The 72,089-nt window shown below is 35.0% G+C and overlaps 1 long non-coding RNA gene across 1 annotated transcript in view; it reads right to left on the bottom strand.

Annotated features, from left to right (window-relative positions):
• LOC127714256 (uncharacterized) overlaps nt 1-614 on the bottom strand; it is a 3,212-nt gene extending 2,598 nt beyond the window's left edge. The window contains exon 1 of the long non-coding RNA XR_007987663.1: nt 513-614. This is a non-coding gene — a long non-coding RNA (uncharacterized LOC127714256). The remainder of the gene's footprint in view (nt 1-512) is intronic.
• Nucleotides 615-72,089: the final 71,475 nt, after the last annotated feature.

Here is a 72,089-nt window from a genome sequence, read left to right as displayed (position 1 = left end):
CATCAACAAGTGAGGATTTAGACCCTTTCATAAAACAAGTTGGTTTTGATATTAATTGTGACAAGTTGAAGATATCACATATGTCATTTATAGATTGACATTTTTTACTATTTAACATGTCAAAATTTAGATCACCAAGTAATAAAATATTATCATAGTTAATTATACATTTGTCTATTGTTTTTGTAAAGTTATCTGAAAAGTTGTTGTCAGGTACTGATAGGGGTTTATAAATACCCATCATCAGCCATTTGATGTTATTTAAGTGAACCTCTAAACTAATGTTCTCTAAACTATCAGATTCTTTGTCAGCTCTACGACTAGATGGAAAGTCAGAATTGATCAGTAACATGATGCCACCACCTTGTTTGTTTCTATCACGTCGATGAAGTTTGTAGCCATCTACTTTGAACAAGTTATCATTAAACGATTGGTCAATTGTCGTTTCTGCAACTATAAGGAGATCTACGATTTTATCATATAATAGTTCTTTAATCTCATCGAACTTATACCTTATGCTGTTTATATTCATATATGCTACCACGAAGTTACTTGGGTGTTTTTTCCTGGACTCAATTAGACTCTGATAGACCGACTCTGCATGTTGATTGTTTACATCAGAACTTGTATTATTCAATGAAGGGGGATAATCGTTTGTGGGTGCGTTTGACTTTATATTTACATCATCAAAATATGAATCATTAAAATTCGGAATATGAATGTTTACTCTTTATGACAATGCAAGTAGTTTTAACATGCATACTGTGTCTTGACAGTTATGTAATAGTTTGCAAGGTTATAATCAAGTTGATAAGAAAAACGTATTTATATTTACTTTTGAGGATTACTGCTTGACAAAATGGACTACCAGTGGCAGATCTAGAAATTTTCATAAGAGGGGGCCCGCTCCAGTCATTCTGCAGTGATTCACTACATGTATATGATCAACCAAAGTTTTCCCACAAAAAGAGGGGGGGTCCCCTAAAAAAACTCTCTAAATCCGCCTCTGACTACAATAGTTGCCCGTTCAGATATGAGAATATTACATCTTATGTATAGAAGTCTTCTAAAATATTATCTAGTATTAAAAATAGGAAAAAACAACCAGTTGAATACAAAATTATATAAGAAGTTACCTTAAGGATATTAACCGTCTTTGAACATACCAAAACACATATATTGCAATTTATTTTTGATAATCATACTTTTAGCAATCCATGTTTTATACATTGTCAAGTTAGAAATATATCGAAATAACTGTTGTCAAGCTGTAAATCTACAATATTGGGTAGTGTGTAGTTAAACTATCATGACAAATCAACTTGATGAAGCTATACTAAATAATATCTAAACACAAACAATGAAAAACGTTTTGAGGGCCAAACTCTAGCTGAAAATTTTGAAATAAGACAACTCTGTCACATGTATGCTAAACTATGAGATGTTTAGTTTATTTGGTTTTTTTTTTGGAAAAGGGTGGGGGGGAATAGTAAGTTTATTTTGCTTCTTTTGGTTAATAGTGATCTGATATATGAATGTGTATTGCCATGTTTTATGAACATGTAGTATGAATGACTTCTCTAATGCAAATTTTATAGAATAAATAATCAAAACAACAACTTATGCATCTTTATTAGCAACATATACAGTTAAAAAAAGAATGTGAACTCGTGATACACACAGAAACGTAGACAAAAGAAATGAGGAGTGCCTTTTCCTATCATAAAAAAGTGCCCTGCCCTTCACTGGCACCCTGTCCCTTTCTATTTCTAGCTGGAGCACTGGAAGTGATGAATATCTCATCTGGCTTTTGTCTTAGAAGAAGCAATTAGTTTTGAAGGTACAGATTAAGTGTTGTTATTACTAATTTCCAGATGTAGTATTACTGTAAGATGTTTTGTGGTAATGGATTTGGAATGAAATATTAATTGCGATTAATTTTCTAGAACATGTTGTCAGCTGGCTTCTTATGTTTTTTAATATTTTGTTGTGGTTTGTAATCTTGCAAGTTTTTTTGTAAGTTCTATAGATGAGAGCTTCATATTGGTATTAGCATTCAGTGCTTTATATTTTGTTGCATGTGTAAGCATATGCTTTTGTTAGTTGGAATATTTATATTTTCATTTCTGATGGCAACCAGTTCATGTAATACATATAGTCAGGATTATAAGTAAGCGATATAGTTGTTTTATTTGTTTTTGTTTATTGTCATGATTGATGTGGACTATATAGTTTGCTGTTTGGTGTGAATCAAGGCTTCATGTTGAAGACCGTACTTCAACCTATAATGGTTTACTTTTACAAATTGTGACTTGGATGGAGAGTTGTCTTTGGTACTGATATATATGACATTCTGTTATATCTATTGACAAGATTGAGAACACATTTTTTGGTAGTAAAACATATTTAATTCTATAATATCATATATAACGATTTATCGGTAATTTGTGCATTTTTCCTTTGATGTGTACTCTCTGATAATGTCAGTATTAGTTAACTGGTCGTGATATATAAATTATTAGGTTAGTTCGCAATTGACATGCACGGGTGCGCTGTGTCAGGATCTTCTTTCCCCTTTCATTCACAAAATCATGCATGATTTTTTTTGCAGAATCGCAAGAGTGTTTTGGTGAATGAAACGGTTCACTTCTCATATTGTTTGAAAGTTTCAGTAAAGTTAGTTTTGCCTTTTTGACAGATTGAGTGAAAATTCGAACAGAATATGAATGAAAAACCCAATTAACTTTTAAAAAATGCACTATTATTAATAGCTTTCCTTGCTTATTCACAAGGATGTATAAATATATCATCCATGCTATTCCGATCTGAGTTTTTATTCATACATAGTCTGGTGCTGTAGTCTTCTTTTTCTGTTTCTTGAGAAGTATTTGTTTTACCTGTTCAGTCACTATAAAGTGTTACAATTAATATTTAGACGCAACACAGAATAGTGACCAAAAAGGTACTGCTATCATATCAGAGGAGCTAGAAAAAAATGAAATTTACACATTTTCAACATTTTTGTGGGACCATGAAGATGTGGTTTCATTGTCAGTATATAGACAGATATTCATAGACCAAAGAACAAATAAGCAACAAATTCAAAAGTAGATGTAGGATGAATTATGGAAAGAAGGGGTGCCCGGGGGCCCCAAACTTGACAAGGTTTGGTGTGGAACAAGTAAAATGTCTGCATTAACATTAAATGTAGGTTTTAAAAGGGGGTCCCGGTCGCCTATCCCAAAATCCGTTTCTGAAATTAAAGGTAACCGCATATTTCTGGGCGCGGTTGAAAAATAAATGAACATGACTTTGAAAAAGCAAGAATATTAAGGTAAATGAAATAGACCAAATTTGTGTGACATCTATTAAAATGTTTGAAATAATTATGAAGTTGACAAGAAATGAACTTGTTCAGATAATATACAGTCAGCCTATAGACTTGTTGCCACCTGAAGAGTCAGCTTACACAGAGCTTTCCTAAAATGATTTATAATGTGATCATTTTCATGATGAATGCTGAGCAAACATAGATTACGCCGTTGGTTTTCTCGTTTGAATTGTTTTACATTGTTATTTCGGGGACTTTTAATAGCTGACTATGCGGTATGGGATTTGCTCATTGTTGAAGGCCGTAAGGTGACCTATAGTTGTTTATTTCTGTGTCATTTTGGTCTTTTTTGGAGAGTTGTCTCATTGTCTATCATACCACATCTTCTTTTTATATGTATAATGACAAATGTTATGTTATCCACCCAACTAAATAAAATATATAACTTCTCGTTGAACTTCTAAAACAACGATAAATCTGCTGATTCATATCGTATCATTCAATGCTGTCAGATGCTATGTGAAAAATAAAGAAATTTAACTTAATGTATGCTTCCATTATATTCGGCATTGTTATTCAGTTATGTCCAAAGCAGAACTTATGAAACGCATGCAATGATTTATTTTCAATAGATGCATTTGAAAAATTTATTTTCTGCACTAGTTAAGGGACGTCTATGTTCATGATGTCATGTGATCATCTATATATATACGAATAATTTATTAGAGTTGATTTATTAAAGAGTGCTCTGTTCTATGGTCGGGTTGTTGTCTTTTTGACACATTCCCCATTTCCATTCTCAATTTTATTTGAATCCTACTTATTGCTATTTGTCTGCCATACGCCTAATTGCTATTTTTTCCATTCATGATAAGTTCTAAAATTACACAACTTTTTCATCCAGTTGAAACTATCTGGGGCCCTGTTCAAACAATGCACCATGCTTGATACTTTTTAATGAGACCTGTAAAAAACATCGTAAATATTTCAAACAAAATATCTTTTTGACTATAATTTGAGATTCGAAAAAGTGGATCATAATCTATCAAAGTTTCTTATTGATCGCTTTCTAAATTTTTCCATCCCTCAGCTCGTTATTGATGACCTTTGTTGATCGGAATGTTGACCCAAACAGGAAGTTGTCTAAATGACTGTTTTTTCCGGATTGGACTAAATAGCGATAAGGTTCACGTAAAATTTTGACGTCATAATACAAAATATCTGACGCCACAATGGAAAAGTGATTGTTGTATGATGTCAATGGTTGAAGCGAGACAGATTCTCAGGTCAGCTGGGACAGAATTCCATAAAGCAATTAGGTGTATGGTTATTATATATGGGTACTATATGTTCAGGAGGATGAATTCTAATATATATACGTAAAATACCTGTTCCGTTTTGGAATAACATCCTGGATCTGGATTTCCTTATCAACCACCATCATTGTTAACGCATCCAAGTCATAAACTAGAGCCTTTACATAGTCAGTTCCATCTGACAATATCACATATTACAAATATCTATACAAATACAGCCGATAGATTAAACTCAGCACCATTGTATATTGATGATTATACATATAGTATCAGCTCATTCAGATTTGAAAATGTTAGCAAAATAGCAGCACCATCTTAAAATGGGAAACCTTGATTATCTCGAGCATGTAAATCAAACAAATAGTAATTATCACCACGACGAAATATACTTATTGTAAGGGAGCTACCATTTGATTTTTATGGGGGCTAGGATGAAATATAAAAAAAAGGCAGGACAGGAGTTTTGAGTAAAAAAAAAGGCAGGATGACAATTTATGTACAAAAAGTCAGGGTAAACTATTAAAAAAAAAGGCAGGACCGAATAGAGAAAAAAATAAAAAGGCAGGACAGAGCTCGAGATTACAACTAAAAAAAAATGCAGGACAAAATTTTTGTTTACCCCACATGCGAACATCATTTGGGACCTCGCTGTGTTGCAAGTATCTTGGGTTTTCAGGAAATAAGATGCGATCATATTAATTCAAATTGCTCATATCTGCCTTCAATTATAATTTCATCTATAGTCGTAGACGTCCAGCTAGAGGGGTCATTAAACAAACTATAGTGCACTGAAACCCTTGCTCCTAACTAAACCGTGATGCTTGGCGTTTGATTCCTTGCACACACGCAACCATATTACTCATCTTGTTTGTTTTCTATTCTTCTAATCAGTTGTTTATCGGCAATTGTCTGTTTTGTTTACATCAGAAATCAATGAAGCGGTGAATGCGCGGGAAACGAAAGGACATCTTCGTATCAATACGGTAAATTCCGTGATTTGAATATTTTCTAATCAATATGTTCAAGCAATGAAAAATATGAGGATAATATTTTTATTCGTAGAGCACACGTTTTGTGTATTTACTATCTAAAATTATAGGTTATGAAGAAATATAGCAAAATATATTTTAATACGTACTATAAAGTGAAGATTAGATGTATTATTGTTTTGTTTTTGGAAGAACATTAATAATCCATACATATACACCTTTGTACCAAAACTGCAAAAAAATGTCAAGATAACATAAATTTCATCATCACAGAATGATATTGTTTGCTCAAATTGACAGGGCTTCGTGAACTAAATTTGGCTTAAATTATGATAGCAATTGAACACTTCATTACAGTTTCTACCGATGACCTACTATCATGATTTTTATCCGACCCCACTTACGGACGCGTTGACATATAATGCATACAACTCAATAATAGCCAATCAGACGTTAAGATATCCTTCACTTCCCCCCAAAAAATAAAGAACACAGAAAAAGAAGACCCCCCCCCCCCCAAAGATCCTGACTTCAACTTTAACGCTGCCGGGATATTTTGAGACAAAGTGCATGTATTAGTAGTCGGCCGAAACCACTAAGCGTTTTGCATCCGTACGTTTTTTTCGGGATACTGACTGCATATTAAATTATCAATGTACTAGTTAATGTTCTCGAGGGATGACCCTGTTACGTGTCAGCAACCTCCTCGACACGGTTCATTTTACGACGGCTCATTTTTGTCTTAAGAATAAGCATAATTGATAAGTTTCTTTCCCCTGGATTTCTCGATCGCACTTGTAAATAGCACATTGGTCTCAATGTCACGGAATAGAAGTTCTTCATAATATAAGTTCCAAATGGAGTATTCTGAAATATTATTTCCACTGGAATAAATATTACAGTAAATGTTCCTAACGGAATAAATGGTATAGAATATTTGTTCCAACAGGAACAGATATTATGACATTGTTTATAACAAAGTTTCCATTGGAACTTCTGTTAGGCGGAACAAATATACGTTGACACCAAGACATTGGTACACTATACGTTACAACACTTGCCGTCAGTACTCAAAATTGGAAAAATATTAAATAAGGTATAGAAAATTAATGCACACACACTATTATCAATCACAGACATGATGTTTTTCTCAATTTGCCTAAATCGTTATTCCGCAATACAACGAGGGTGATGAAAACCCACCACTTTGAACACAGGCACCGGCATGCTGTGAATTTGAAAGTTTCCCAAATGAGTGACTATCCATTACTTTTCTAGTGTAAAGTTTTATATGATACACATTTGATTTGAAATGGCATATCAAAGACAACTATAAACCTATACCATATGCTGATCCAGGTGGGGGAAGGGGGTCCCAGGCCCCCCTTTCTTGGGAAAAATTTGGTTGATTATATAGGGAATCACTGAAGCATGACTGGAGCGGGCCCTCCCTTATGAAAAGTTGGAAAAATCAATTTTACAAAAATACTTACGACTAAGATTGATTATAACTATACTTGATTCGGTTTTACAAAAAAAAAACTTACAAGTAATCGTAAGTATACTGTATTGTACATGACTTAATTACTATCAATATTATTTGTAAGTTTTTTTGTGAAACTGACTTCTGAATTGTTTTTCAATGCTTATGGTACATCTAAGTCCTAAGCTTTTTTTAAAACCACATCCAGGGTATAATGTCTGCTCGCCCATCGAATCCGTTTGCCCCATTTTTATCAAAATTGAAATATATTGATATTAATAGTTTATAGGTTAAATAATTTATTCATACATTTTTAATTGACTGACTAGAATTATTGAGGAATTTAAACCATTCCTATTTTTAAAAAGTGACAAAAATAAAATTTATATATAACAGGGTGATACAAATGAGAAAAACTAAAGAAATTGTTTTCAATTAAGATAAATACATGCAGTTGATGATTATTTTCAGTTGTTTTTTAAAGCAGAGGCGGATTTAGTGGGGGGTGGGGTGGGGGACAGAGTTCGGGCCCCCTTTTCTGGAAAAATTTTGGTTGATTATATAGGGAATCATTGAAGCATGACAGGAGCAGGCCCCCTCTTAGGCAGTCAGTGGGCCCCCACTTATGAAAATTTTTGGATCCGCCACTGTAAAATGGTCTTCAGTTGTATTATATTAAAAACTTTATACCTGTATTCTATAGTGCAAATCAAAGGAAAATAATGTAAATTATCTGGTAGTAGCAATACAATATAAATATTGAGCAAAAATTCTACAAACTTTACCATACTCTATTCAAAAATAAACATTATACATCAAGATAACAAAATAAAATTTAAAATCAGGGCGAATGTACCAGACCCAGGGCAAACAGATATTAACTTATTCAGGCTAACAAGTAATTAAGGTTGAATGTGAATCAGGGCGAACAGACCTGGATCCAAACTCCAGTAGGGTAACTCCTACAGGTCAAAAGGTCATGTTTATTAATTTCGTCAGGTCACCAGTACCTCACTAATCAAAATGAAACAACATGTTGCAGACAATTTACATCTTTACTTTCAACATAATTTTGGTTTTGGTTATGAATATCTTTCTTCTACATTTTTGGATAAATACTAATAATCCGGCAAATTCCAAGTTGAACCTTCTTCACTAGGCCTATCCCCACCAGAGACCAAATGATGCACAAGTTAGGTATAGGTAACGATATGAATGCAACAATGAGCAAAAGCCATACCATCTAGCTAGCTATAAAAGGCTTTAAATAATATAAAATAAATCAAACAAGAAATTTAATGGCTTTGGGCAACTGTTTTGAATTTAAAAAAAAAGCTTTAACAATGTTAATTTTTGTGTGCATTTATTTTTGCTAATTTTGAATAATAGACAAAAATGTGAGATTGATTATTGTGATTTAAGAAAAATCTGCATACATAAAATTGAAAATAGAAATGGGGAATATGTCAAAGAGACAACAGCCGAAGGCCACCAATCGGCCTTCAACGTAGCGAGAAAATCCCGCACCTGGAGGTGGTCTTCAGCTCATAAATATGTATCAGATATAAGAATGCAATACAGCTCTCAGTCACATTAATAAAAACCTCACAAAATAATCAGAATAAACAGTATTGTACATGTTGTAAGATTCTCAAAGTGTACACATGGAGTTATGAAACTTAACTTAATCATGCGAATTATACATGTTAAAGATTAGCATACCACTTGGAGTATGGCATTGTATAGTGTAATAAATTCAGGGGATAATGGCACTACCTCTTTGATTTTAAAGTCTTCAGAATCAATCTTTAATATTAATATGCATACTCTTGTACAAAGGAATATCAGTCGACCATGTAAGTATGCAATAGACATATGGTCTTCAAAAATAAGAGGTATCCATGCTATACATTTATGACAAGATCTTAATCAAGTATTAATTTTCGTTTGTTTAAATATTTCGGAGGTTAGTATGACGTCCTTTTTGTGATGATGTTTTCGTTTAAAGTTGGAAAAATTGTTTATACCAACAAAAATAAATACACAAAGTTAATCCAGAATTATGTGTTTATCATTTTTTTTTATGTTTAGGTTGCCAGCAAGATGAAAAGAACAATGCAGTTCAAAAGTCAAAATGTGGATAAGCTGAGGTACAAGGTCCTACTTTTGCAGATTTTCATATTTTGCATGAATGAATTTGAAGTTTATATTATGGAGGGATGAGAAAGAAAAGAAACATTTCAATTTTCCTGCTTCTGAAGGATAAATGTAAAACATCTTGTTCGGTAAGTTTTATAATATGTTCATACAAGTATTGAATTTAGATACTTTTTTTAATATAAAAACCAAACCATACACCATAGGATCTCAAAGCAATCTTGCAAACAGATATCAATCACCATACGGTCTTCAAAAAATGAGCTTAAAAACATACCGAATAGTTATACTATCCTAAAAAGCCACGACATAATTCCAAAATGTAAAATGACTTGAACGATTAATGTAAACACAATAAACGTAAAACAAATATGAAAGACACCATATAGAGAATTTATGAAAGGAGACGCTCAGTAAGAGAATTTATGGAAGATAACGCTCAAACAGACATAAGGAACCGAACAGAAACCCAGCAGTTGACGATAGTTATAGAAACCAGGAATTTACGCTACCCTGGAGTTTGGTATTTTTGTTATTACTGTTTTATGTTACAGTGATATTTCCAAACGCTATATCAAAAAGTAAAGAGGAATGTCAGCCGTTGTTCAATAAAAGGAACGTTTTTGTTTTTGTTTTTTTATTTTAAATGTATACTTCTTCAATCTTTCTTTTTATACGAGTTAACAATTGGGATGTTCAGCTCATATGAAGGCAATGACTGGGTGTTGATTTAATTCAGTTCCTACATGATGAGGCTCCTGGGTTACTTTTTATTTGATTCAATACTAATCAAAAAGACATCTGGAAATTTCAATTTCTATTTTGTAACATTCCAGTAGCTACGTTTAGTGCAAATAAAACATATGCCGTCAAGTTGATACGATATTACCTACTTCCTATTTTACGATAAAGGGTTTTTGTTTACAAGGTAGCTATTTACCTAAATGTTTTCATTGGAGCATTTAAAAACATCTTTTAAAGAACTGTTCTTCCCTAAGCTAAGAATAAATCAATGTGGCTGTATTTGGCACAACCTTTTTAAATTTAGAGACCTCAATGATCTTGAACTTCGTCTGTTATGTAGCCTTATTATTTTTTTATTCGAGCACCACTGATGCTGTCTTTGTAGACGAAACGCTTGTTGTCGACCTGGTATTTTTTTCATAGATAACCATTTTTCGAATTATCTTCGTTGTACACTTTTCAGATTTGTTTTTACATTTTGGATAGTTTGTCGTTTTTCGATTATGGATGTGTAAAGTCCTCTTAGGATCTTCACTCCTAAATTAAGACAAAAAACCTCTATTATGATATATCAAATTCTACAAAGGTTTCAACTTAAGAAAGAAATGTGTAATGTGTAATTGTAATTGATTTTTCTTGACAAATGAAACGCAGAAAGGTGTAATGAAGAATTATGTGTTGTTAGTAACACGTATAAGTAATCAACTACCAAATACACACATACTAGAACTGTACATGTACTTTTTATCAAATGGGATTTAAAGACTTAAAATTCGGTAACTTGACAACAATTTGAATATTTAGTGATTTTTTTAATGAAACGAACATAAGAATTGATATTAAGGGTTAAACACCAGTTCATCTATTGGCTTTTTATAAAATTTCCAAAGGTTGACGATAAATAGGTTTGCAATTTAAGAATGGATTGTTATCTTGTTGATTTGCATTGGTTTTTATTATGTCATAAAATATTGATAAAATCTGTTTTGAATTCATTGTCTTTACTTGTTTGAAACATTGATTTTATGATTATAATACACTTTATTTAATCTGTTTCATATGGATTAAATGTGATAAAAAAATTTCATTCACCACATTTCAATTCCGAATAAATCATTTATTTTCCTAAAGACATTTCAAACAGTCATTCGTACATTCAACTTTTATCTTTTTATATTTCATATGACAATTATTTTAAGACATTGTAAATGAAAACATTATTAAAAACAATTAGAGGAATGGATTGTGTTGAATAGCAAAGTCAATACATTTTTTAAATGTAACTGATGACAATATCATTAATGTATACATTTAAAGCCACAGTAAGTGTTCTCTGTCAAAGTAAACTATAAAGTTATTGACATAGGTGTGGGAACATATCAATTACTCAAATAAAAATCTCACTTTCAAAAGAACATTTGATAGTACAAACAAGCAGTTGAAATGCTAAAATATTAAACGAAATAAATCATACAACAATCAAATTTGGCAAACTGATATCATTCAAATCATTTTAGATGATGAGAAGCAAAATAAGTTCACAAACACAAAATTTAAGAAGCACATCGTCCTAATTTAGTCCGTACAATGTGAACACGCACGAGCGTTACGTATCAAATGAAATATGTAAGATATTATGATACTGTTAAGAAATGCAAAGTCGAAGATTGGAAAGAAGAAATCATCACGTCTGTCATAGAATCTAGTTTGAAGTTGTCCATATGTGTTAATATTGAAGGAAAATAAATAAACCTTCTTTTCCTGGTAGTAACTTTAATTTCTTATTAACTGGTTTATACTGGGTTAATTGGGGCAGGACATCATCAATATATCTGAGTGATATAAAAATATCCAGCATTTCGATGATATTAGCCTACGTGTATTTGTTTTTTCAGTACAATTCATCATAAAGGATGATTTTTCATGAACTTACACAAAAAATCCTATGTTTTCATAAAATGATTCGCTTGGGTTCTCCTTGTCAAGAATATACTTATTAAATATCAATAAATTAATCATCATATATTCTTGATTCTCACTACAAAAAATCTCTGTGTTGTGATATAAGACATGATTCAACGTTTAACCATGTGTGCTGATTTGGAGAGCATATTATTAAATGTATGCAAATGATGCATATAATTAAATTTTCAAAGAACATATTGTGTGAGAAAGGGATGCTTTAGAGAATCCGCATCACAAAAGCCTTTTCGGGGTGTGCTAAATTACGGGAAAATAAATCTCACTTCGTACCCCGAAAATGTAACCACATATGTTAAAACGAACCATCATAAATATCCAAGTTTACGATATAGGCAGAGGAATTAAGGAAAAGGCTACAATGACCGCCTATCTGAAATTAAATGTACCCATTTCTTCCCGAATGACAAAACACAAAACATTAAACAATTAAAACCAGGTTGTCGAAGTATGATCGGACTCAATAAGTGCAATTTGATTTAACTCTTTTATTACATATTCTTTCTCAAACTATTATAATCAAGATACAAGAAACACAATTCTTACATTGATTTTTTTAGTAAATGTGAAATCTAGGCATGTTTATTTCAATAAATTATTTCAAGTGAGAACATAATGACTGTGCTTTATTATTTTGAGTGAAGTTTAAATAAAGTCATAATCTATTTCCTTGAAAATTGACATTTTGTGTATTGAAAATGTTTTAAATGACTACGTTGAGGTTAGGGGAAAAACGAGAGTTACCATAATGTGTTTGTATTTTCAGTTTGAAAATGAAAACAGAATTGTTTTTAATAGGAAAACTTTCATCCTTATCTGTAAAGTTTGATGGCGTTGATAATTTATAAAATATATTCCTATGTTATTTAGTAGACAAGACGTGCGTTTCGCCTTAATTAGACTCATTTATATCGTTGAACTAAATACTACTGAAAAGGAAACCAAATAAGGTGTTACAAAGCACTGAAAATAGATAGTTCCAAAACGTTGGAAAACATATCTGTCTAAAGCATTGAATCTATTGGAATAAAAATCCTTACTATTTGGAATGATTTTATAAACATATTATTTCCACGAAATAGCCGCATCAATGATTGTTTATGTTCGCACGTGAGTGTCCTTAAGGGGTATATTATTTGAAGGGAATAATATAGCCCCTTACTGTCATAAGATCAGTACGGTTATGTTATTTTTATAACATAACTCATCGTATTTTATGAATTCGGTTGATGAGAAAATTCAACTTGTTAGACATATTAGAGGCGACCACAGCGACGGAATAAACCCTCTTTGACTATTCGCCTACACATTGACTTAATCTATACAACAATCATAACAATATATGCAATCTGTATAGATTATCATAAAATTGCTTTAAAGTAATGACCTAGCAGCATACGTTTTATGATATCATAAAATTGCTTTAAAGTAATGACCTAGCAGCATACGTTTTATGATATCATAAAATGCTTTAAAGTAATGATCTAGCAGCATACGTTTTATGATATCATAAAATTGCTTTAAAGTAATGACCTAGCAGCATACGTTTTATGATATCATAAAATGCTTTAAAGTTATGACCTAGCAGCATACGTTTTATGATATCATAAAATGCTTTAAAGTTATGACCTAGCAGCATACGTTTTATGATATCATAAAATTGCTTTAAAGTAATGACCTAGCGACATACGTTTTATGATATCATAAAATGCTTTAAAGTTATGACCTAGCAGCATACGTTTTATGATATCATAAAATGCTTAAAAGTTATGACCTAGCAGCATACGTTTTATGGTATTTTGGTTATGTTTGTATATGTAATAATGCCATTGTCCATTTAGTATTCTTAGATATATAGGTATATATTGATCGCACACTAAAGTGACAAATTGTATCCTTTCGAGTAAAATTAACAATGTTCCAAAAATAAGCAAACCTATAAGATGTGTAAATAGAGTTATACATAGAAGATGTTATGTCATTCATTCAAAACATGGTAAACGTTTAATGAAACTTTATTTTACAATGTAACAAATATAACAATATGTACAATGAATATAGAACATACTCATTTGAAAATGTTAATAACCAATTGATAAGCTTTTTTAAGTTTTTAACATAATAGTCTTTACTTTTACAAATGGAATTGTTGGATTTGCAGAAATCATCTGAAATCTATTGTCAATAACATCGTACTTAAATCCGTAGCAATCGTGATTTAAAGCACACACAAACAATGCAGAGAGACTCGAAAAGAAATATCCAATAAATGTTGTCCGAAATCCTTCTTTTGTTCTGATGTCTATAAGCCAAAATGTTTAAAGATTTATTAAATTTCAAACAGTCAAATTCAATAAAAAGTTTCTGATTTTCAAGGAATATAAACAGTTATTATAACAGCATTTTTTTCAGGAATTACACGTAATTTTTTTTGGCAAAGTTGGAGAAAATAAATGTGTTTATCTGAGCTGGCCAGAATTTACAACTTTTTAATAATTTTAAATCATTTATTTAATTTCAGGCTGTAAATACTACCTTGGCCTTTGAGATTTACTCTAGAATATGTTGCTATTAAGGATGTTAACCGTCATGAATATGCATAATGACAACATGTGCAAACAAACACACAATCAGATATGCCTACTAGTGTTTTCGATCGTTTTTTTATAAGAGTAACCCAAAACTGGTCATATTCGATATATCCTAAACATTTAGTGCAACAAGATTTCGGCAGATGATGCAGGGATTCCTACTTTTTCAATGGACCAGGTGTAAAATTACACGAGAGGAAAATGTGTTTTTTTGCAATAAATAGACCTCTTTCAATAGTCTTATTAACTAATAAGTTCAAAATTGTTTAACATAATAGTTCACTTTTCCAAATGCACTTGTTGAACTTGCTGAAATCATCTGACATGTATTGTCAATAACATTGTACTCGAATCCGTAGCAATCTTGATTTAAAGTGCAAATTCTGGCACAGTTTAATCGTGACATCACTAGGAGAGCCTTGATAGACACATGAGTACTTTGGTGCTCCTTCAGTGTATAATTTACATCAAATAAATCATTACCTGCAAATAAAAATAATCAATCAGTTAAAGCGAAAAAGAACAAATAAAGGCAACAGTAGTATACCGCTGTTCAAAAGTCATAAATCTTTTGAGAGAAAACAAATCCTGGAAACAAACTAAAACCGAGGGAAACGCATCAACTATAAGAGGAAAATAACGGAACAACAGAAACACTGAAGTGCAACAAAAACAAACGCCAACATACATAGAAACGAACTATTTGATAACAACTGCCATATTCCTGACTTGGTACAGGACATTTTAAGAAAGAATGGTGGGTTCAGAAGGTAAATAGGGAAGCTTTATATGACATCTGACTTTTAACTTGAAACTATATTTTTTTCAAATATGCATTTTTCTGAATGTTATAAAAATGATTTAATAATATTTATGGAACACATGTTACTGCACCATCTGAGCATTTGACAATTATTGTCTCTAAAGTGATGCTCGAAGCCGAAATTATAGAAAATCCAAAATCGCATTCAAACTTTGAAAAGCTTTTAAAAAAAACGAATCCAAAACTGGATAAGCGATATGCAGAATGGAGATACATTCCTTGGTTTATAGTTATTTTACAAAGTTGAATCATATTTTAACCAACAATATCTGTATTTTCATGCATGTACTGAATTATTGAGTTCTGTGCTGGTGATAAATATCTTTCCGCATATTGTCGGGGTTTTAGTTCTCTGAAAGGGTTGTTGTTGATGAATCTCATTTTGTTTTTGTAACATTTTTGTTGGCTATTAATTGATTTTTTATCATTTTATTTGAAGTATGGATTTGTCAGGGATTTTTTTCGACAATTGTTTGTAATTGCCCTCTATATATTTTCTTACTGTTTTAGGAAAAAACAAGATTGGCCATTCTTTCTAGATCGTGTACGTTTCATTTATTATTATGTGCATTTTATTCATTTTCATTGCAGTACTACAACACTCGAGAAACGCACTCGGCTTCAAAACACCATGACTTTATTTCAATATCCGAAACACCCATACACTCTATGTAGACATTGCAGAGATGTGTATAGACCAATTAACTTACTTTCAGCACAGTCAGTTCCCTAATATGCGGGATCGCAATTACAAGTGTATCCATTTATTACATCTGTACATGTACCACCATGCTGACATGGATTGCAACCGCATTCATCAATATCTAAAAGTTACATTTGAAAATTGGACAGTATAACACATAGTTATTAATGATATATAACTCATGCAACACTTCAATTGTTACGTCTTTCATGTAAAAACAGTGTTTGAGTACAATTTGAACATGATGCGTAATACACCCAAAACCAAAAATCGTGAATTTCGAAATATATTTTTGCATTTTAGTCAAGCTAGTTCCATATTATGATAGATTACTGTTACATGTGTATCAATTGATTCAATTGATCAGTGAAATCAATATTACTAAAAATTAAACTGTATTGAGCAACAATTAAATTTTGCGTCAGAAAAATTTACTTGATGAAATATAGTTAAAACTGTTACCCAAGCCACACTTGGATTGTTAAATATCTTATGTTATCTTTATGTATTCTAATCCAATTTAAAAAAAATCGCAATACAACTACAAATTTTCATTTTAGAAATCTGCTTTGGAAGAGAACATTTATTTAGTATGTATGACATCAAAACGCAAATTCCTGTTAGACACTGGAAGAATATGTCTAGTGCGATATACTTACTTTCTTCACAGTTATTCCCCGTGTATCCTTAGACACAAGCACAAGTGTATCCATTAATTCCATCTGTACATGTACCACCATGTTGACATGGACTTGAAGCACATTCATTAATATCTAAAAGTTATAATATGAAAATAAGTTATAAAGGTCATGAAAATGGGAAGCTGACTTATAAAATATCCCTTCAAAATTGTATGTACAAATTAAAATAAAAAATGAAAAAAAACGTAAACAAAAAGTCCTTATTGAAGATACATGGATGAAAAAAGATTGCAGATAACAGAAAACACAAACAAAAAAACAATAAGAGAGTTTAAATTGTACAATTTCATATAATTTATAAGCATTTTGAGTATACAGATTTGTACATACATTATACAAAATCTGATGATGCTCTCTTTAAGTGAAATTATTCGTATCTGACAGTATATCGGATTTGATGGAATTCTGTATCCACATATAAATTGTACAAATGCATCAGGTTATTGGAAAAACGAAACATGTAGCATTTATAATTCAAATTTACAATCCATTACAATTTTGTAAAACATTTCTATTAAGGCATTGGAAAGGATTCTGGTCTCTCTTTAAATTGTGATATATCGAAATTTTGCCAATAGAATAAATGAAATTATATGATAAATTATGAAAATAACAGAAAATCATCGCATTGACTTTTGCTGTCAACATAATTAACGTTTGCAAAGCATAAAAATCTACGATTTAGAAGCGTAAAGCTGTGACTACTTTATTTATTTATGCTGCCGTTTCTTACTCTTTTTGTACTCTTTAAATCCAGACTAATCGATTTATTTTGAACATACGAAATCGATCACTCCCTTTCACACATCAATGCTAAGCGTAATTCCAATCAACAAATATTGTATAGAAATAGCAAAACGGTGCATTTATTTGTGCTACATTTTACGTGCATTCTATACATTTATAGATCTATTTCACAACTTTTAGTGATTGTATTACAAGAGTTATGAAGGCTACACGTTGATGATTTGAAATTCAAATGCTAGATCTAAATATAGTAAATGCAAATATATATTTTCGAATATAGCTCAATTACGTATGCTATGACGTAGATGTAATTCTAATAATGTTCAGATGATGTTTGACCTCATGAACTCAAAATAACAAGTATTGCTTAGCTAATAATTGGTAATATAATTTGATATGTTTCAAAATTGAATAATATTTGAAATTAACATTGCTTCGCGTGAAAAACGACCTGATAAGTATTTAGAAAAAAAATAAGCACAAACTATATAATTTTACAATATTTAAACCAGTTGCATAATTATTTGACGTCCTTTTCTCAAATTCAAAATTTACAAGAGCATGAATAAGTACGTGGTACCATAATCCCTGAGTGCTTAAGGATATTGGTCGACTTTCGCCAATTACTGCATTGTATGCTATTAGGTTTGAGTCACATTTTGATCGCATTTACAAAATAAAAAAGTCAAATATCGATAATTTGGAATAAGCACTGATCAATTACAAGTGTTACTAAAAACTTATAAAAACTGAGGATAAGTCTTGAGCTATTGTACGGACTTCTTTTACCCGGCCTTGCGTTTGAACGCACAACAGCGCAAACATATTCTATCGATATATTTCTGGAGGAATAACTTACTTTCTTCACAGTTAGCACCGGCATATCCTGTGTCACAAGTACAAATGTATGCATTAATCATATCTATGCATATTCCACCATTTTGGCATGGACTTGAAGCGCATTCATCAATATCTGAAAGAAAAAATGTTTTGATAAAACATAGTTGAACCTGTATGGAAAATGTTATTCATATATCCGATGTAAACAATATATTGGAACTGGTTTAAAATATTACACCGCATTCTACGTTATAACTAAATAGGGATAGGCATACTGAAAAGTGTGATATATTGAATCTCCTTGTTTTACTTGTGCAAAAAAAAACTTGTTTGATACCAGTAAAACACAGAAGAAAGAAATAGTGACTTTCCAACATAGAACAAAGCATCAATTCAAGAAACAAGTGAAATAAACAAAATACCAAACTCCAAGGAAAATTCAAAACGGAAGTACCTTTTCAAATGACAAAATCAAAAGTTTAAATACATCAAACGAATGGAAAACATATGTCATATTCCTGACTTGGTATAGGCATTTCCGTCTGTAGAGAATGGTGGTTTAAACCTTGTTTTATAGCTTGCTAAACATCTCACTTGTATGAAAGTCGCATATAATTCCCGTTTGTTGACAACAATGTTTGGGCAAAATAAACAGACATAATAGGTAAAAATGTCAAAATTGGTGTCAATGCATATTCTTTTCGTTCACCTAATATATTATTGTCGGCAATCAATCGTCAGTTATGTCCGAGGGAATTGCAACCTAAAATTTTTATATTAATATAATAAATTTCAGAAAAATGTCCGACAAAAATCATCATTAAGTCAATTTTATATTGCTGGTTCCTCCAAAAACCTATTTTTAAACTATTAACTTAAAATATATAAGCAATCAAAGTCTGGCATCAGAGCTAGTGTGAACTTACATACTCTATTAGAGGTTTGAATTAGATTTGGAAAAGCAAAACTTCCAAAGTTCTATTAAAATATTTACAATATAAGTCTCTTTTCCCTTGCAAAGGTATGGAAACATTTAACTGTTCTACCCCTTACACTTGTATTCTACATTGAAAAGTCATACAGATTAAAATAATTCGTCCTACTTTCGTTTCATTAAAAAGAATGGCCAGCGTAAATACAAATATCGTGTTTAAAAGAGGAATAAATTATACGTTTGAAAAAATCACTCTCATAAAAAAAACATTTCTTAAACTTATATATCAACATGATACATGTACGATATTTTTATGGGAAAAAACATTGCTCATTTTCTTGCCGACTTGTTCCTTTATTCATATGAAACAGCATACTGAAGCTTTTTATTAGGATCCTTGCATTATCCGTGTTTTAGATACATAATAATTGATAAAGATGATGTCCTGTTACTACAAAATCATAGTTTGACGACTATGTTGAACATATCTATCCTATCAAACTTAAAATTAAGGATACCGCAGATACAATTAATTTTGCCTCATATCTTAAACAACATTTCGAAATTGACAAAGGAATCGGTTCAAAATAATACATTTAAAAATTGACCAAGGAGGTCGGTTCAAATGATTTGTTTACAACAGACGGGAATTTAAGCTTTCAAGTTATAAACCTTTTAATGCCCCGCTCTTGCATATGATGTATATATCTCCCTGTTGAACATTGTTTTTTTTTTTATTTCCTTTTAAAATTTTTAAATCATTTTAAATTAAGGGAAATGCCTCATTATGCATAGCTCTGATTCCTTGTCCGTGCTTGGCTTTATTTTGATCCTGTTTGGTTATACATTGTATCTGCTCTTCAACGTTTATATGAGATTTAGAATTTTCAAATATTTGGCATCGTGAATCACTGAAAATTCATCAATTATCGAAATGTGCATATGCTGCAGTAAACTTTGTACTGTTTATGTTAATATAGCATATATAGGAGTAAGATGATATTTCGTATGATATGCCTGCATTACACCTGGAAGTATTCTAAAATCAGAAGCATGTCTTTCAATCATATCATACAGATTGCATTTTTTCTCTGTAGTTGTGTTTTTATTTTATATTCCATTGTTTAACCTGTGTTCCATTCGTTTACTATGTACGTTTATTTGTCTCCTTTTTTCCCCTTTTTTCTTCTTTTTTTGTGATATTTACTTGTCTTACCCTTTTCTATTTTTATTTGTAGGTTTCAGAATTGGCAGTGTGTCATATCGATATTTTATAGTGATTTCAAGTTATTCACTTCCAAATGATTGCATATATCAGAAAATTAAGTGTTTTCATGATTAGGAAATATTTGTTGAAAGTATCTGCAATAATATAACTGTAATAAGGTATCCGGAATTAATTATTCGATCAAGTAATAACTCAATTAATTAATTAATCAATCAATCAATTGATTCATTTACTAATCAATTATTAGACACAATGTCATATGTATAGTATAATCAAATAATTTTATTGACTTTTTCATGAATTTTGTTCTCGTAATTGTAAAATTAGGTTAAGATAAGAGTCCATTCATGTTAAAATGGTTTACCTGAACATGTGTACCAAACTGTCATATATTTATTGTAATTTTCGCATGGGTCAGTACCAATAGATGTTGGATTAATAGAACAAGTCTGTTTGTTCTCACATTTTTGTTTGACCCAATTTGTTGAGTCCATGATGCATGGAAAACCTCCGTGGTATTGTCCATGACCACCAGTGCATGTTGTTCCATCATATCTGCCATAGGCAGAACTACTTATTGTCATAACTGAATACAAGTCACACGATACTGTGTCTGTATCCACGTGACAAATAATTTGCTCAAGGCCTACAAATGAAAGTTACAAATTATGTATTTTCAATGTTAAAGTTAATTGGGATTATACTAGTAAGGTCTCGTTTTGCTGTAGTTAAATAAAAACATCTCATAATCGTTTTAAAACAGTCAAATATTTTGACCTAAAAGTGGCCTATAGATGGTTAGAAATGAATTCATTTTAAGTATCTTCAGACCATACTACAGCTTCTCTAATTCTTATCCGATTAATCCTTTTCCTGACCTATTGATTATTTTTTATTTAATCAACGTGTGTTTCATTTGATCTCAGTTACTCGTTGGTCAAAATTCAATTATGACGTTATTATTCTTGCTTTCCTCTAAATTTCCTATTGTGACGTCATGAAAAAGGCGACCATGTCTGATGACGTCACACACAAAGAACATATCTTTTTGCAGATCATTTGAAAAGAGGGAATAAATTTGCCTGCATATTGTATAAAAATCATTAGAGAAACAGATTCCACCACCAAATCTCGTGTAACACGATATTTATTCACTCTCGACAGTTTAATTTTAAATATTTAAAACGCTCGGCGAGCCTCGCGTTTTAAATTTGAAAATTTAACTGTCTGGAGTGGATAAATATCGTATCACACTCGATGCAGTGGTAGAATCTATATTTATATCAGCCTTTACGTAAGGGAAGCGGAAGATACCACAGTGATATTCAAGCATCATTACGTTTTTATCTGATTCTTTGCAATAAAGCATATTAAAAAAATGTTGTATTTAATGTGTTCAGAAATATCATTTGAAATTTATAATCTAAAAACATCAATAAATCATTGGAAAACACTTATATCCCCCCCCCCCCAAAAAAAAAAAATAGAAGAAATTGTAAAACATGATTTTACTTCTTTTAGTTGTTCTCATTTGTCGTAGTAACAGAACATCCTAGCAACAAAGAATAGGTCACCTGTCGGGAAAATTTAATATTCCGGAGTCAAAAGACGGTAATATGAAAACAGTCTATTTCTGACTACAATAACTCTTTCAATCCTCCAAAGATTGCCTAAAATTACGCACATACTCAACGATCTATAATGACTTAATGGGCACAAGTAACGCATTGTTAAAAAAATATTCATTTAACTTTACAGCGACTGCATGTCCCTTATTTAACGCATTCATTCTTTGACTTTTAGTACAATACCTATGCGTATGCGCCATAATAATTCATGGATTTTCAGCATTCAAAAGATTGTTTCACCTTCTCTTTACACACGGCTGTCATTCGGTATATCGAGAAAATGATCACGAAAGAATAAGTAACTGTAGCCAAGCATCGTGAAAGATCCGGGATCGCATAAAGAAAGCAATTAAATTATATTCAACTGCAAAATCAGTGAAAATATCCGTTGTATTATCAACAGGCGGAAAATTTAAAGAAAAGAAATATGTCTGTCAAAATGGTTCAACTTCTTTAATAATACTGTGCACCAATTTAAAGGAAAAAGACAGTACTTTCTAAGAAACCACAGAAGGCGAATTTAGAAATGTATTGCTATGCAATGTGTTATATAATCCACACAGATTTGCATGTGGTTTTGTAAATACGTCGGATAGTTGATTGCTTTGTTTGGTTTCAAAACACATAGACATTATTTGTCTGGTTTCAAAACACATAGACATTATTTGTCTGGTTTCAAAACACATAGACATTATTTGTCTGGTTTCAAAACACAAAGACATTATTTGTCTGTAAATTTGCTATTGAATCAAGCTAAAGTTAACTACCTTTGCATTACGCAACAGCATTATCTATATGCCCTTTATCATACCATTGAAAAGAGTATAGAAACGTAATTTGGTATGAAATACAAGAGAACAGGGCTTTCAATTTATGTTAAAATATTTATTTTGTTATGTTATAATTCATACTATCATCATGATCATATTGTTTTACTACAAAAGAGATTTTTGTTGAACTCAGTATTTGTCCAACATGCATTTTCCTTTTGACAGAAAAAAGAAACATCATGGCAAACTGTTTTGAAAGTGTTACTCTGGTTCGTTCATATGGATAACAGAACAAAGAAAAAAAAAGGAACAAGGACATTAAGGGCGACACATGAACATAAAGCTCATTAAAATATTTAGTGATCATATTTTAGTTTCAGCATTCGCGTTGTTTTCCTATAAATGTATGTATATGTTCGGTTTTGTTCGTTTTGTTTTATTAATGTCTTTCAACTCACATAATCATGAAAACTTTAAAAAACTTAAAAAAAAAAAAAAAAAAAATTCTACATCCGATTCTTGTAAAGAGAAAAAAACCAACATTATTTTAAATCATATTTAGAGTGAAGATCCGGGTACTTACCTGAAATAGGTAATATAAAGCAAACCATAAGATAAAGAAACCTCACCGAGTCTTCAATCACAAAAATATTTAAAGTAGAAGGTAATGTATGCATCTTGAATGAGATTGCAAACTGTATGGTCACTGCAATTATATATTATATATGTCGGTTTAACTAGAGTAAACAAAACTGGGTTGACTTTGATAAAAACGAACCATTTAGAAGTAGCGCTAATGTACTATTGTCTTTGAAATGTTTCTGAAATAAGGTCTAAATAATTTAGATATTTACATTAGGAGAGTGTAAAATTCATTTACAACAAATCTACGTTTTCATTCATTTAATATAAAATTAATCTTTGATTTAATTAGAACAAATATTTATGTATGTATTAACTTAATATGAATTATACTTTGATACATATATATGCTTTGTATCCATACTGTATGAGGATGGTTGATGCTTTTAAGCGTTATTTAAATTTCAAAACGAGTAAACAGTTTGAGCAAATTATGAATACATGATCAACTATACAATTGAAATTTTCATCAGGTCAAACGTTACAATATCGATTACTTAATTCATCAAAGTATTGTGAACCGCAAAACATATATTACTTTCTACACATAGCCTTTGTCAAGGAACACTTTACATTATAGATAATAATAACAATGATAAGAGTTGTAGTCAGCATAACACACACAAAATAAAACAATATATATCATCAATAATATTTGTCGACTGGTCATCATAGCCCTTTCTTGATTAAAACCTTAATCTTGTATATATTTAGAAAATTCCATATTCTAATGATTAAGTGGACTAAGTTTCAAGTTAGTGTGACTCTGACTTCAGATTAAACTACCTTAAACTATAACTTAAACCTGGGAATGTACTGATTTCACACGATCAGATTTTAATGCTCTGTTAACCTCAACATCTATGTCAAGACCATTATTCGACATATGTGTCTTTAATTTCACTTTTCTATAAGCTACAAAATGGTATGACTACTTTTCAACTTCATGGTTAAATACCTTTAACCAAACTATAACGTATTTTAATATGACGACCTATATATCGTCAACCAGTATAATCACAGTATATCTACGTTTATCGCAGTTGCATTTATACACAAAACTGGCTGTTCCGCGTTACGTCAACCTTATTAATAAGATCAGGTAAACTCAATTTGCGACAGTAAAACCCACGTTTTACGTAAGACAAGCTTGAAATACCCTACGGTTATCTGTATTCTAATGCAAAACAAACAACTCAGTCCTTTTCAGGTATTTATTCGGTGCAAAATTTCATTAAACAAACATTCCGCAAAATGATGTTATCGTCTTTTGCAACTAAACAAGGCGACTTCATATTTATGCTTCTGGTGTCAAATGTATACACCGGACATTTCCAGGCTTGTTGTACGCCTCAGAATGTAATAATATAAGATAAAAAGAACATTTTTAGGTGATAAATTTGAGGTTTTTTTTTTTTATCTATTATTGAATAATATGATATTATTATAAGGGAGTTAAACGGAACAGCTAAGACAATATCGTGTGTAAAGGTATAGAACCACTAATTCAGGCCCGGTCGGAAAGAACATACAAGAAAGTAGTACATATTTTAAACAAAATAGTTCCTACGCATAGCTGTATCTTTGTCAATAGTGGGAATATTTGGGTAGTTTTAGTATCAAATGAAAGCTTTGGGACTTGGGATTACTGTAGAACCCTAGTTAAAAGTTTTATTTGAATAATAAAGAAGTATATGAAATTTTGATAGGAGGGCTCATTTGGCCTGTTGTTAAGATCAGAAGTTCCTGTTTCTGTACTATCAAACTTCCGGGAACCAGTACGCTCTAATATGCAATTAAAGGTATGTTAATTTTTTCAGCACAAGTCAGCATAAGGTACAGTTTTGACATGAAATAACTGCCACTTAATTTGAACTTAAGACAAAGTAGCCATTAAGCTTGAAATGGCAGAATTAAACATAGAAAGCAATGGGGCTATGAATTAGTGGTTTTATACCTAAAGGACTTTTACGGTTTACCAAATAACCGCATATGTCCTATTAGAATCGAAATAATTCATGGAAGCCGTAGATTTGTTTTTATTTAACCTCGGGTTTGGCATTTATATTCGTATTTAATCCCGAGCGATCGCTCGCGATAAAATAATCGAATATAATTGCCAAACCCTGTTTAAATGAAAACAAATCTACGGCTACCATGAATTATTTTTCAAATCCCGGAAGGAGCAACGAACAGACTGACGGATTAACAGTCAGAAGGACACCTAGAATGGGAAGCCCCATCGAAGGTCGGCCTAAAAACAAATAAAAATAAAAACTCGCTTTGACACATCTAATAATTGTATGATTTAAAAATAAAGTATTTAGCATGACTTATGCCCCTTCAAATACACGGATTCTTCTTAGGAATCATTACGGATCGCTTACTCATAGCCAATCGCAATTATCCGTCAATAACTCGCTGGTTTCCCTTAATTACTCGTCACAACTCGCAACAACTCGCAGATCTTCTAAAGGATCCATGTTAGGAAAGATAAAGTTTTGGACATGTCAAAAGTCTTCTTACGATTGTCCACGGATTGATTTTTCCGTAAATAACTCGTGACAATCCATAAGTATCATAAACCGCTCGTAATCCGCCCGGAACAACACATACTCATCTGTAGACTGCTCGCAAGAATTCGTAAATGACTCGTTACAATTTGTTATTACGATTTGTTACGGTTAGTTTACGATTTGTTTTTGGAAAAATTAATCCGTGGACATTCGTTACAAATCGTGGAGTTTTGCCGTAAATACATCGTAATAACTCGTAGTAATCCGTAATAACCCGTAAATAGCTTGTAATCACTCGTAACAACTCTTAAAACGGTAGACAAAATGACCATATCGTAAGGATCCGTTAATTTGTTTATTGATATAAAAAAGCTAATAAGACAAATCTGGGTATGTAAAGAGGCATAAAGCTTTTAACAAAAACTACATTTTTTTGTTCTTTTCACATGATAATAATCCAAACAAACTAAATGATCAACAAAAGAGATAGTAGTTTCTTCTATCATAACGAGATATATTCAACCGACCCTCTATATATTTGTATTTGCATTGGTGACTCCTTCGAAGAGTTATGAATACATTACATAATAAATTTTTTACACTGTATATTAGATTAGTTTTTTTATTTATAATTTAAGTCTAAAACAGACTAAGTTAGATTGTTGAACTTATGAAGACTAAGTAAGATTGGTGAGTTGTTACGATATGCTTTAGTTTCAATCAAACACGGACAAAACAAAATCATAACAATACAGCAGACAAGATCATACATATTGAGCTATAAGAGGAAGATACAAGCTATTTAAGATTCTTTCCAATTGGCACCAAATGATTGGCCCAATCCGTTATAACGCTAAGAAGTAGTTTTAGAGTTCACATCAGAAAACAGAAAAACACTTTACCATGTTTATATCTAGTTATAATCTATTCTAAATTTTAATATCCTAAATAATATAATTTCTTATGGCACAACGTATGGTTTTATCTTTTTGTATAACTGCTTTCAATTTTTGAGAATTTGTTTAACAAACAATATTGATTAAAAAAAGAGCATATTAGAACGAAACTGTAATGAACAATGATGAATAAACAGATACAAATAATTTAAAAAAATATGTTGTGCGTATTATTTTTTTTTATCTAGACAAAAATCTGCTTTTCAATACGCTTCATTTATGTAGATACATAACATATATAATTTCTAAAATATATTTCTTTACTCTCTATATGCAAATGATATGTTTGTATAGAATTTGTGAATTAAGAAATGAAAGAAGAGATTTAACTTCGCCAAACGCGAGTACTTTAAGTTAATGTGACTATCAAAAGGAATTATAGGAAATTATAGCCTACACAGCTACTTTTGCATATGTACTATTTTTGTACCAAAAATCTGTAGTACTGGAAATCTACTTTTAACATTCAGTACTATTTTGTTACTTTAAAATTATTGTAATATTTAGGTACCTGTATTTTACAGTACTTGATTTGTACTTGAAATTTAAGTACTACAGATTTTTGGTTACACCGTTACATTTTCAGCATTTTGAAAGTTTGTCTATTTCAAATCTCTTAAAATTATGATTTTCAAACATTAAATATTGCGATCACTGTTAGTATTGTTTCTGTACCAAATTTTTTAGTACAAATCAAGTACTGTAAAATACATGTACCTAAATATTACAATGATTATAAAGTAAAGAAATAGTACTAAATATTAAAAGTAAATTTCCAGTACTACAGATTTTTAGTACAGAAATAGTACCTATGCAAAAGTAGCTGTGTATTGAATATATTCAGTTGATGAGTGATACACTGTGACGATTGTTCGATTAATACGTGTACTGTGAATCTACGTTGGTTGTTATTCTTTATGTCCTACCAAATGACTTCAATGTGATTTCATTTACAAAACAATATGATATTAATGTAATATTAACACAATTATACTTTGAACATTTTTGAAACACACAAAGTCTTTGTGTTAAAAGTGATGCATGCAATCGGAAATGTCTCCAGTTTATACGGAATGATTATAAATTAAAAAAATGTTTTAACAAAATAAGTCACGTTTCCATACATAGATGATTCATCTGATAAAATCATCTGGCATGTCTTGACAATAACACTGTACTGGTACCCATAACAATCACGTGTTAGAGTACACATTCTGGCACAATCTATGGCTGACACAACAAAAACGGTCTGCAGTACTTGCTTTGCATTGGTGAGTAGCTGTCGTGTGTAGCGTACATCAATTAAGTAATTTCCTGAAATGACAGTATGTAACATAATGCAGCAAATGTGGTTGATAGTATGAATATAGATTGCATCGGATATCTTTGATTTCTAAACATTGCAAAGAAGAAGAAATTAGCCTAGATTGACCGCAACTGGATTGTTTGTATTATAAAATGATGTGAAATGAAATTGCCGTTTGCCATCAGTAACATTACAATTTGAAAAGCAGTAGACGAACGGTTCATAAGTTATACTGAACGGAATCGACTTATCCTAACTGTTGATTGAAAAAAAAACATCATTAAAAAACTTAACCATCATTTTTCCTCAATAACAATATATTGATATTTGATAAGAATTGGTTAAACGGTGTATGGTAATGCACGGAAACGACATTAAGTGCACATTGCTAATCAATCAAGGACCATAACTCCTAAACGGTAAAAGAAAATCGTCAAAATGGAATCTCCACTTTGTCAATAGTTTCAATATATTAAAACTTGAAAAGCGTTTGTATAACGTTCAAACATAATAACACAGAAACAACAAAAAATTTGCCACTTTCCAATGAATAAGGACTAAAACTCGGGAACGGCAAAATTGAAAATCGTAAATATCTAATTTGACCTGCATTTTGTCATTAGTAAGCCTTGTAATAACATATAAAAGTTTGATAAGAATTGGATGAAAAGTTCGTAATGTATGTACAGGGATGACATAAAGTGTCATCATCCAATCAATGAAGAACCATTGTTCCTGAAAACCAAAAGTGAAAATCGTCGAAATCGAAAATCAGCTCAGTTTCGTGATCACTGAATACGTATTCAAATGTGAAGAGCATCGGTTAAATGGTTTTCAAATAATCTCGGAACGACATACCGTGCAACTTTCCAATATATCGGTAAAAATAACTACTGAACGACAAAGGCAAAAAAGGCAATATCGAACTTAACCTCCATTTTGTGATCAGTAACACAATATAAAACTTTGAAAATCATCGGTTTAACGGTTTATGTGTTAAAGCACGCACACAATACAACTAGATCCACTAAGTGATTACAGTTTTCATTTAGAAATCGTCACTATATTGAATCTTACTAGTTTCACAATTCTTTCCGGTAAATTCTAGAGAACAACTACAACTGTAACTACTAACACCATCGTTACAGACTCCACCATTTTGACACGGGCTTGATATACAATCATCCACATGATCTATAGGTGCAGTGAAAAATAATGAATAACATTTTGTATTTGAAAACATGAACCTGCTTTTCAGTTTCATACATTTTGTATTTGAGAACATAAACCTGTGTTTTAGTTTCATACATGTTTTGTTGAGTAAGTAAGACCACTTAGTATTATTTACTGTTTTCTGTTAATGACAATGCCCCTATATTCAATTTTATAAACCTAGATTCTTAATCATTGATCTAATACAATTGACGTCAATGTAAGTCAAACCTACTGAGACCATTACTTTGAGTAACAATAAACGAATTGAAATAGTTTTTTGTTTCAAATGATATATTTTTATAACTATTCAAAATTTAGAATAGACAAAAATACTGAATCTTGCAGGCTTTGTTGACCCCAGATGATGTTTCACGCATTATTGTCAATATAATAGAATTTTATGAAACTGTCATTCAAGTAAGTGGTTTAGCTAGCTGTAAAATAAGGCTAAACCACCGTTTTCTACATAAGGAAATGCCTGTACCAAGTCCGGAATAAGACAGTTGTTTTCATTTCGTTCGATGTGTTTGAGCTTTTTATTTTGCCATTTGATAAAGGATTTTCCGTTTTAAATTATCCTTGGAGTTCGGTATTTGATTTTGTTTTATCTTTTATTTGTATGTCCCTGTTGGTCATACAGCTCCTCACATATTCGGAAATATTCAAACCTTGCCTTTTAATATGTTTCGGTTTGAGCGCCGCTGATGATAGTAAATCCAGAAAGGCGCTTCGGACGCACACATTTGATACAGTGTTGTTTTCATATTGCAAGCCTAAATAACTGAGACTTTGCACGATACTGGTTCTATGACCCAACAAAGGGTATTTGAATTGTTGGCTTCTTTACAACTTAAAAAAAAACAAATTGAGATACATTATTTATGTTTTGACTTCACGGTGTTAATATGATCCTGATTTTTTTTAAGACGATGCATGGCGGCTTGATTCATAAACTGCTTTATATATGTCAGTATACATACACGGCTTCTTATAACAAACAGTACCAGAAAAACTTATACACCTTCTAAGGATTTTTTTATCGCAGGATATTCTTGATATTTGACTTATGTCTGATTGTAAACAGCTAACATTTGGCAGCTTCATAATGTGAAATGAAGGATGAAGTTTATTAGTTTGTTCTTATATGTGGTTAGACAAATATTGAGGGAAAGAATCGATACAATGAATTTGTCTAATAATTCCAGACTTTGTATTTTGTTTAAACGAAATTAACATCATGTCTTTTTGATTTTTATATTGTTTTATGTCAAAACTTGTCGAATAAAAACAATATTATTTTTCATTTTTCAATTTTGCTGTAAATAGTTTAAACAATTGATCAAAATATAAAATAACAAAAATACTGATCTTTAAGGAAAATTCAAAACGGAAAGTCCTTTGACCAATGGCAAAATCAAAATCTCATACACATCAAACGAACGGAAAACAATTGTCACCATCCTGACTTGGTACAGACATTTCCTTACGTAGAAAATGGTGGATTGAACCTGGTTTTACAGCTAGCTTAACCTCTCACTTGTATGACAGTCGCATAAAATTCCATTATATTATCAAAAATGTGTGAGCAAAACAAGCAAACATAATAGTAAAAAATTCGAGCACAGCAGTCAACATTGTGTTATAATCTTAATCACTATAAACATGATTAAATCAAAACAATATACATGCACACACATATTCATATGAGTAAAATGTATCGCCCTTTTCCTCCAATCTATAATATTTAACTTAAAAAAAAATGAAAAATCCAATCAATGGTAACATTTATTTTTGCACACTATTTCATCTTAAACGTATATACCTGAACATTCGTACGAAATCGTCAGATACTTTTGTGCACCAGGACATGGGTCACTTTGAATGAAATTCGGGTAAACTTCACAGCTCTTCTTATATTGACAAAAATTGATAACAAATTCTGTAGCATTTGTGAAACATGGAGATGAGAAAGAATACGTTCCACATGTTGTTCCATCATGTCGTCCATAGGTGGCTTTATCGACATAGATAATCGAAACAGGATCATCACATGAAACTTTGCCCCATTCAAACTGGCATATTGTTTTAGTGTGTCCTGGAAGAAAACATTCTCGTTATTGTTAGATGTATCACAATATGTATTCCAATTGTTTTCGCTGAATGTTTGTTTGCCGTATCCGAATCGAAAATGTTAAAGCAATTTTAATCGAAAGATTGCCTTTAATATTAAGGTATGTCTAGTTTGGGGTTCAATTTTATAACGGAAGGCAACATGCATGCAAAAAATTAGTTTTCGTTTTTTTTTTTTTATAATAATCGACTTCTTTATACAAATCCACAAAAATCTGTAATAAATAATTATGAATTGAGTATAAAAGTGGAGAAAGACCCTGAAGTTACGATTAGTCCTTAAAATCAATAAATCTGAATGTTAAGGCAAACAGGGAAATTTCGGACAGGTCAAATAGATTAAATTGTTACTGCTGATGCGCGAAAATCGACTCTGGGTTCAACATTTTTACATGTTATATAAAATTTATAAAATCTAGGATATAAGTATGTATAAACAGCAATTTAGAAAGTACAGTGTACGTATAGTAGGAGGAATATATGTCACTGTCACATCATATGACTGTATGGCATTCAGTATTTGTAGAAAGCAACAAACAGTATATGTGTATATGTATATATTGTTTTGGAGGTTTTTGGGTTTGTTTTTAGTTTTTTTCTGTATGTATCAACATTGCACGTATAAATATTATCTCCACTTACAAGTTGTGGTATTCATATTTGTCTCCCATTTGTTATTGGAACGTCCGCTCCGGGCTCCCCACTGAAGACCCACAGCATGCATGTAATCTTCACGCTGTATAAATTTGCGATTAAATTGACGTTAAAGAGATTCGAACAATTATTCAATTTTTTTTTAATGAATATCCCACAAGAGTAAAAGTCTATATTCAACTTTCCATTAAATAAGAATGTTATTCAATGCTGTGCATTGATCATGTTGATATCAAAGTTGAAAATTTAAACTGATTCCTTGCCACCAGTGTCTACAGGAGAGCGATGAAAATATCTTAATATTTAATGACATGTACTTATACGGGGGTAGTTAGTGAAGTAGAAAACCGCAAGAGCATTCGATTTTAAGTGCAGTTTCGTTTCTCAAATACTAGTTTCCTTGGTATTGTTTAACGAAATAAGTTTTCATTTTGTCTCCCATTTTTCTATAGCGTTTTCCTTATTCATGTTATTCTTCTTTTAATTCATTTCTATACCTCCCTACGTATCTTTCTGTTATATAGCTTTCATTTTGTCATCGTAAAAAAGTTATTTTCATCGTAGCATATGTATACATTAGGTAATCATTGATCCTACTTTTTCCTGCACTTGCATTTGAAGCTAATATGTCTCAAACAGTATTCCTAATTATAACAGTTTTATTTAATGTGAATGGAGCAAATTTGATTAATTATATTATGTCAATATGTGTTTTAAGAAAAATGTCTGAAATATAGATTTATAATACGATGTCATGTTTATCATATTTCTCTTGTCTTATTCGGCTTTGAGCGTTTCTGATGAAGGTTAATCCTGAAAAGGGCTTCGGACGCATACATCTTATAAAGTGTCATTTTAATTTTGTAAGCATATCATAACATTATTTTCTTAGGGTGATAGGATCATTGAATTGGTTAATTCATAAAAGTTTCCTTGTTAGTTCACACACTATATTTTCGACGATTAATTGGTACATTATACCAGTTTGAGTTATATGTAATGTGTTCTAAAAAGTTTTATACATGTATGTTTTTCTAAATGGTATAACTGTCATCAGAGCACCGTAAATACATCTGAATAATAAGCAAAAAAATAAAATAATTGCACGTTTAATTTAGCATTACAAAACCTCATAAAGTCCATTTGAAATCACACCACAATTACAATATATCCAAAGTCATAGGGCACTAATTTCATGGCTTGGGTCTCATATACGCATTTTCGATATGAAGGGTAGCTGCTCACAAGGAAGCTATTAAACCAATGGTTCCGTTCGAAAGTACAAAACATCTCTAGAACAGTTTTGAGGTCGCTCTCTTAATTTATTTAACTGTAATCTTATATCTCTATAATAGATTACTACGAATATAATTTATAGACTTAGCCTCAAACCCTTTTTTCTTTCTTTATGAATCCAATCAAATGCAACTTATCCGCGGAGTTTACATGACATGAGCTACGCAATGAATGTCCTAAGTGGGACAGGGAAAATTTCAGAAGTAAGACAGAATTAAAGAGTATCACACGTGGGACCCGAAAATTGTCATAAGTTTGACAGGAAGAATGTCACAAGTTGTACAGGAAAAATGCACAAATGGGACAGGAAGAATGTCACAATTTGTACAGGAAAAATCCACAAATGGGACAGGAAGAATGTCACAAGTTGGACGAGGAGAATGTCACAAGGGGGACAGGAAGAATGTCACAAGTGGGACAGAGAGATTGTAAAAATAGAGACAGGAAGAATGACACAAAGGGTACTGGAAAATATCACAAGGGGTACAGGATAAAGTCAGAAATGGGACTGGAAAAATGTCACAAGGGGGACAGGAAAAATGTCACAAGTAGGACAGGGAGAATGTCACGAGTAGGGTAGGAAGAATGTCACAAGTTGGACAAGAAGAATGTCACAAGTTGGACAGCAAGAATGTCACAAGTGGGAGAGAAAAAAATGTCACGATTGGAGTAGGAGTAATGTCACAAGTTGGACAGGAAGGATAACACCAGTGGGGCAGAAAAAATGTTATAAGTGGGACTCGAAGAATGTCACAAGGGGAATAGGGAGAAAGGCAGAATGGGGACAGGAAGAATATCACAAGTGGGACAGGAAGGATGTCACAAGTGAGACAGGAAGGATGTCACCTACGGGACAAAAAGAATGTTACAAGGGGGACAGGAAGACTGTTACAAGAAGAACAGCAATAATGTCACTAGTGGGACAGGAAGAATGTCACAAGTGGGACAGGAACTTTCTGAAGCACATAAGAACACTTCACATGATTAGTGGAATTCGTGTTACTCAATATTTCATTCACTTTTCTGTCTGTTGGTTTGTGGAATAATGTTTGAATTTTGGTATTTTGCTCATTTTTGTTAATAGTGATGTCTGTGTTTCTTCGACTGACGCTTTTTGATTGTCCTCCTGATAATTTCTAAACATTCGACACAGTCCCATCAGGAATGCAATTTAATCGCCATTTAATACATGTTGCTTTTTTAGCGTTTGCTATCACTTGGCGCCCGTCGTCGATTGACAACTAATGTGTAAAAACGTTTATTTTAAAAAAGAAAAAAAAAGTGATTCAATGCAACATTTAGACAGTTTTGACAAATAACAAATATTTGTCGTTTTTTTCGATTCAATTGTTCGACTAATCCATAAAAGGGGAGATAATTCTTATAGTAAACATTATATGAAGGAAGGTTAATGAAGTTTTATTTTTTCACTTGTAGCAAAAAAAAACCACTATTTTTTCTTTTTATTTTCTTAAAGCATATCATAAAACTTATCTTCTCATATTACATTTCAAAATTCTATCTCATAGATTTCCTTTTATTCACATAAAAAGTGTTTTTTCATGAATAATCTTTGCAAAATATGGCAATTTTGAACGACTTATAGCTTGAAAAATAGCACGGTCACCAATAATGTTTTTCATATTTTTCAAAAAAGGCAGGGTATAAACTACAATTTGGCAAAGTATAAGAAAATTATATCAGAGGAAACATATATTGATGACCCATCTTAAGGTGAATGATCCCAGAATATGCAGTATAGACTTTTCGGTTTTGCTCAGTCAGTTTACAAACATGGCCGTAATGGTAAAATGTATTAAGTGTACTCATACTCTAAAAAATTAATAAATACAGACAATCTCACTGGAACAAAAAACTTCAGAATGGTTGTATCTTCTTACTTCCTGTTTTAACCAAATTATTAGATGATTCAGTATAAGATTAATTGACATTTATTGACGTGTTTTATCTAATCTACAAGTTTTTGTCTGTTATCTTGAAAACTATAATAATAAAGTAGATATTGTGAACGAAACAAAATGGTCAGCTATATAAGACCTTACAAAAAAACGATAGTACAAAAAACCTTTGGATGTATCCTTATTGAAGTTATTACCCTTAAATGACGATTTTCAGTATATTTCACTAATTTTCGAGTTTTTGCCTTTTATATCGAAAACTATAATAGAAACTATAAAAATAAACATTATCAGCAATACAAGATCTACCAAATATGTAGAAAGTCCCAAAACATTGGATGACTCCTAATTGGAGCTTTTGCCATCTTATGAAAATGTTTTACTACTTTTCAAGTTTTTGCTCAATATTATCTTAGTTACATGTAGGTGAAATTAAAAAAATCTAGAATTTAGAATTTATACTATAAGTCAGAAGAGCATTAGTTAAGGTACAAAATAAGCTAAAAATATAGATAGGTTATGTAACTCCTTTTTGAGATATTTGATTTTTAAAAAATGGCGGGAAAAGGCTGACTCGGACTTTTACCTTATATTTAGTATTAGCATTATTTGGGTCTCAAATCGTAATAAAAAAAATCTAGAATCTGCTTGAATTTTGGTAATGACCCTTTTATGAGCTCATAAAAGGGTCATTACCAAAATTCTTTTTTTTGTCAGGTGAGCGTTTAGGCTCTTGTGAGTCTCTTATTTATTAATTATATTGCTGAGAAGTATACCCCAACTGATTCATTCCACTCTCGTTTTCTTAAAAAGAATTATCTTACCTGAAACAGGGAGAACATAACAGGTGAAGAAGAGGGACAACACGTTTTGAACATTCGGTACTTTATTTCGTGTCATCCTCAAATCGTACATTCCGGGTGACAAAACTCAATAGATCTGAACAAAATACAGGCCACGATCATTATCGGTCCCCCAATATTTATACGAAACAAATTTTCTTGCAAACACTACTCAAATGTTAAGTGAAAATCAATAATCATTTTTATTTAACAAATCGCACCGAATGTTTGTTTTTTTCTATCCATTAAAAGTTAAAAGCTAATTGTATTGACAACATGACTATATATATTAAGAATTCAAATTTTCGATTATGTGTTAACCATTAAAAAACCATTATATATATATATACTTACGTAATGATAATTGTGCCGTTGTGACTAGCAACAGACAATCCATCTCGTCCCCTCTACTCGTTGAGAATTATCATCCGTCAGAATGCGACTTGGCATGATCTTCTTACATATCAAGAGCGACACAACCGGGTCACAAGTAGAGCAGGAGTTGTAAGACTTTCGGTGCAACTGAGTTTACAAAAGAGTTTGCTACGGTTCTTTTTTCTTAGTTTCAGTGCTGTGTTTTGTGGATTTTTATTTGCATTTTTGTCTTTTTTCTTTTCATTTCTATTAATTTAATAATCAAATAAGACTTTATTTTCTGATCGTTATATATATATTTATGATTACAGAAGTTCCAATTTCTATTTGTAATTCTTTTCATCATGTTAGTACGTTGATTATATCGCTGTCATTAGAGATGATAAAAAGTTACATCTTGAACAATTATGATGATACCCGTATATCTAACAAGTTAAGATTTCAACTACTAGTATTTGAAAATCTTAAAACATTAGAGCCGCTTACCAAGTTAGTCTAGACAAGCATGTTTTTAATTGTTTGCACATTCAGGTTGTATGCATATGGTTCGAGCAGGTTATTCCAATATTGCTAACTATAACATTATAAACCTTAAAATCCAAATTAGAAGAAGACTGTAATGTAGGTTATACGGAGAAGGTAAATACATCGAGCCCATCAATGCTTTATTTTTTTTTGTCTCTCTTGTGATAGTTTGCAGACTTGACATTCAATTAAAAGATATGCACGTGTTCTCGATATAGCTTCCATGGTATTTGTTTTGTTTTACTACAGAAAGACTTTTTTCTTTGCATTTAATTTTTTCGGTGATTCCACCGTCTATAAAAAAAAGAATGTAAAAAATAAGAAGATGTGGTATGATTGCTAATTTTACAACTCTCCACCAGATACCAAATAACTTAGAAAGTACAAACAATTGGTCACCGTACGGCCTTTAACAATGAGCAAAACCCATATCACATAATAAGCTTTAACACCCATTAAATGACAACGTAAAACAATTTAAACGAGAAAGCTAACGGCCTGATCTATATACAAAATAATGAACGAAAACGAATATGATATACAGCAACGGATAACAACCACAGTTTATTTAAGCATAACATTATGACATTTGTTATGATTTGTCTATTTGCCATGTTAGAATATTCCCAATGGCATACCGTCACGCATGTTTTTAATGTCTTAGGCTTACTAGTAACAGGGTTTTTTGCAGCAATGCTCAACCTTGGTGTGTTATCTACCCTTTAGGTTTCAACCACCATTTGCAATTTTCCAATTAGTAAATTGAAGTTAACCTTTACAATAGTTATAATAAAATCCGACAATTCAGTATCAAGCAGTGGGTTTTTGATCACACTGAAGTGCGATGGTGGTATTATGATGCTACCTTGTTAATATCTACATCGAAGTGCAATGGATTAAAAACATATTTGTCAATGCTTGTAATGTTTATATGTCAGTGTAGAAGTGGATTTATTTGTTGAAAGCCACTTATAAGGTTAAATGATTAGTTTAAAACAGACATGGTAGTTATTGCATTTCCAGTCATAACCGTAAAATTGTTTACCATGTAAATACGCTTGGCCAATTATACGCCAAAGTTCATACAATCGTTCAGAAATTGACCACTATAGACGCTGCATGCAAAGTTTATTTTCCATAAAAAAATACAAATTACAAAAATTGAAAAAACGTGGTACTTGTTTAAATTGCAAAGATTAGTCAGAACAAAATAAGCAACAAATATATTTGGGTGCTTTGGTTATAAATGCAAGGACGAAGAAAGATCACAGTAGATGGTTTAACTACAACTGTAGAAAACATGAAATGTTTGGAATGGACAGGAACTCTATCCTTTGAGCCCCTATAGTGTGGTCCCATCACGGATCACCACCTCAAACACTACATCCATATCACAAGACAAACCTACATCGGAAACAACACTCTCTCATTTGTAAATAAAAAAAAATCAATAGATTGCATTGATGGATGCCTGATGTTCTATTTGCCTGTCCCAAGTCAGTAATTTCGTATGCGGTTGTATTATGTCATTTGTAAGAGTAATCCCACATTTCTATGTGCCTGTCCCAAGTCATGAACGTTGTTTGTGGTTGCCTTATGTTATATGCTAAAGTAGTCCCGCATTTCTATGTGCCAGTCCCAAGTCATGAACTTCGTATGTAATAGCCTTATGTTATATGTTAAAGTAGACCAGCATTTCTATGTGCCTGTCCCAAGTCATGAACATTGTTTGTGGTTGCCTTATGTAATATGCTAGAGTAGTCCCGCATTTCTATGTGCCAGTCCCAAGTCATGAACTTCATTTGTGGTAGCCTTATGTTATATGTTAAAGTAGACCAGCATTTCTATGTGCCTGTCCCAAGTCATGAACTTAGTATGTGGTTTGCCTTACGTAATATGCTAGAGTAGTCCTGCATTTCTATGTGCCAGTCCCAAGTCATGAACTTCGTATGTGGTTTGCCTTATGTAATATGCTAGAGTAGTCCCGCATTTCTATGTGCCAGTCCCAAGTCATGAATTTCGTATGTGGTTTGCCTTATGTAATATGTCAAAGTATTCCTGCATTTCTATGTGCCAGTCCCAAGTCATGAACTTCGCATGTGGTTGCCTTATGTAATATGTTAAAGTAGTCCTGCATTTCTATGTGCCAGTCCCAAGTCATGAACTTTGTATGTGGTTGCTTTATGTAATATGTTAAAGTAGTCCTGCTTTTCTATGTGACAGTCTTAAGTCATGAACTTTGTTTGTGGTTGCTTTATGTAATATGTTAAAGTAGTCCCACATTTCTATGTGTCAGTCCCAAGTCATCAACTTCGTATTCGTTTGCCTTATGTTACATGTTAAAGTAGACCCGCATTTCTATGTGCCTGTCCCAAGTTATGAACATCGTTTGTTGTTGCCTTGCGTAATATGCTAGAGGAGTCCCGAATTTCTATGTGCCAGTCCCAAGTCATGAACTTCGTATGTGGTTGCCTTATGTAATATGTTAAAGTAGTCCCGCATTTCTATGTGCCAGTCCGAAGTCATGAACTTCGTATGTGGTTGTCTTAAGTAATATGTCAAAGTAGTCCCGCATTTCTATCTGCCAGTACAAAGCCATGAACTTCGTATGTGGTTGCCTTATGTAATATGTTAAAGTAGTCCTGCGTTTCTATGTGCCAGTCCCAAGTCATGAACTTGGTATGTTTGCCTTATGTTATATGCTAAAGTAATCTTGCATTTCTATGTGTCAGTCCGCAGTTATGAACTTCGTATTGGTTTGTCTTAAGTTATATGTTAAAGTAGACCCGCATTTCTATGTGCCTGTCCCAAGTCATGAACTTCGTATGTGGTTGCCTTATGTAATATGTTAAAGTAGTCCTGTATTTCTATGTGCCAGTCCCAAGTCATGAACTTCGCATGTGGTTGCGTTGTGTAATATGTTAAAGTAGCCCTGCATTTCTATGTGCCAGTCCCAAGTCATGACTTTTTTATGTGGTTGCCTTATGTAATATGTTAAAGTAATCCCGCATTTCTATGTGCCAGAACCAAGTCATGAACTTCGTATGTGGTTGCCTTATGTAATATGTCAAAGTAGTCCTGCATTTCTATGTGACAGTCCCAAGTCATGAACTTCGTATGTGGTTGCCTTATGTAATATGTTAAAGTAGTCCTGCATTTCTATGTGCCAGTCCCAAGTCATGAACTTTGTATGTGGTTGCTTTATGTAATGTGTTAAAGTAGTCCTGCTTTTCTATGTGACAGTCTTAAGTCATGAACTTTGTTTGTGGTTGCTTTATGTAATATGTTAAAGTAGTCCCACATTTCTATGTGTCAGTCCCAAGTCATCAACTTCGTATTCGTTTGCCTTATGTTACATGTTAAAGTAGACCCGCATTTCTATGTGCCTGTCCCAAGTTATGAACATCGTTTGTTGTTGCCTTGTGTAATATGCTAGAGGAGTCCCGAATTTCTATGTGCCAGTCCCAAGTCATGAACTTCGTATGTGGTTGCCTTATGTAATATGTTAAAGTAGTCCCGCATTTCTATGTGCCAGTCCGAAGTCATGAACTTCGTATGTGGTTGTCTTAAGTAATATGTCAAAGTAGTCCCGCATTTCTATCTGCCAGTCCCAAGTCATGAACTTCGTATGTGGTTGCCTTATGTAATATGTTAAAGTAGTCCTGCGTTTCTATGTGCCAGTCCCAAGTCATGAACTTGGTATGTTTGCCTTATGTTATATGCTAAAGTAATCCCGCATTTCTATGTGTCAGTCCGCAGTTATGAACTTCGTATTGGTTTGTCTTAAGTTATATGTTAAAGTAGACCCGCATTTCTATGTGCCTGTCACCCAAGTCATGAACTTCGTATGTGGTTGCCTTATGTAATATGTTAAAGTAGTCCTGGATTTCTTTGTGCCAGTCCCAAGTCATGAACTTCGCATGTGGTTGCCTTGTGTAATATGTTAAAGTAGCCCTGCATTTCTATGTGCCAGTCCCAAGTCATGACTTTTTTATGTGGTTGCCTTATGTAATATGTTAAAGTAATCCCGCATTTCTATGTGCCAGAACCAAGTCATGAACTTCGTATGTGGTTGCCTTATGTAATATGTCAAAGTAGTCCTGCATTTCTATGTGACAGTCCCAAGTCATGAACTTCGTATGTGGTTGCCTTATGTAATATGTTAAAGTAGTCCTGCATTTCTATGTGCCAGTCCCAAGTCATGAACTTTGTATGTGGTTGCTTTATGTAATATGTTAAAGTAGTCCTGCTTTTCTATGTGACAGTCTTAAGTCATGAACTTTGTTTGTGGTTGCTTTATGTAATATGTTAAAGTAGTCCCACATTTCTATGTGTCAGTCCCAAGTCATCAACTTCGTATTCGTTTGCCTTATGTTACATGTTAAAGTAGACCCGCATTTCTATGTGCCTGTCCCTAGTTATGAACATCGTTTGTTGTTGCCTTGTGTAATATGCTAGAGGAGTCCCGAATTTCTATGTGCCAGTCCCAAGTCATGAACTTCGTATGTGGTTGCCTTATGTAATATGTTAAAGTAGTCCCGCATTTCTATGTGCCAGTCCGAAGTCATGAACTTCGTATGTGGTTGTCTTAAGTAATATGTCAAAGTAGTCCCGCATTTCTATGTGCCAGTCCCAAGTCATGACTTTTTTATGTGGTTGCCTTATGTAATATGTTAAAGTAATCCCGCATTTCTATGTGCCAGAACCAAGTCATGAACTTCGTATGTGGTTGCCTTATGTAATATGTCAAAGTAGTCCTGCATTTCTATGTGACAGTCCCAAGTCATGAACTTCGTATGTGGTTGCCTTATGTAATATGTTAAAGTAGTCCTGCATTTCTATGTGCCAGTCCCAAGTCATGAACTTTGTATGTGGTTGCTTTATGTAATATGTTAAAGTAGTCCTGCTTTTCTATGTGACAGTCTTAAGTCATGAACTTTGTTTGTGGTTGCTTTATGTAATATGTTAAAGTAGTCCCACATTTCTATGTGTCAGTCCCAAGTCATCAACTTCGTATTCGTTTGCCTTATGTTACATGTTAAAGTAGACCCGCATTTCTATGTGCCTGTCCCAAGTTATGAACATCGTTTGTTGTTGCCTTGTGTAATATGCTAGAGGAGTCCCGAATTTCTTTGTGCCAGTCCCAAGTCATGAACTTCGTATGTGGTTGCCTTATGTAATATGTTAAAGTAGTCCCGCATTTCTATGTGCCAGTCCGAAGACATAAACTTCGTATGTGGTTGTCTTAAGTAATATGTCAAAGTAGTCCCGCATTTCTATCTGCCAGTCCCAAGTCATGAACTTCGTATGTGGTTGCCTTATGTAATATGTTAAAGTAGTCCTGCGTTTCTATGTGCCAGTCCCAAGTCATGAACTTGGTATGTTTGCCTTATGTTATATGCTAAAGTAATCCCGCATTTCTATGTGTCAGTCCGCAGTTATGAACTTCGTATTGGTTTGTCTTAAGTTATATGTTAAAGTAGACCCGCATTTCTATGTGCCTGTCCCCCAAGTCATGAACTTCGTATGTGGTTGCCTTATGTAATATGTTAAAGTAGTCCTGTATTTCTTTGTGCCAGTCCCAAGTCATGAACTTCGCATGTGGTTGCCTTGTGTAATATGTTAAAGTAGCCCTGCATTTCTATGTGCCAGTCCCAAGTCATGACTTTTTTATGTGGTTGCCTTATGTAATATGTTAAAGTAATCCCGCATTTCTATGTGCCAGAACCAAGTCATGAACTTCGTATGTGGTTGCCTTATGTAATATGTCAAAGTAGTCCTGCATTTCTATGTGACAGTCCCAAGTCATGAACTTCGTATGTGGTTGCCTTATGTAATATGTTAAAGTAGTCCTGCATTTCTATGTGCCAGTCCCAAGTCATGAACTTTGTATGTGGCTGCTTTATGTAATATGTTAAAGTAGTCCTGCTTTTCTATGTGACAGTCTTAAGTCATGAACTTTGTTTGTGGTTGCTTTATGTAATATGTTAAAGTAGTCCCACATTTCTATGTGTCAGTCCCAAGTCATCAACTTCGTATTCGTTTGCCTTATGTTACATGTTAAAGTAGACCCGCATTTCTATGTGCCTGTCCCAAGTTATGAACGTCGTTTGTTGTTGCCTTGTGTAATATGCTAGAGGAGTCCCGAATTTCTATGTGCCAATCCCAAGTCATGAACTTCGTATGTGGTTGCCTTATGTAATATGTTAAAGTAGTCCCGCATTTCTATGTGCCAGTCCGAAGTCATGAACTTCGTATGTGGTTGTCTTAAGTAATATGTCAAAGTAGTCCCGCATTTCTATCTGCCAGTCCCAAGTCATGAACTTCGTATGTGGTTGCCTTATGTAATATGTTAAAGTAGTCCTGCGTTTCTATGTGCCAGTCCCAAGTCATGAACTTGGTATGTTTGCCTTATGTTATATGCTAAAGTAATCCCGCATTTCTATGTGTCAGTCCGCAGTTATGAACTTCGTATTGGTTTGTCTTAAGTTATATGTTAAAGTAGACCCGCATTTCTATGTGCCTGTCCCCCAAGTCATGAACTTCGTATGTGGTTGCCTTATGTAATATGTTAAAGTAGTCCTGTATTTCTTTGTGCCAGTCCCAAGTCATGAACTTCGCATGTGGTTGCCTTGTGTAATATGTTAAAGTAGCCCTGCATTTCTATGTGCCAGTCCCAAGTCATGACTTTTTTATGTGGTTGCCTTATGTAATATGTTAAAGTAATCCCGCATTTCTATGTGCCAGAACCAAGTCATGAACTTCGTATGTGGTTGCCTTATGTAATATGTCAAAGTAGTCCTGCATTTCTATGTGACAGTCCCAAGTCATGAACTTCGTATGTGGTTGCCTTATGTAATATGTTAAAGTAGTCCTGCATTTCTATGTGCCAGTCCCAAGTCATGAACTTTGTATGTGGCTGCTTTATGTAATATGTTAAAGTAGTCCTGCTTTTCTATGTGACAGTCTTAAGTCATGAACTTTGTTTGTGGTTGCTTTATGTAATATGTTAAAGTAGTCCCACATTTCTATGTGTCAGTCCCAAGTCATCAACTTCGTATTCGTTTGCCTTATGTTACATGTTAAAGTAGACCCGCATTTCTATGTGCCTGTCCCAAGTTATGAACGTCGTTTGTTGTTGCCTTGTGTAATATGCTAGAGGAGTCCCGAATTTCTATGTGCCAATCCCAAGTCATGAACTTCGTATGTGGTTGCCTTATGTAATATGTTAAAGTAGTCCCGCATTTCTATGTGCCAGTCCGAAGTCATGAACTTCGTATGTGGTTGTCTTAAGTAATATGTCAAAGTAGTCCCGCATTTCTATCTGCCAGTCCCAAGTCATGAACTTCGTATGTGGTTGCCTTATGTAATATGTTAAAGTAGTCCTGCGTTTCTATGTGCCAGTCCCAAGTCATGAACTTGGTATGTTTGCCTTATGTTATATGCTAAAGCAATCCCGCATTTCTATGTGTCAGTCCGCAGTTATGAACTTCGTATTGGTTTGTCTTAAGTTATATGTTAAAGTAGACCCGCATTTCTATGTGCCTGTCCCCCAAGTCATGAACTTCGTATGTGGTTGCCTTATGTAATATGTTAAAGTAGTCCTGTATTTCTTTGTGCCAGTCCCAAGTCATGAACTTCGCATGTGGTTGCCTTGTGTAATATGTTAAAGTAGCCCTGCATTTCTATGTGCCAGTCCCAAGTCATGACTTTTTTATGTGGTTGCCTTATGTAATATGTTAAAGTAATCCCGCATTTCTATGTGCCAGAACCAAGTCATGAACTTCGTATGTGGTTGCCTTATGAAATATGTCAAAGTAGTCCTGCATTTCTATGTGACAGTCCAAAGTCATGAACTTCGTATGTGGTTGCCTTATGTAATATGTTAAAGTAGTCCTGCATTTCTATGTGCCAGTCCCAAGTCATGAACTTTGTATGTGGTTGCATCATGTAATATGTTAAAGTAGTCCTGCTTTTCTATGTGACAGTCTTAAGTCATGAACTTTGTTTGTGGTTGCTTTATGTAATATGTTAAAGTAGTCCCACATTTCTATGTGTCAGTCCCAAGTCATCAACTTCGTATTCGTTTGCCTTATGTTACATGTTAAAGTAGACCCGCATTTCTATGTGCCTGTCCCAAGTTATGAACATCGTTTGTTGTTGCCTTGTGTAATATGCTAGAGGAGTCCCGAATTTCTATGTGCCAGTCCCAAGTCATGAACTTCGTATGTGGTTGCCTTATGTAATATGTTAAAGTAGTCCTGCGTTTCTATGTGCCAGTCCCAAGTCATGAACTTGGTATGTTTGCCTTATGTTATATGCTAAAGTAATCCCGCATTTCTATGTGTCAGTCCGCAGTTATGAACTTCGTATTGGTTTGTCTTCAGTTATATGTTAAAGTAGACCCGCATTTCTATGTGCCTGTCCCAAGTCATGAATTTCGTATGTGGTTGCCTTATGTATTATGTTAAAGTAGTCCTGTATTTCTATGTGCCAGTCCCAAGTCATAAACTTCGCATGTGGTTGCCTTGTGTAATATGTTAAAGTAGCCCTGCATTTCTATGTGCCAGTCCCAAGTCATGACTTTTTTATGTGGTTGCCTTATGTAATATGTTAAAGTAATCCCGCATTTCTATGTGCCAGAACCAAGTCATGAACTTCGTATGTGGTTGCCTTATGTAATATGTTAAAGTAGTCCTACATTTCTATGTGTCAGTCCCAAGTCATCAACTTCGTATTCGTTTGCCTTATGTTACATGTTAAAGTAGACCTGCATTTCTATGTGCCTGTCCCAAGTTATGAACATCGTTTGTTGTTGCCTTGTGTAAAATGCTAGAGGAGTCCCGAATTTCTATGTGCCAGTCCCAAGTCATGAACTTCGTATGTGGTTGCCTTAAGTAATATGTTAAAGTAGTCCCGCATTTCTATGTGCCAGTCCGAAGTCATGAACTTCGTATGTGGTTGTCTTAAGTAATATGTCAAAGTAGTCCCGCATTTCTATCTGCCAGTCCCAAGTCATGAACTTCGTATGTGGTTGCCTTATGTAATATGTTAAAGTAGTCCTGCGTTTCTATGTGCCAGTCCCAAGTCATGAACTTGGTATGTTTGCCTTATGTTATATGCTAAAGTAATCCCGCATTTCTATGTGTCAGTCCGCAGTTATGAACTTCGTATTGGTTTGTCTTCAGTTATATGTTAAAGTAGACCCGCATTTCTATGTGCCTGTCCCAAGTCATGAACTTCGTATGTGGTTGCCTTATGTAATATGTTAAAGTAGTCCTGTATTTCTTTGTGCCAGTCCCAAGTCATGAACTTCGCATGTGGTTGCCTTGTGTAATATGTTAAAGTAGCCCCGCATTTCTATGTGCCAGTCCCAAGTCATGACCTTCGTATGTGGTTGCCTTATGTAATATGTTAAAGTAGTCCTGTATTTCTTTGTGCCAGTCCCAAGTCATGAACTTCGCATGTGGTTGCCTTGTGTAATATGTTAAAGTAGCCCTGCATTTCTATGTGCCAGTCCCAAGTCATGACTTTTTTATGTGGTTGCCTTATGTAATATGTTAAAGTAATCCCGCATTTCTATGTGCCAGAACCAAGTCATGAACTTCGTATGTGGTTGCCTTATGTAATATGTCAAAGTAGTCCTGCATTTCTATGTGACAGTCCAAAGTCATGAACTTCGTATGTGGTTGCCTTATGTAATATGTTAAAGTAGTCCTGCATTTCTATGTGCCAGTCCCAAGTCATGAACTTTGTATGTGGTTGCTTCATGTAATATGTTAAAGTAGTCCTGCTTTTCTATGTGACAGTCTTAAGTCATGAACTTTGTTTGTGGTTGCTTTATGTAATATGTTAAAGTAGTCCCACATTTCTATGTGTCAGTCCCAAGTCATCAACTTCGTATTCGTTTGCCTTATGTTACATGTTAAAGTAGACCCGCATTTCTATGTGCCTGTCCCAAGTTATGAACATCGTTTGTTGTTGCCTTGTGTAATATGCTAGAGGAGTCCCGAATTTCTATGTGCCAGTCCCAAGTCATGAACTTCGTATGTGGTTGCCTTATGTAATATGTTAAAGTAGTCCCGCATTTTTATGTGCCAGTCCGAAGTCATGAACTTCGTATGTGGTTGTCTTAAGTAATATGTCAAAGTAGTCCCGCATTTCTATCTGCCAGTCCCAAGTCATGAACTTCGTATGTGGTTGCCTTATGTAATATGTTAAAGTAGTCCTGCGTTTCTATGTGCCAGTCCCAAGTCATGAACTTGGTATGTTTGCCTTATGTTATATGCTAAAGTAATCCCGCATTTCTATGTGTCAGTCCGCAGTTATGAACTTCGTATTGGTTTGTCTTAAGTTATATGTTAAAGTAGACCCGCTGTTCTATGTGCCTGTCCCAAGTCATGAATTTCGTATGTGGTTGCCTTATGTAATATGTTAAAGTAGTCCTGTATTTCTATGTGCCAGTCCCAAGTCATAAACTTCGCATGTGGTTGCCTTGTGTAATATGTTAAAGTAGCCCTGCATTTCTATGTGCCAGTCCCAAGTCATGACTTTTTTATGTGGTTGCCTTATGTAATATGTTAAAGTAATCCCGCATTTCTATGTGCCAGAACCAAGTCATGAACTTCGTATGTGGTTGCCTTGTGTAATATGTTAAAGTAGACCAGCATTTCTATGTGTCAGTCCCAAGTCATGAAATTCGTATTCGTTTGCCTTATGTTACATGTTCAAGTAGACCCGCATTGCTATGTGCTTGTCCCAAGTCATGAACATCGTTTGTGGTTGCCTTATGTAATATGCTAGAGTAGTCCTGCATTTCTATATTCCAGTGCCAAGTCATGAACTTCGTTTGTGGTTGCCTTATGTAATATGTTAAAGTAGTCCTCTATTTCTATGTGACAGTCCCAAGTCATGAGCTTCGTATTCGTTTGCCTTATGTTATATGTGAAAGTAGACCCGCATATCTATGCGTCTGTTCCAAGTCATGAACTTCGTATGTGGTTGCCTTATGTAATATGTTAAATTAGTCCTGCATTTCTATGTGCCTGTCCCAAGTCATGAACTTCGTATGTGGTTTGCCTTATGTAATATGGTAGAGTAGTCCCGCATTTCTATGTGCCAGTCCCAAGTCATAAAATTCGTATGTAGTAGCTTTATGTTATATGTTAAAGCAGACCAGCATTTCTATGTGCCTGTCCCAAGTCATGAACTTCGTATGTGGTTTGCCTTATGTAATATGCTAGAGTAGTCCCGCATTTCTATGTGCCAGTCCCAAGTCATGAACTTCGTATGTAGTAGCCTTATGTTATATGTTAAAACAGACCAGCATTTCTATGTGCCTGTCCCAAGGCATGAATATCGTTTGTGGTTGCTTAATGTAATATGCTAGAGTAGTCCTGCATTTCTATGTGCCAGTCCCAAGTCATGAACTTCATATGTGGTAGCCTTATGTTAAATGTTAAAGTAGACCCGCATTGCTATGTGCCTGTCCCAAGTCATGAACGTCGTATGTGGTTTGCCTTATGTAATATGCTAGAGTAGTCCTTCATTTCTATGTGCCAGTCCTAAGTCATGAACTTCGTATGTGGTTTGCCTTATGGAATATGTTAAAGTAGTCCTCTATTTCTATGTGACAGTCCCAAGTCATGAACTTCGTATTCGTTTGCCTTATGTTATATGTAAAAGTAGACCCGCATATCTATGCGTATGTTCCAAGTCATGAACTTCGTATGTGGTTGCCTTATGTAATATGTTAAAGTAGTCCTGCATTTCTATGTGCCTGTCCCAAGTCATGAACTTCGTATGTGGTTTGCCTTATGTAATATGGCAGAGTAGTCCCGCATTTCTATGTGCCAGTCCCAAGTCATAAAATTCGTATGTAGTAGCCTTATGTTATATGTTAAAGCAGACCAGCATTTCTATGTGCCTGTCCCAAGTCATGAACTTCGTATGTGGTTTGCCTTATGTAATATGCTAGAGTAGTCCCGCATTTCTATGTGCCAGTCCCAAGTCATGAACTTCGTATGTAGTAGCCTTATGTTATATGTTAAAGCAGACCAGCATTTAAATGTGCCTGTCCCAAGGCATGAATATCGTTTGTGGTTGCTTAATGTAATATGCTAGAGTAGTCCCGCATTTCTATGTGCCAGTCCCAAGTCATGAACTTCGTATGTGGTAGCCTTATGTTAAATGTTAAAGTAGACCCGCATTGCTATGTGCCTGTCCCAAGTCATGAACTTCGTATGTGGTTTGCCTTATGTAATATGCTAGAGTAGTCCTGCATTTCTATGTGCCAGTCCCAAGTCATGAACTTCGTATTCGTTTGCCTTATGTTATATGTTAAAGTAGACCCGCATATCTATGCGTCTGTCCCAAGTCATGAACTTCGTATGTGGTTGCCTTATGTAATATGTTAAAGTAGTCCTGCATTTCTATGTGCCTGTCCCAAGTCATGATCTTCGTATGTGGTTTGCCTTATGTAATATGCTAGAGTAGTCCAACATTTCTATGTGCCAGTCCCAAATCATGAACTTCGTATGTGGTTTGCCTTATGTAATATGCTAGAGTAGTCCCGCATTTCTATGTGCCAGTCCTAAGTCATGAACTTCGTATGTGGTTTGCCTTTTGTAATATGTTAAAGTAGTCCTGCATTTCTATGTGCCAGTTCGAAGTCATGAACTTCGTATGTGGGTTGCCTTATGTAATATGCTAAAGTAGTCCCACGTTTCTATGTGTCAGTCCCAAGTCATGAACTTCGTATTCGTGTGCCTTGTGTTACATGTTAAAGTAGACCCGCATTTCTATGTGCCTGTCCCAAGTCATGAACATCGTTTGTGGCTGCCTTATGTAATATGCTAGAGTAGTCCTGCATTTCTATGTTCCAGTGCCAAGTCATGAACTTCGTATGTGAATGCCTTATGTAATATGTCAAAGTAGTCCTGCATTTCTATGCGCCAGTCCCAAGTCATGAACTTCGTATTCGTTTGCCTTATGTTATATGTTAAAGTAGACCCGCATATCTATGCGTCTGTCCCAAGTCATGAACTTCGTATGTGGTTGCCTTATGTAATATGTTAAAGTAGTCCTGCATTTCTATGTGCCTGTCCCAAGTCGTGAACTTCGTATGTGGTTTGCCTTATGTAATATGCTAGAGTAGTCCTGCATTTCTATGTGCCAGTCCCAAGTCATGAACTTCGTATGTGGTTTGCCTTATGTAATATGCTAGAGTAGTCCCGCATTTCTATGTGCCAGTCCTAAGTCATGAACTTCGTATGTGGTTTGCCTTATGTAATATGTTAAAGTAGTCCTGCTTTTCTATGTGACAGTCCCAAGTCATGAACTTCGTATCTGGTTGCCTTATGTAATATGCTAAAGTAGTCCCACATTTCTATGTGTCAGTCCCAAGTCATGAACTTCGTATTCGTGTGCCTTGTGTTACATGTTAAAGTAGACCCGCATTTCTATGTGCCTGTCCCAAGTCATGAACATCGTTTGTGGTTGCCTTATGTAATATGCTAGAGTAGTCCTGCATTTCTATGTTCCAGTGCCAAGTCATGAACTTCGTATGTGAATGCCTTATGTAATATGTCAAAGTAGTCCTGCATTTCTATGCGCCAGTCCCAAGTCATGAACTTCGTATTCGTTTGCCTTATGTTATATGTTAAAGTAGACCCGCATATCTATGCGTCTGTCCCAAGTCATGAACTTCGTATGTGGTTGCCTTATGTAATATGTTAAAGTAGTCCTGCATTTCTATGTGCCTGTCCCAAGTCGTGAACTTCGTATGTGGTTTGCCTTATGTAATATGCTAGAGTAGTCCTGCATTTCTATGTGCCAGTCCCAAGTCATGAACTTCGTATGTGGTTTGCCTTATGTAATATGCTAGAGTAGTCCCGCATTTCTATGTGCCAGTCCTAAGTCATGAACTTCGTATGTGGTTTGCCTTATGTAATATGTTAAAGTAGTCCTGCTTTTCTATGTGACAGTCCCAAGTCATGAACTTCGTATCTGGTTGCCTTATGTAATATGCTAAAGTAGTCCCACATTTCTATGTGTCAGTCCCAAGTCATGAACTTCGTATTCGTGTGCCTTGTGTTACATGTTAAAGTAGACCCGCATTTCTATGTGCCTGTCCCAAGTCATGAACATCGTTTGTGGTTGCCTTATGTAATATGCTAGAGTAGTCCTGCATTTCTATGTTCCAGTGCCAAGTCATGAACTTCGTATGTGAATGCCTTATGTAATATGTCAAAGTAGTCCTGCATTTCTATGCGCCAGTCCCAAGTCATGAACTTCGTATTCGTTTGCCTTATGTTATATGTTAAAGTAGACCCGCATATCTATGCGTCTGTCCCAAGTCATGAACTTCGTATGTGGTTGCCTTATGTAATATGTTAAAGTAGTCCTGCATTTCTATGTGCCTGTCCCAAGTCGTGAACTTCGTATGTGGTTTGCCTTATGTAATATGCTAGAGTAGTCCTGCATTTCTATGTGCCAGTCCCAAGTCATGAACTTCGTATGTGGTTTGCCTTATGTAATATGCTAGAGTAGTCCCGCATTTCTATGTGCCAGTCCTAAGTCATGAACTTCGTATGTGGTTTGCCTTATGTAATATGTTAAAGTAGTCCTGCTTTTCTATGTGACAGTCCCAAGTCATGAACTTCGTATCTGGTTGCCTTATGTAATATGCTAAAGTAGTCCCACATTTCTATGTGTCAGTCCCAAGTCATGAACTTCGTATTCGTGTGCCTTGTGTTACATGTTAAAGTAGACCCGCATTTCTATGTGCCTGTCCCAAGTCATGAACATCGTATGTGGTTGCCTTATGTAATATGCTAGAGTAGTCCTGCATTTCTATGTTCCAGTGCCAAGTCATGAACTTCGTATGTGGTTGCCTTATGTAATATGTCAAAGAAGTCCTGCATTTCATTGCGCCAGTCCCAAGTCATGAACTTCGTATTCGTTTGCCTTATGTTATATGTTAAAGTAGACCCGCATATCTATGCGTCTGTCCCAAGTCATGAACTTCGTATGTGGTTGCCTTATGTAATATGTTAAAGTAGTCCTGCATTTCTATGTGCCTGTCCCAAGTCATGAACTTCGTATGTGGTTTGCCTTATGTAATATGCTAGAGTAGTCCCGCATTTATATGTGCCAGTCCCAAATCATGAACTTCGTATGTGGTACCCTTATGTTATATGTTAAAGTAGACCAGGATTTCTATCTGCCAGTCCCAAGTTATGAACTTCGTATGTGGTTGCCTTATGTAATATGTTAAAGTAGTCCTGCGTTTCTATGTGCCAGTCCCAAGTCATGAACTTGGTATGTTTGCCTTATGTTATATGCTAAAGTAGTCCAGCATTTCTATGTGCCAGTCCCAAGTCATGAACTTCGTATGTGGTAGCCTTATGTTATATGTTAAAGTAGACCAGCATTTCTATGTCCCTGTCCCAAGTCATGAAATTCGTATGTGGTTTGCCTTATGTAATATGCTAGAGTAGTCCTGCATTTCTATGTGCCAGTTCGAAGTCATGAACTTCGTATGTGGTTTGCCTTATGTAATATGCTAGTGTAGTCCCGCATTTCTATGTGCCAGTCCTAAGTCATGAACTTCGTATGTGGTTTGCCTTATGTAATATGTCAAAGTAGTCCTGCATTTCTATGCGCCAGTCCCAAATCATGAACTTCGCATGTGGTTGCCTCATGTAATATGTTAAAGTAGTCCTGCATTTCTATGTGCCTGTCCCAAGTCATGAACTTTGTATGTGGTTGCTTTATGTTATATGTTAAAGTAGTCCTGCTTTTCTATGTGACAGTCCCAAGTCATGAACTTCGTATGTGGTTGCCTTATGTAATATGCTAAAGTAGTCCCACATTTCTATGTGTCAGTCCCAAGTCATGAACTTCGTATTCGTTTGCCTTATGTTACCTGTTAAAGTAGACCAGCATTTCTATGTGCCTGTCCCAAGTCATGAACATCGTTTGTTGTTGCCTTGTGTAATATCCTAGAGGAGTCCCGCATTTCTATGTGCCAGTCCCAATTCATAAACTTCGTATGTGGTTGCCTTAAGTAATATGTTAAAGTAGTCCCTCATTTCTATCTGCCAGTCCCAAGTCATGAACTTCGTATGTGGTTGCCTTATGTAATATGTTAAATTAGTCCTGCGTTTCTATGTGCCAGTCCCAAGTCATGAACTTTGTATGTTTGCCTTATGTTATATCCTAAAGTAGTCCCGCATTTCTATGTGTCAGTCCGCAGTTATGAACTTCGTATTGGTTTGCCTTAAGTTATATGTTAAAGTAGTCCCTCATTTCTATGTGCCAGTCCCAAGTCTTGAACTTCGCATATGGTTGCCTTGTGTAATATGTTAAATTAGTCCTACATTTCTATGTGCCAGTCCCAAGTCATGACTTTTTTGTGTGGTTGCCTTATGTAATATGTTAAAGTAATCCCGCATTTCTATGTGCCAGAACCAAGTCATTGATTTCATATGGGGTTGCCATATGTGATATGTTAAAGTAGTCCTGCTTTTCTATGTGACAGTCCCAAGTCATGAACTTCGTATGTGGTTGCCTAATGTAATATGCTAAAGTAGACCAGTATTTCTATGTGTCAGTCTCAAGTCATAAACTTCGTATTCGTTTGCCTTATTTTACCTGTTAAAGTAGACCAACATTTCTATGTGCCTGTCCCAAGTCATGAACATTGTTTGTGGTTGCCTTATGTAATATGCTAGAGTAGTCCCGCATTCCTATGTGCCAGTCCTGTCATGAACTTCGTTTGTGGTTGCCTTTTGTAATATGTTAAAGTAGTACCGCATTTATATGTTCCTGTCCCATGTCATGAACTTCGTATGTGGTTGCCTTATGTTATATGCTAAAGTACTCCCGCATTTCTATGTGTCAGTCCCAAGTCATGAAATTCGTATTCGTTTGCCTTATGTTACATGTTCAAGTTGACCCTCATTGCTATGTGCCTGTCCCAAGTCATGAACATCGTTTGTGGTTGCCTTATGTAATATGCTAGAGTAGTCCTGCATTTCTATGTGCCAGTTCCAAGTCATGAACTTCGTATGTGGTTTTCCTTATGTAATATGCTAGAGTAGTCCCGCATTTCTATGTGCCAGTCCTAAGTCATGAACTTCGTATGTGGTTTGCCTTATGTAACATGTCAAAGTAGTCCTGTATTTCTATGCGCCAGTCCCAAGTCATCAACTTCGCATGTGGTTGCCTCATGTAATATGTTAAAGTAGTCCTGCATTTCTATGTGCCTGTCCCAAGTCATGAACTTTGTATGTGGTTGCTTTATGTAATATGTTAAAGTAGTCCCGCATCTCTATGTGCCAGTCCCAAGTCATGAACTTCGTATGTGGTTGCCTTAAGTAATATGTTAAAGTAGTCCCGCATTTCTATCTGCCAGTCCCAAGTCATGAACTTCGTATGTGGTTGCCTTATGTAATATGTTATATAGATACAATGGATAAGCGTAGATTCTTGAAAAAGAAACCATGAGCCCGGAGGGCGAATGGTTTGTTTTTCATGAATCTACGCTTATCCATTGTATCTATAACTTAAACTATTGTGTAAATTTCTTTTCAAAATTAAAGCCTTTTCTTAATTACGAGGTATTGTAAGTGAGTTTAAAATAACCATTTTATCGTGTCCAACGATGCATTGATAAATCCCAGATCACAATTAATTGGTTAACAAAATACAAATATAACACTTCTACCTTTAAAGATCTTTATACTATCAGGCATCTGAATATTATATGTTTTTACAAAATAAGACATATTCGAACTTATTTCTATTAAAATTGAGAATGGAAATGGGGAATGTGTCAAAAAGACAACAACCCGACCAAAGAGCATATATAAAGTATATATAATAAGTATGTTACCAAAATTTCTAGCACTCTAGGCACATCACGATTTTCTCGCATAGGAATTGCGAACAAACATTTGTAAAATTATGTAGTAAAACAGATGAAATCATACTATATTTATACAACAAAAATTGACAAATAGAATGTAATCATTTTTGTTTCAAACATGTAAAATAGCCAATAATAATCCAAATAATAAACGGTAAAAACTCGCTATTATTAAAAAAATGTCCACTATAACATGCAAAATTAGAAGAAAAAAAAACAGAATTGGGACAAAAGAGATAATACAGGGATTCGAACCTAAACCGACAAATCCCTATCTTGTAACTCGTTGATTTTAAGCATGCTAACCTCGCGGCTACCAACTTATACTATACGACTGCCCATTGTGTATATATAAAGGTACAACCCTTGTGTGATCGATGTTCATTTATATATATAAAATAGACATCTAAGTTGTAACCCATTGGTAGCCGAGAGGTTTCGTCGATGTGTTGATTTCAGTCATTCATAACAGATTTCAATGAAGGGTTCGATTCCCAGTGAAGGCATATACAAATTACAAAAATTAAAGGTAAGTTTTTAAATTAATTCCATTAGTGAACAGAAATCAGTAAATTAGCCATGGCAATTCAAACTTAATGAAATTAGACACACAAAGGAAACAATTGAATATAATTTGGTGAGTCCATTTCAGCGGCAGATTTAGGAAGCGTTGATTCTAGAAAAAGAATCCACGGTAAATGAATAGGCTGACGTCATCACAATGGTTTAAGTTAAAGTAGTCCTGCGTTTCTATGTGCAAGTCCCAAGTCATGAACTTGGTATGTTTGCCTTATTTTATATGCTAAAGTAGTCCCGCATTTCTATGTGTCAGTCCGCAGTTATGAACTTCGTATTGGTTTGCCTTAAGTTATATGTTAAAGTAGACCCGCTGTTCTATGTGCCTGTCCCAAGTCATGAACTTCGTATGTGGTTGCCTTATGTAATATGTTAAAGTAGTCCTGCATTTTTATGTTCCAGTCCCAAGTCATGAACTTCGCATGTGGTTGCCTTGTGTAATATGTTAAAGTAGTCCTGCATTTCTATGTGCCAGTCCCAAGTCATGAACTTCGCATGTGGTTTTCTTGTGTAATATGTTAAAATAGTCCTACATTTCTATGTGCCAGTCCCAAGTCATGACTTTTTTATGTGGTTGCCTTATGTAATATGTTAAAGTAATCCCGGATTTCTATGTGACAGTCCCAAGTCATGAACTTCGTATGTGGTTGCCTTATGTAATATGCTAAAGTAGACCAGCATTTCTATGTGTCAGTCCCAATTCATAAATTTCGTATTCGTTTGCCTTATTTTACCTGTTAAAGTAGACTCGCATTTCTATGTGCCTGTCCCAAGTCATGAACATTGTTTGTGGTTGCCTTATGTAATATGCTAGAGTAGTCCCGCATTTCTATGTGCCAGTCCTAAGTCATGAACTTCGTTTGTGGTTGCCTTTTGTAATATATTAAAGTAGTCCCGCATTTATATGTTCCAGTCCCATGTCATGAACTTCGTATGTGGTTGCCTTATGTTATATGCTAAAGTACTCCCGCATTTCTATGTGTCAGTCCCAAGTCATGAAATTCGTATTCGTTTGCCTTATGTTACATGTTCAAGTAGACCCGCATTGCTATGTGCCTGTTCCATGTCATGAACATCGTTTGTGGTTGCCTTATGTAATATGCTAGAGTAGTCCTGCATTTCTATGTTCCAGTGGCAAGTCATGAACTTCGTATGTGGTTGCCTTATGTAATATGTTAAAGTAGTCCTCCATTTCTATGTGACAGTCCCAAGTCATGAACTTCGTATTCGTTTGCCTTATGTAATATGTTAAAGTAGACCCGCATTTCTATGTGCCTTTCCCAAGTCATGAACATCGTTTGTTGTTGCCTTGTGTAATATGCTAGAAGAGTTTCGCATTTCTATGTGCCAGTCCCAATTCATGAACTTCGTATGTGCCTTAAGTAATATGTTAAAGTAGTCCCGCATTTCTATCTGCCAGTCCCAAGTCATGAACTTCGTATGCGGTTGCCTTATGTAATATGTTAAAGTAGTCCTGCGTTTCTATGTGCAAGTCCCAAGTCATGAACTTGGTATGTTTGCCTTATGTTATATGCTAAAGTAGTCCTGGATTTCTATGTGTCAGTCCGCAGTTATGAACTTCGTATTGGTTTGCCTTAAGTTATATGTTAAAGTAGACCCGCTGTTCTATGTGCCTGTCCCAAGTCATGAACTTCGTATGTGGTTGCCTTATGTAATATGTTAAAGTAGTCCTGCATTTTTATGTTCCAATCCCAAGTCATGAACTTCGCATGTGGTTGCCTTGTGTAATATGTTAAAGTAGTCCTGCATTTCTATGTGCCAGTCCCAAGTCATGAACTTCGCATGTGGTTGCCTTGTGTAATATGTTAAAATAGTCCTACATTTCTATGTGCCAGTCCCAAGACATGACTTTTTTATGTGGTTGCCTTATGTAATATGTTAAAGTAGTCCCGGATTTCTATGTGACAGTCCCAAGTCATGAACTTGGTATGTTTGCCTCATGTTATATGCTAAAGTAGTCCCGCATTTCTATGTGTCAGTCCGCAGTTATGAACTTCGTATTGGTTTGCCTTATGTTATATGTTAAAGTAGTCCTGCATTTCTATGTGCCAGTCCCAAGTCATAAACTTCGCATGTGGTTGCCTTGTGTAATTTGTTAAAATAGTCCTGCATTTCTATGTGCCAGTCCCAAGTCATGACTATTTTATGTGGTTGCCTTATGTAATATGTTAAAGTAATCCCGCATTTCTATGTGCCAGAACCAAGTCATGAACTTCGTATGTGGTTGCCTGATGTAATATGTTAAAGTAGTCCTGCATTTCTATGTGACAGTCCCAAGTCATGAACTTCGTATGTGGTTGCCTTATGTAATATGCTAAAGTAGACCAGCATTTCTATGTGTCAGTCCCAAGTCATAAACTTCGTATTCGTTTGCCTTATTTTACTTGTTAAAGTAGACCCACATTTCTATGAGCCTGTTCCAAGTCATGAACATTGTTTGTGTTTGCCTTATGTAATATGTTAGAGTAGTCCCGCATTTCTATGTGCCAGTCCTAAGTCATGAACTTCGTTTGCAGTTGCCTTATGTAAAATGTTAAAGTAGTCCCGCATTTATATGTTCCAGTCCCAAGTCATGAACTTCGTATGTGGTTGCCTTATGTAATATGCTAAAGTACTCCCGCATTTCTATGTGTCAGTCCCAAGTCATGAAATTCGTATTCGTTTGCCTTATGTAATATGTTAAAGTAGACCCGCATTTCTATGTGCCTGTCCCAAGTCATGAACATCGTTTGTTGTTGCCTTGTGTAATATGCTAGAGGAGTCCCGCATTTCTATGTGCCAGTCCCAATTCATGAACTTCGTATGTGGTTGCCTTATGTAATATGTTAAAGTAGTCCTGCGTTTCTATGTGCCAGTCCCAAGTCATGAACTTGGTATGTTTGTCTCATGTTATATGCTAAAGTAGTCCCGCATTTCTATGTGTCAGTCCGCAGTTATGAACTTCGTATTGGATTGCTTAAGTTATATGTTAAAGTAGACCCGCATTTCTATGTGCCTGTCCCAAGTCATGAACTTCGTATGTGGTTGCCTTATGTAATATGTTAAAGTAGTCCTGCATTTCTATGTGCCAGTCCCAAGTCATGAACTTCGCATGTGGTTGCCTTGTGTAATATGTTAATAGTCCTGCATTTCTATGTGCCAGTCCCAAGTCATGACTTTTTATGTGGTTGCCTTATGTAATATGTTAAAGTAATCCCGCATTTCTATGTGCCAGAACCAAGTCATGAACTTCGTATGTGGTTGCCTTATGTAATATGTTAAAGCAGTCCTCCATTTCTATGTGACAGTCCCAAGTCATGAACTTCGTATGTGTTTGCCTTATGTAATATGCTAATATAGACCAGCATTTCTATGTTTCAGTCCCAAGTCATAAACTTCGTATTCGTTTGCCTTATTTTACCTGTTAAAGTAGACCCGCATTTCTTTGTGCCTGTTCCAAGTCATGAACATTGTTTGTGGTTGCCTTATGTAATATGCTAGAGTAATCCCGCATTTCTTGTGCCATTCCTAAGTCATGAACTTCGTTTGTGGTTGCCTTATGTACTATGTTAAAGTAGTCCCGCATTTATATGTTCCAGTCCCAAGTCATGAACTTCGTATGTGGTTGCCTTATGTTATATGCTAAAGTACTCCCGCATTTCTATGTGTCAGTCCCAAGTCATGAAATTCGTATTCGTTTGCCTTATGTTAAATGTTCAAGTAGACCCGCATTGCTATGTGCCTGTCCCAAGTCATGAACATCGTTTGTGGTTGCCTTATGTAATATGCTAGAGTAGTCCTACATTTCTATGTTCCAGTGCCAAGTCATGAACTTCGTTTGTGGTTGCCTTATGTAATATGTTAAAGTAGTCTTCCATTTCTTTGTGACAGTCCCAAGTCATGAACTTCGTATTCGTTTGCCTTATGTTATATGTTAAAGTAGACCCGCATATCTATGCGTCTGTCCCAAGTCATGAACTTCGTATGTGGTTGCCTGATGTAATATGTTAAAGTAGTCCTGCATTTCTATGTGCCTGTCCCAAGTCATGAACTTCGCATGTGGTTGCCTTTTGTAATATGTTAAAGTAGTCCCGCATTTCTATGTGCCTGTCCCAAGTCATGAACTTCGTATGTGGTTGCCTTATGTAATATGTTAAAGAAGTCCCGAATTTCTATGCGCCAGTCCCAAGTCATGAACTTCGTGTGTGGTTGTCTTATGTTATATGTTAAAGTAGTTAGTCCCTCATTTCTATGTGCCTGTTCCAAGTCATGAACTTTGTATGTGGTTGCCTTATGTTATATGCTAAAGTACTCCCGCATTTCTATGTGTCAGTCCCAAGTCATGAAATTCGTATTCGTTTGCCTTATGTTACATGATCAAGTAGACCCGCATTGCTATGTGCCTGTCCCAAGTCATGAACATCGTTTGTGATTGCCTTATGTAATATGCTAGCGTAGTCCTGCATTTCTATGTTCTAGTGCCAAGTCATGAACTTCGTGTGTGATTGTCTTATGTTATATGTTAAAGTAGTTAGTCCCTCATTTCTATGTGACAGTCCCAAGTGATGAACTTCGTATTCGTTTGCCCTATGTAATATGTTAAAGTAGACCCGCATTTCTATGTGCCTGTCCCAAGTCATGAACATCGTTTGTTGTTGCCTTGTGTAATATGCTAAAAGAGTCCCGCATTTCTTTGTGCCCGTCCCAATTCATGAACTTCGTATGTGGTTGCCTTATGTAATATGTTAAAGTAGTCCCGCATTTCTATCTGCCAGTCCCAAGTCATGAACTTCGTATGTGGTTGCCTTATGTTATATGTTAAAGTAGTCCTGCGTTTCTATGTGCCAGTCCCAAGTCATGAACTTGGTATGTTTGCCTTATGTTATATGCTAAAGTAGTCCCGCATTTCTATGTGTCAGTCCGCAGTTATGAACTTCGTTTTGGTTTGCCTTAAGTTATATGTTAAAGTAGACCTGCATTTCTATGTGCTTGTCCCAAGTCATGAACTTCGTATGTGGTTGCCTTATGTAATACTAGTATGTTAAAGTAGTCCTGCATTTCTATGTGCCAGTCCCAAGTCATGAACTTCGCATGTGGTTGCCTTGTGTAATATGTTAAAATAGTCCTGCATTTCTATGTGCCAGTCCCAAGTCATGACTTTTTTATGTGGTTGCCTTATGTAATATGTTAAAGTAATCCCGCATTTCTATGTGCCAGAACCAAGTCATGAACTTCGTATGTGGTTGCCTTATGAAATATGTTAAAGTAGTCCTGCATTTCTATGTGACTGTCCCAAGTCATGAACTTCGTATCTGGTTGCCTTATGTAATATGCTAAAGTAGACCAGCATTTCTATGTGTCAGTCCCAAGTCATAAACTTCGTATTCGTTTGCCTTATTTTACCTGTTAAAGTAGACCCGCATTTCTATGTGCCTGTTCCAAGTCATGAACATTGTTTGTGGTTGCCTTATGTAATATGCTAGAGTAGTCCCGCATTTCTATGTGCTATTCCTAAGTCATGAACTTCGTTTGTGGTTGCCTAATGTAATATGTTAAAATAGTCCCGCATTTATATGTTCCAGTCCCAAGTCATGAACTTCGTATGTGGTTGCCTTATGTTATATGCTAAAGTACTCCCGCATTTCTATGTGTCAGTCCCAAGTCATGAAATTCGTATTCGTTTGCCTTATGTTAAATGTTCAAGTAGACCCGCATTGCTATGTGGCTGTCCCAAGTCATGAACAGCGTTTGTGGTTGCCTTATGTTATATGCTAGAGTAGTCCTGCATTTCTATGTTCCAGTGCCAAGTCATGACCTTCGTTTGTGGTTGCCTTATGTAATATGTTAAAGTAGTCCTCCATTTCTATGTGACAGTCCCAAGTCATGAACTTTGTATTCGTTTGCCTTATGTTATATGTTAAAGTAGACCCGCATATCTATGCGTTTGTCCCAAGTCATGAACTTCGTATGTGGTTGCCTTATGTAATATGTTAAAGTAGTCCTGCATTTCTATGTGCCTGTCCCAAGTCATGAACTTCGCATGTGGTTGCCTTATGTAATATGTTAAAGTAGTCCTGCACTTCTATGTGCCTGTCCCAAGTCATGAACTACGTATGTGGTTGCCTTATGTAATATGTTAAAGAAGTCCCGAATTTCTATGTGCCAGTCCCAAGTCATGAACTTCGTGTGTGGTTGTCTTATGTTATATGTTAAAGTAGTTAGTCCCTCATTTCTATGTGCCTGTTCCAAGTCATGAACTTTGTATGTGGTTGCCTTATGTAATATGTTAAAGTAGTCCTGCATTTCTACGTTCCTGTCCCAAGTCATGAACTACGTATGTGGTTGCCTTATGTAATATGTTAAAGAAGTCCCGAATTTCTATGTGCCAGTCCCAAGTCATGAACTTCGTGTGTGGTTGTCTTATGTTATATGTTAAAGTAGTTAGTCCCTCATTTCTATGTGCCTGTTCCAAGTCATGAACTTTGTATGTGGTTGCCTTATGTAATATGTTAAAGTAGTCCTGCATTTCTACGTTCCTCTCCCAAGTCATAACTTTGTATGTGGTTGCCTTATGTAATATGTTCAAGTAATCCCACATTTCTATGTGCCAGTCCCACCTGATGAACTTCGTATGTGGTTGCCTTATGTAATATGTTATGGTAGTCCTGTATTTCTACGTTCCTGTCCCAAGTCATGAACGTTGTATGTGGTTGCCTTATGTAATATGCTAAAGTAGACCAGCATTTTTTATGTGTCAGTCCCAAGTCATAAACTTTCTATTCGTTTGCCTTATTTTACCTGTTAAAGTAGACCCGCATTTCTATGTGCCTGTTCCAAGTAATGAACATTGTTTGTGGTTGCCTTATGTAATATGCTAGAGTAGTCCCGCATTTCTATGTGCCAGTCCTAAGTCATGAACTTCGTTTGTGTTTGCCTTTTGTATAATGTTAAAGTAATCCCGCATTTATATGTTCCAGTCCCATGTCATGAACTTCGTATGTGGTTGCCTTATGTAATATGTTAAAGTAGTCCCGCATTTCTATGTGCCAGTCCCAAGTCATAAACTTCGTATGTGGTTGCCTTAAGTAATATGTTAAAGTAGTCCTGCATTTCTATCTGCCAGTCCCAAGTCATGAACTTCGTATGTGGTTGCCTTATGTAATATGTTAAAGTAGTCCTGCGTTTCTATGTGCCAGTCCCAAGTCATGAACTTGGTATGTTTGCCATATGTTATATGCTAAAGTAGTCCCGCATTTCTATGTGTCAGTCCCCAGTTATGAACTTCGTATTGGTTTGCCTTAAGTTATATGTTAAAGTAGACCTGCATTTCTATGTGCCTGTCCCAAGTCATGAACTTCGTATGTGGTTGCCTTAAGTAATATGTTAAAGTAGTTCTGCATTTCTATGTGCCATTCCCAAGTCATGAACTTCGCATGTGGTTGTCTTGTGTAATATGTTAAAGTAGTCCTGCATTTCTATGTGGCAGTCCCAAGTCATGACTTTTTTATGTGGTTGCCTTATGTAATATGTTAAAGTAATCCCGCATTTCTATGTGCCAGAACCAAGTCATGAACTTCGTATGTGGTTGCCTTATGTAATATGTTAAAGTAGACTCGCATTTCTATGTGACTGTCCCAAGTCATGAACTTCGTATGTGGTTGCCTTATGTAATATGCTAAAGTAGACCAGCATTTCTATGTGTCAGTCCCAAGTCATAAACTTCGTATTCGTTTGCCTTATTTTACCTGTTAAAGTAGACCCGCATTTCTTTGTGCCTGTTCCAAGTCATGAACATTGTTTGTGGTTGCCTTATGTAATATGCTAGAGTAGTCCCGCATTTCTATGTGCCATTCCTAAGTCATGAACTTCGTTTGTGGTTGCCTTATGTAATATGTTAAAGTAGTCCTCCATTTCTATGTGACAGTCCCAAGTGATGAACTTCGTACTCGTTTGCCTTATGTAATATGTTAAAGTAGACCCGCATTTCTATGTGCCTGTCCCAAGTCATGAACATCGTTTGTTGTTGCCTTGTGTAATATGTTAGAGGAGTCCCACATTACCTCGTGCCAGTCCCAATTCATGAACTTCGTATGTGGTTGCCTTATGTAATATGTTAAAGTAGTCCCGCATTTCTATGTGCCAGTCCCAAGTCATAAACTTCGTATGTGGTTGCCTTAAGTAATATGTTAAAGTAGTCCTGCATTTCTATCTGCCAGTCCCAAGTCATGAACTTCGTATGTGGTTGCCTTATGTAATATGTTAAAGTAGTCCTGCGTTTCTATGTGCCAGTCCCAAGTCATAAACTTGGTATGTTTGCCTTATGTTATATGCTAAAGTAGTCCCGCATTTCTATGTGTCAGTCCCCAGTTATGAACTTCGTATTGGTTTGCCTTAAGTTATATGTTAAAGTAGACCTGCATTTCTTTGTGCCTGTCTCAAGTCATGAACTTCGTATGTGGTTGCCTTATGTAATATGTTAAAGTAGTTCTGCATTTCTATGTGCCATTCCCAAGTCATGAACTTCGCATGTGGTTGCCTTGTGTAATATGTTAAAGTAGTCCTGCATTTCTATGTGTCAGTCCCAAGTCATGACTTTTTTATGTGGTTGCCTTATGTAATATGTTAAAGTAATCCCGCATTTCTATGTGCCAGAACCAAGTCATAAACTTCGTATGTGGTTGCCTTATGTAATATGTTAAAGTAGACTCGCATTTCTATGTGACTGTCCCAAGTCATGAACTTCGTATGTGGTTGCCTTATGTAATATGCTAAAGTAGACCAGCATTTCTATGTGTCAGTCCCAAGTCATAAACTTCGTATTCGTTTGCCTTATTTTACCTGTTAAAGTAGACCCGCATTTCTTTGTGCCTGTTCCAAGTCATGAACATTGTTTGTGGTTGCCTTATGTAATATGCTAGAGTAGTCCCGCATTTCTATGTGCCATTCCTAAGTCATGAACTTCGTTTGTGGTTGCCTTATGTACTATGTTAAAGTAGTCCCGCATTTATATGTTCCAGTCCCAAGTCATGAACTTCGTATGTGGTTGCCTTATGTTATATGCTAAAGTACTCCCGCATTTCTATGTGTCAGTCCCAAGTCATGAAATTCGTATTCGTTTGCCTTATGTTAAATGTTCAAGTAGACCCGCATTGCTATGTGCCTGTCCCAAGTCATGAACATCGTTTGTGGTTGCCTTATGTAATATGCTAGAGTAGTTCTACATTTCTATGTTCCAGTGCCAAGTCATGAACTTCGTTTGTGGTTGCCTTATGTAATATGTTAAAGTAGTCCTCCATTTCTTTGTGACATTCCCAAGTCATGAACTTCGTATTCGTTTGCCTTATGTTATATGTTAAAGTAGACCCGCATATCTATGCGTCTGTCCCAAGTCATGAACTTCGTATGTGGTTGCCTGATGTAATATGTTAAAGTAGTCCTGCATTTCTATGTGCCTGTCCCAAGTCATGAACTTCGCATGTGGTTGCCTTTTGTAATATGTTAAAGTAGTCCTGCATTTCTATGTGCCTGTCCCAAGTCATGAACTTCGTATGTGGTTGCCTTATGTAATATGTTAAAGAAGTCCCGAATTTCTATGCGCCAGTCCCAAGTCATGAACTTCGTGTGTGGTTGTCTTATGTTATATGTTAAAGTAGTTAGTCCCTCATTTCTATGTGCCTGTTCCAAGTCATGAACTTTGTATGTGGTTGCCTTATGTAATATGCTAAAGTAGACCAGCATTTCTATGTGTCAGTCCCAAGTCATAAACTTCGTATTCGTTTGCCTTATTTTACCTGTTAAAGTAGACCCGCATTTCTATGTGCCTGTTCCAAGTCATGAACATTGTTTGTGGTTGCCTTATGTAATATGCTAGAGTAGTCCCGCATTTCTATGTGCCATTCCTAAGTCATGAACTTCGTTTGTGGTTGCCTAATGTAATATGTTAAAGTAGTCCCGCATTTATATGTTCCAGTCCCAAGTCATGAACTTCGTATGTGGTTGCCTTATGTTATATGCTAAAGTACTCCCGCATTTCTATGTGTCAGTCCCAAGTCATGAAATTCGTATTCGTTTGCCTTATGTTAAATGTTCAAGTAGATCCGCATTGCTATGTGGCTGTCCCAAGTCATGAACAGCGTTTGTGGTTGCCTTATGTTATATGCTAGAGTAGTCCTGCATTTCTATGTTCCAGTGCCAAGTCATGACCTTCGTTTGTGGTTGCCTTATGTAATATGTTAAAGTAGTCCTCCATTTCTATGTGACAGTCCCAAGTCATGAACTTCGTATTCGTTTGCCTTATGTTATATGTTAAAGTAGACCCGCATATCTATGCGTTTGTCCTAAGTCATGAACTTCGTATGTGGTTGCCTTATGTAATATGTTAAAGTAGTCCTACATTTCTATGTGCCTGTCCCAAGTCATGAACTTCGCATGTGGTTGCCATATGTAATATGTTAAAGTAGTCCTGCACTTCTATGTGCCTGTCCCAAGTCATGAACTACGTATGTGGTTGCCTTATGTAATATGTTAAAGAAGTCCCGAATTTCTATGTGCCAGTCCCAAGTCATGAACTTCGTGTGTGGTTGTCTTATGTTATATGTTAAAGTAGTTAGTCCCTCATTTCTATGTGCCTGTTCCAAGTCATGAACTTTGTATGTGGTTGCCTTATGTAATATGTTAAAGTAGTCCTGCATTTCTACGTTCCTGTCCCAAGTCATGAACTACGTATGTGGTTGCCTTATGTAATATGTTAAAGAAGTCCCGAATTTCTATGTGCCAGTCCCAAGTCATGAACTTCGTGTGTGGTTGTCTTATGTTATATGTTAAAGTAGTTAGTCCCTCATTTCTATGTGCCTGTTCCAAGTCATGAACTTTGTATGTGGTTGCCTTATGTAATATGTTAAAGTAGTCCTGCATTTCTACGTTCCTGTCCCAAGTCATAACTTTGTATGTGGTTGCCTTATGTAATATGCTAGAGTAGTCCCGCATTTCTATGTGCCAGTCCTAAGTCATGAACTTCGTTTGTGTTTGCCTTTTGTAATATGTTAAAGTAATCCCGCATTTATATGTTCCAGTCCCATGTCATGAACTTCGTATGTGGTTGCCTTATGTAATATGTTAAAGTAGTCCCGCATTTCTATGTGCCAGTCCCAAGTCATAAACTTCGTATGTGGTTGCCTTAAGTAATATGTTAAAGTAGTCCTGCATTTCTATCTGCCAGTCCCAAGTCATGAACTTCGTATGTGGTTGCCTTATGTAATATGTTAAAGTAGTCCTGCGTTTTTATGTGCCAGTCCCAAGTCATGAACTTGGTATGTTTGCCTTATGTTATATGCTAAAGTAGTCCCGCATTTCTATGTGTCAGTCCCCAGTTATGAACTTCGTATTGGTTTGCCTTAAGTTATATGTTAAAGTAGTCCTGCACTTCTATGTGCCTGTCCCAAGTCATGAACTACGTATGTGGTTGCCTTATGTAATATGTTAAAGAAGTCCCGAATTTCTATGTGCCAGTCCCAAGTCATGAACTTCGTGTGTGGTTGTCTTATGTTATATGTTAAAGTAGTTAGTCCCTCATTTCTATGTGCCTGTTCCAAGTCATGAACTTTGTATGTGGTTGCCTTATGTAATATGTTAAAGTAGTCCTGCATTTCTACGTTCCTGTCCCAAGTCATGAACTACGTATGTGGTTGCCTTATGTAATATGTTAAAGAAGTCCCGAATTTCTATGTGCCAGTCCCAAGTCATGAACTTCGTGTGTGGTTGTCTTATGTTATATGTTAAAGTAGTTAGTCCCTCATTTCTATGTGCCTGTTCCAAGTCATGAACTTTGTATGTGGTTGCCTTATGTAATATGTTAAAGTAGTCCTGCATTTCTACGTTCCTCTCCCAAGTCATAACTTTGTATGTGGTTGCCTTATGTAATATGTTCAAGTAATCCCACATTTCTATGTGCCAGTCCCACCTGATGAACTTCGTATGTGGTTGCCTTATGTAATATGTTATGGTAGTCCTGTATTTCTACGTTCCTGTCCCAAGTCATGAACGTTGTATGTGGTTGCCTTATGTAATATGCTAAAGTAGACCAGCATTTTTTATGTGTCAGTCCCAAGTCATAAACTTTCTATTCGTTTGCCTTATTTTACCTGTTAAAGTAGACCCGCATTTCTATGTGCCTGTTCCAAGTAATGAACATTGTTTGTGGTTGCCTTATGTAATATGCTAGAGTAGTCCCGCATTTCTATGTGCCAGTCCTAAGTCATGAACTTCGTTTGTGTTTGCCTTTTGTATAATGTTAAAGTAATCCCGCATTTATATGTTCCAGTCCCATGTCATGAACTTCGTATGTGGTTGCCTTATGTAATATGTTAAAGTAGTCCCGCATTTCTATGTGCCAGTCCCAAGTCATAAACTTCGTATGTGGTTGCCTTAAGTAATATGTTAAAGTAGTCCTGCATTTCTATCTGCCAGTCCCAAGTCATGAACTTCGTATGTGGTTGCCTTATGTAATATGTTAAAGTAGTCCTGCGTTTCTATGTGCCAGTCCCAAGTCATGAACTTGGTATGTTTGCCATATGTTATATGCTAAAGTAGTCCCGCATTTCTATGTGTCAGTCCCCAGTTATGAACTTCGTATTGGTTTGCCTTAAGTTATATGTTAAAGTAGACCTGCATTTCTATGTGCCTGTCCCAAGTCATGAACTTCGTATGTGGTTGCCTTAAGTAATATGTTAAAGTAGTTCTGCATTTCTATGTGCCATTCCCAAGTCATGAACTTCGCATGTGGTTGTCTTGTGTAATATGTTAAAGTAGTCCTGCATTTCTATGTGGCAGTCCCAAGTCATGACTTTTTTATGTGGTTGCCTTATGTAATATGTTAAAGTAATCCCGCATTTCTATGTGCCAGAACCAAGTCATGAACTTCGTATGTGGTTGCCTTATGTAATATGTTAAAGTAGACTCGCATTTCTATGTGACTGTCCCAAGTCATGAACTTCGTATGTGGTTGCCTTATGTAATATGCTAAAGTAGACCAGCATTTCTATGTGTCAGTCCCAAGTCATAAACTTCGTATTCGTTTGCCTTATTTTACCTGTTAAAGTAGACCCGCATTTCTTTGTGCCTGTTCCAAGTCATGAACATTGTTTGTGGTTGCCTTATGTAATATGCTAGAGTAGTCCCGCATTTCTATGTGCCATTCCTAAGTCATGAACTTCGTTTGTGGTTGCCTTATGTAATATGTTAAAGTAGTCCTCCATTTCTATGTGACAGTCCCAAGTGATGAACTTCGTACTCGTTTGCCTTATGTAATATGTTAAAGTAGACCCGCATTTCTATGTGCCTGTCCCAAGTCATGAACATCGTTTGTTGTTGCCTTGTGTAATATGTTAGAGGAGTCCCACATTACCTCGTGCCAGTCCCAATTCATGAACTTCGTATGTGGTTGCCTTATGTAATATGTTAAAGTAGTCCCGCATTTCTATGTGCCAGTCCCAAGTCATAAACTTCGTATGTGGTTGCCTTAAGTAATATGTTAAAGTAGTCCTGCATTTCTATCTGCCAGTCCCAAGTCATGAACTTCGTATGTGGTTGCCTTATGTAATATGTTAAAGTAGTCCTGCGTTTCTATGTGCCAGTCCCAAGTCATAAACTTGGTATGTTTGCCTTATGTTATATGCTAAAGTAGTCCCGCATTTCTATGTGTCAGTCCCCAGTTATGAACTTCGTATTGGTTTGCCTTAAGTTATATGTTAAAGTAGACCTGCATTTCTTTGTGCCTGTCTCAAGTCATGAACTTCGTATGTGGTTGCCTTATGTAATATGTTAAAGTAGTTCTGCATTTCTATGTGCCATTCCCAAGTCATGAACTTCGCATGTGGTTGCCTTGTGTAATATGTTAAAGTAGTCCTGCATTTCTATGTGTCAGTCCCAAGTCATGACTTTTTTATGTGGTTGCCTTATGTAATATGTTAAAGTAATCCCGCATTTCTATGTGCCAGAACCAAGTCATAAACTTCGTATGTGGTTGCCTTATGTAATATGTTAAAGTAGACTCGCATTTCTATGTGACTGTCCCAAGTCATGAACTTCGTATGTGGTTGCCTTATGTAATATGCTAAAGTAGACCAGCATTTCTATGTGTCAGTCCCAAGTCATAAACTTCGTATTCGTTTGCCTTATTTTACCTGTTAAAGTAGACCCGCATTTCTTTGTGCCTGTTCCAAGTCATGAACATTGTTTGTGGTTGCCTTATGTAATATGCTAGAGTAGTCCCGCATTTCTATGTGCCATTCCTAAGTCATGAACTTCGTTTGTGGTTGCCTTATGTACTATGTTAAAGTAGTCCCGCATTTATATGTTCCAGTCCCAAGTCATGAACTTCGTATGTGGTTGCCTTATGTTATATGCTAAAGTACTCCCGCATTTCTATGTGTCAGTCCCAAGTCATGAAATTCGTATTCGTTTGCCTTATGTTAAATGTTCAAGTAGACCCGCATTGCTATGTGCCTGTCCCAAGTCATGAACATCGTTTGTGGTTGCCTTATGTAATATGCTAGAGTAGTCCTACATTTCTATGTTCCAGTGCCAAGTCATGAACTTCGTTTGTGGTTGCCTTATGTAATATGTTAAAGTAGTCCTCCATTTCTTTGTGACATTCCCAAGTCATGAACTTCGTATTCGTTTGCCTTATGTTATATGTTAAAGTAGACCCGCATATCTATGCGTCTGTCCCAAGTCATGAACTTCGTATGTGGTTGCCTGATGTAATATGTTAAAGTAGTCCTGCATTTCTATGTGCCTGTCCCAAGTCATGAACTTCGCATGTGGTTGCCTTTTGTAATATGTTAAAGTAGTCCTGCATTTCTATGTGCCTGTCCCAAGTCATGAACTTCGTATGTGGTTGCCTTATGTAATATGTTAAAGAAGTCCCGAATTTCTATGCGCCAGTCCCAAGTCATGAACTTCGTGTGTGGTTGTCTTATGTTATATGTTAAAGTAGTTAGTCCCTCATTTCTATGTGCCTGTTCCAAGTCATGAACTTTGTATGTGGTTGCCTTATGTAATATGCTAAAGTAGACCAGCATTTCTATGTGTCAGTCCCAAGTCATAAACTTCGTATTCGTTTGCCTTATTTTACCTGTTAAAGTAGACCCGCATTTCTATGTGCCTGTTCCAAGTCATGAACATTGTTTGTGGTTGCCTTATGTAATATGCTAGAGTAGTCCCGCATTTCTATGTGCCATTCCTAAGTCATGAACTTCGTTTGTGGTTGCCTAATGTAATATGTTAAAGTAGTCCCGCATTTATATGTTCCAGTCCCAAGTCATGAACTTCGTATGTGGTTGCCTTATGTTATATGCTAAAGTACTCCCGCATTTCTATGTGTCAGTCCCAAGTCATGAAATTCGTATTCGTTTGCCTTATGTTAAATGTTCAAGTAGATCCGCATTGCTATGTGGCTGTCCCAAGTCATGAACAGCGTTTGTGGTTGCCTTATGTTATATGCTAGAGTAGTCCTGCATTTCTATGTTCCAGTGCCAAGTCATGACCTTCGTTTGTGGTTGCCTTATGTAATATGTTAAAGTAGTCCTCCATTTCTATGTGACAGTCCCAAGTCATGAACTTCGTATTCGTTTGCCTTATGTTATATGTTAAAGTAGACCCGCATATCTATGCGTTTGTCCTAAGTCATGAACTTCGTATGTGGTTGCCTTATGTAATATGTTAAAGTAGTCCTACATTTCTATGTGCCTGTCCCAAGTCATGAACTTCGCATGTGGTTGCCATATGTAATATGTTAAAGTAGTCCTGCACTTCTATGTGCCTGTCCCAAGTCATGAACTACGTATGTGGTTGCCTTATGTAATATGTTAAAGAAGTCCCGAATTTCTATGTGCCAGTCCCAAGTCATGAACTTCGTGTGTGGTTGTCTTATGTTATATGTTAAAGTAGTTAGTCCCTCATTTCTATGTGCCTGTTCCAAGTCATGAACTTTGTATGTGGTTGCCTTATGTAATATGTTAAAGTAGTCCTGCATTTCTACGTTCCTGTCCCAAGTCATGAACTACGTATGTGGTTGCCTTATGTAATATGTTAAAGAAGTCCCGAATTTCTATGTGCCAGTCCCAAGTCATGAACTTCGTGTGTGGTTGTCTTATGTTATATGTTAAAGTAGTTAGTCCCTCATTTCTATGTGCCTGTTCCAAGTCATGAACTTTGTATGTGGTTGCCTTATGTAATATGT

Source organism: Mytilus californianus, unplaced genomic scaffold (assembly GCF_021869535.1).
Source record: "Mytilus californianus isolate M0D057914Y unplaced genomic scaffold, xbMytCali1.0.p SCAF_9, whole genome shotgun sequence".
In the NCBI taxonomy this organism is placed as follows: Eukaryota; Metazoa; Mollusca; class Bivalvia; order Mytilida; family Mytilidae; genus Mytilus; species Mytilus californianus.
Note: the sequence above shows the minus strand (reverse complement) of the source record. Positions and strands in the feature narration are given on the sequence as shown.